General features: G+C 40.0%; 1 protein-coding gene across 11 annotated transcripts; it reads right to left on the bottom strand.

Moving 5' to 3' along the window:
- Positions 1-999: 999 nt before the first annotated feature.
- atp2b2 (ATPase plasma membrane Ca2+ transporting 2) lies at positions 1000-59688 on the bottom strand (the record flags this gene model as incomplete). Of its 11 annotated transcripts, none has more annotated exons than XM_084542699.1 (22): positions 1000-2001; positions 6304-6486; positions 6572-6679; positions 6784-6995; positions 7104-7317; positions 7631-7822; positions 8590-8696; positions 8879-8966; positions 9110-9289; positions 14181-14415; positions 15802-16043; positions 24133-24375; positions 24904-25118; positions 25988-26152; positions 28469-28510; positions 30666-30758; positions 32521-32544; positions 32888-33013; positions 34129-34254; positions 34673-34930; positions 38346-38546; positions 59490-59688. In XM_084542699.1, the coding sequence occupies 22 exons, from the start codon at positions 59686-59688 to the stop codon at positions 1690-1692; spliced, it is 3765 nt and encodes a 1254-aa protein (XP_084398825.1). In that variant the 3' UTR covers positions 1000-1689. The 11 variants fall into 11 exon arrangements, with proteins under 11 accessions (XP_084398825.1, XP_084398824.1, XP_084398821.1 ...); XM_084542698.1 differs by having other exon boundaries at positions 32521-32553; XM_084542695.1 differs by lacking the exon at positions 32521-32544 and adding an exon at positions 4830-4922 and having other exon boundaries at positions 32876-33013.
- Between the last annotated feature and the right edge of the window lie 12401 nt (positions 59689-72089).

Raw genomic sequence — 72089 nt, forward strand, 5'->3', positions numbered from 1 at the left:
ATTAAATTAAAAAAGGGAACAACACAATATATTTAAAAAAAAAAAAAGAAAGTTTTCTGATTTCTGTGCGGTACAAGCCAAATATAAGTTTGCAAATTTCTAATATGACTCAATTGCAGCCTTTTAATGGTCACACGTATTTTTGAAACATCGAGTCCGTTGAACAAGCAGGTTTATCTATAGGACAGTTTACTATAAAGGTCCTGATATCAGCCTTTGACTCGAGCCCTGACCCCTTGGCCAGCGCTGAAGCACAGAGAAAACAAAACATAATTAAAAAAAAAAGAGAAGTGGGGAAAAAAAGAATTAAATATCCCCCTCTGTCACAAATAAAGGAGGCCTCCATTTAGAAAAACCAAAGGCAAGCCGCTCCAACTTGATCCCAACAATCATACAGAGTAATACTAAGATTCCACATTTACTACGTATCCCGTTATATTTTGGTTTCTTTTTGTTGTTAATCTTCTAAAAATATCTACAGTATTTGACAAGATAGCAGGCAAATTCCAGCACATGGTTTTTCAGTAATAATACACCAACACAGCTCTGGTCGGCCCAAACTTCGCCTTCGCCTCCCCCCTTCTAGAAACCAGGAAGTTTATCTCTACGAGGTTGTAAACAAATTACATTCTCTTTAAGACATAAATAAGTCAAAGTAATTTGAGCCATTGAAGCAGGAACAAGGCAACATGCCAACAAACAAAGATAAACTCTCTCTAAATATATTTATATGTATTTATAGAATATATCCCATAAATGCTATCATCATTATTATTATTTTGCATTCCTATTCTTCCGACAGGTGCAAAACTACTGTGCAAGTTGAGCCCTACCACCTCGGTACACGCTTCCATTTACGGATGAAATAAATTTTTACAGTCGGGTACATGTTCATGCCACACAGAAGAGGGAACCTTGCAGGCCAGAAACTCAGAGAAGCTGTCTTTAAAATAGCAGTCCGCTGCGAGGCCATCAGAACCAAAGAACTCCAATAAAATTAAAACCCCTTTAAATAAAACTTGGGTAATGTACATTCATGCAGGAGCAACAATAATAATAATAACAATAATAAGAAGAATCAGAATTAGAATAATAACAATGCTTTTCATTTTAATTTAAACTATTATCAGTATTAACAATGTTATTGTTGAGGAGAGGGAGTGTAAGGGGAGTTTAGAGTTTGTCCTGTTTTGCGATTTTTCCTCCACAGCAGAGTCTCCCTCCTCGTCGTCCTCCTCCCAGTGTTCATACTTTAGTGCAGTCGGCCGCACACTTAAACAGTACATGCTAACCAGTGGGAGCATATGGTCAGACACACCACCACGGCTGCCACCATACACATAGATGTAACCACAAGAGCAGGATGGCTGTGTAGGTTTTGTGGCTTTGTTGCGCTTTTTTGATTGTTTTTTTTTTGTTTTTTTTTGTTTCTTTTCTTCATTAGATTTTCTCCATTTTTAAAAGGAGCGCAGAGCTTTAAGGGCTCAAGGGTAGGGGATAAAGATAGACGTTTTCCAACAGGACCTGCCCTTTGTCGGTGGTAAATAGTGGTTTTGGGGGACAGGAAAGAGAGGTTGAAAATTTCGGGCTAATTTGTTGGTGGTTACAGTTAAATGTCCGGAGGAATTGGAGGAGGCGCCCCTGCAAGGAAACAACATTAGAGGTTAAGAGCTGAGTTCAGGATCAAGGTTAGAGGCTGGTCTCCAAGCTGTGCAGAGGACTGGCGGGGCTGGAGGAAGCGGCTGATTTACTGTTGTCGATGGTGAGATTGATGCCACTGTCAATGGCGTTGTTGTTCTTGTTAGGGGACGAGGGCTGGCTGGAGTACTTCCTCATCCTCCGAGCAGAATCATCGTCCGTGTCATCAATCAGGGGGATGTTGGGTGTGGAGTCTTCTATCCTAAACTCGGGGTGTGTCATGAAGTTGTGGATGGATGTTCTGGAGTCTGGTTTTTCCAGGCCTTCATACAGGGAACTACGGAATGCATTCACGACTCGGATCTGTTGTGACAAAAAGGGACGAAAAAGAAGAAAACTTATGAGCGGTGACGTCAGAGACGAAGTGGAAGGGTTGGAGGGACCCTCGGGAGAAAGGGGGAGGTTGAAGAGGAAGGGGACAAAGGAGAAGGAGGATCCTCTAATTTGAGGATGAAGAGGTGGAGAGGGTGAAGGAGCAGCAAGAGAAGAAGGCAACTGCAGTCTGTGTTCTGCTTTCACAAGATGACCACAGTTCACAAGTCACTCAATTTTGGCGTGCACTAAGGAAAACTGTGAGGAACACAATCAGAAAATGAAAAAAAAAACAAAAACAAAACACAACAAAATCATACATTTCCAGAAAAACAAAGCAACACAAACGCTCGTTGTAAGTATACGCTTTAGTCCAATGTGCTGTATACCTAGAAACAAGCCACGTTAATAAATGAAATGCTCACAGAAAATTTTAAAGGAGAATATCACATGCAAGTTTGAAGAAATCTTGTGGACGAGGTCAGTAAGAAGGAAGGAGGTTAGATCTGAGAGATCCAATCGGGTCATTTTAAAAACATCTGGAGGTACCAGAACACTGTCTGGGAAAATATCCACACAGACTCTGAACGGGACACACAAATATAGCACAGGGTGGGTAAAGCGTGGTCCCAGACAGGGCAATGGAGGGAGTCAACTCTGCATGAGGCTGGCTCAGCACATGCATCTCAGTGTAAAACTCACAACAAAACAACACATTCACGACAAATGTGCAGGTTACGATATTATGAACACAGGTAATTAACACAAACTACATGCAACTAGACAACAGGATGGAGAGGCACACAGACTGCTGACACTAAACACACGGAAGTGGATAATGAAAGTAACAGTTTTAACGTCAGATGTCTGACGGTCAAAGCATGTTCTCAACTCCATGCACAGCTAAGTAAACACTCAAGTATAAGTCCCAAGCAAGGTGTATCAGTGCCTTTACATAACATTATGGGATGGTGTTGTTTTAATCATAACCCTGTTTGCATGTGCAATATCATCAACATGTTGAAGTTTAGGATGTGTGACAATAATGTTTATAGGAACTGAATCATGTTGCATTCTGAATCACCAGGGGGTCAATATTGACCCTGTTAGTATTACTTGACAGTTGCAACAGTTGCTTCTGCTTAAATACTGAGTAAATAGCAACTGTTTTAAGGGCAATAATAAAACTTAAATGTAGTATAATCTTACTACATTTTACCCAGAAGCTGATACACGCTGATAAACAATATAACAAATGTCAAGTGAAAATTAAATGTATTACTGAATAAAATACAGTACGCATATCAGCAGAACCCAATATGCTAGGCCTGCCAATAATAATTGTATTATTTTTATGTATTTTTTTTTTTTAATTTCACAAATAGAAACTGCCTTAAAATGGTTAAAGAAAATGCTCATCATAATTTTCACAATCTGGGGATGTAACATTTGGAAAGCTGTAACAAGTGAATGCTCTGTGATTTCATTTAATAAACTTGACTTGAATTTTTCAGTTGCATCATAGATATGAATATTGTATTTTGGACTAAGATTGAACCATTAGAATATTAAATTAACGGATCATAATAAGCAAACCAGTGTCTTGCTTTTAACAGATTAAAAAAGCAGAAGGGTTTTCCTCTTTGACTACACTGTACATATTGTAGGAGTGCTACTGCAGTAACTGTGTACAGAGCACAGCATAAGGAGACAAAACAGATAAATAAAAATAATAATACGAGGAGCCTGTCTGGATGAGGGCATGTTACAGGATGTCTGACAGGTAACACTGATGGAGTGTCATTTACATTGCTGCTGCTGCTGCCGCTGCTGCTGCTGCTGTGGATCTATGTCCGTAACTATGGCAACATGACAGTCAACTACACCGACAGTATGAAGCGACAAGACTGGATGATCTTGGTACAGCGCTGCATTATGAGGACTGTAGTCCACACAACCCACGCACAACATTTCATTTGGTAAAACAGGCAAAGATTAAATCAAGACAGGAAGTGTGTATGTACGTGTGTGAGATATAGAAAGAAGACGGACAAAAGCGTTAAGTATATTCGCTGATACTAACAGTGCTCCACTTGTCAGAGATCTTTACTTTTTACTGCAGCTTCTATAAAGTTTTCTTGTCCGCTGGAATATACAGGTAAAATTATTCTTTATCTAAGGTCAGTGTGATGTGTCACATCGGTAGCAAACTCACGAGTAAAATGAGACAACACTGCAACTTATACTTGAATGTTCACCCAGTCCCTTGGTGAGTTGACTGGAATTAGTTCACATTAATGTCTGTAAAGACTTAAAAATGTGAGGATTGAAGGATGGGATTATGGATGGGGAGGGTGAGCAGAGGGAGACAAACTCACAACCTGAAATGTCACGCCGTGGGTATCACCCTTAGTCCTGCGCTCCTAGCACTCTGGGGAAACAAACACACATCCACCAATGAGACGACAGTACACCCAACCATGGGAGGAGATATAAAGATGAATTTGAAATCCAGTATGGACAGCAAAAAGACAGAAGAGAGAAAATGAAAAAAAAAAAGAAAAGCAGATAGCAAGAAAGAAAAAGACACATCTTCAGGGATGCCAACCTGCTTTAATTTGCTTGGAAAAAAATAATAGACAAGAATAACTTTTTTGTACATGACAGGTTGGCACCCCTGAAGCAAAGAGAGCAGAGAAGCAGACTGACAGTTCTGACTCACGGCCAGTAGTGGGAGGAGCAGTAGCAGCAGTAGTGCTTGTAGGAGAGGAAAGGGCATTGGACAAGGACACGTGACTAGGACTAGAAACATTGGTTACATCCTGGGTCTGGCTGGTGGTGGATGACTGGCGCCTCAGAGCCCCCGCCCCCTGAAAGGAGGTGCCACTCTTGAAGGTGTTGACTACTTCAATCTGTGGGAGGAGATCGGGACAGGAGAAGACAAATGGCTGCTCAGAGTGACACAGACCAAATGGCAACACAGGTTGACTGGGTGGGTGACTTGGGTGGTAAAGGGAGTACAGTGTCAGTCACGACACGATGGAAGAGAGCTAAAGGTCAGGCTGTCATAGCTTCACAACAAAGTGGTGACTTAAAAGGCTGCTTTACCCAAATAAAAAAAAAGAGAGAGAAGTCATCTACTTGTGCCTGTAATGGCAGCCATGAAGATAGTTGTTTGGTTCCTTTGTCTAGATTTGCAGAGTTCTACCTCTACTTTAATACATACATAATAGAGGCCCTCAAGGCATTTGTTTGTGGAGCTTACAGCACCGGATTATTGAAAGATATTTCTATAACAGCAAACATTTTTTTCCTAAAATAATGTCACATATAATGCGAACAATAAAAAGAAGTAATTACTGAAAACTCACTACCACCATTAACACTGATGGGTGCCAAAGGGTAATTTTTCAATGCAGTAAACATCTCAATACTGTACTGCATTTTGACAACGAACCAAAGCTGGACTATCTGCATGGCTAGATACCATGAGAGGTAAGCGAAGGTAAGTCTTATTGTGGTTCAGAGTGAGTGAATATAATGTAAAAGAATTTCAATCTCAGAGACGAACTTGGTGAATGCAGTCTCACCATAACCATGATAAGATCCAATGGCTGGAGTTACAAAAATAAAACCAAAATTGTGACAAAGTTTGGTCAAAATGACAATTCCCTTCTGCTAACCCACCAGTAGTCTGGTCTCAATGTATTTTAACTGTCTCTCGGGATGGTCCACGGTACCATCCCGTGGGATCGATTCAAACCAGGACCATCAGTAACACATCAGTTAAACCAAATCCAACACGTAAAAAACGTTTGAAATATCACAGTGATACCGGTCTGTGGAGTTCATCAGTGACAACAATACAGCGATTATTTCCTGTTGTATTTGACTACCGATCGTCCACAGTTCCACAATGGTCATCGCTGCGGTCCAGTGAAGGAGAGCTGCATCTTCGTCTCCTAAATAAGTCATCTTGAAATGAAGTGGCGTTAAGGCTGTGACTGACAAACATAAAGATCACATAACACAGTCTAGCATTTTCCCTGAAGGTCAAGCTCTATCGGTAATGTCTGACAGGGGGACACCTAGTCAACAAGGAAAGACATTTTGAGAAACAACAAAAAAAAGTTTACCTTATGGCATTTATTGTTGCTTAACTGGATGACCAAAATTTATGAGGGATAATTTATTTAGAGTAACCCGGTGCATATCAATACTTGATCCATATATTTTTTCTTTTAGGTCTCAGCACGCCGATTGAACATAAAGTGGGCTGTCACATGTTCTCACCTGAGTCTGAATACGGTTGAGTCCCCTGAACCAGAGGATCTGTCCTCTCCTCAGCTCCCTCTCCGCGTGGTCGATCTCCTCATTTTCTTCATTAACGTCTTCTTCTGGTGACTCATCTTTCTGAGTTAACTGGCCTGCCCGCCGCAGGAAGCGCAACCTGCTATTGGGTATGGTGGCTATCACCTAACCCACAGAGCAGACAGCACACACAGTCAAGAGGAAAAATCACATGAAAAATGACAGAGAAACAGATGAGCTTGCTTGTTACCTGTCCCCAGAGAAGTTCTCCCATCCCGAGGAAAATACACCACATCCACTTTTCCACGTCCAGAGGTGTACAGCTGAATGGCTTCCCTCCAAATTGCACAATCACAACCTACGCAAAGCAAAGCACAACTCATTAAAATGTACAACCAGAAGGAAACCTTTATTTGTTAAATTGGACACGCCATATTTAACAAATCATTTGCATTTGCTTACCTGTACAAAAAATGTACCAATCACAATAGTGCAGAAGATAGGGTTCCTTAAAATACCAGCAAAGACATTCCTCTCTCCGTGGATTTTGCGGGCATTTATCTCATTAAACAGTTGCATCATGACGAAGGTGTTAAAGATGATGGTGTAGTGCTCAGATGGAGGAGCGTGGAGAGGAGCATTGCGGCCACTGTCAATGTCAAAGATCTTCTCACCTTGAAGGGGAAAAAAAACACCCAAAAAAACAGACATTTAGTTTGTTGTCATTAACATAGAACTCACAGTACAATACATCATTATGGCATAGAAAAACAACTACGCACCAGCAAAGAGCAGTGTGAAAATAAGTACGAGCTGATAGACTGCGTGTCCTAAGATGTTCTTTGTCATGGTGCTGGAAATCAGAGGTTTATTGCGACCGTATGGCTTTCTCTTGAGCAGATCTTCTGTGGGCGGCTCTGTTGCCAAGGCCAGAGATGCAAAAGTATCCATGATCAGGTTCACCCACAACATCTGCACTGCTTTCAGGGGAGAGTCCTAAGGAAATGTAACAGAAACTGCAATTAACAAACTGTCACTTCAGTACAGCCATTGATGGAAAGTATAGATAGATAGATAGATAGATAGATAGATAGATAGATAGATAGATAGATAGATAGATAGATAGATAGATAGATAGACAACTTTATTGATCACTTTGGGAGGTTGCTGCAGGGAAATTGACAAATACTGTAATAACAATCCCACACCATAGCACATTAGATGCCACACTACTGTAATCTAATCAAAAACAGCAGATAATACTATTAATCCAAACAGCTGTTAATACTAAGTTTTAAATCAGTCTGACCTGTGTGATGCAGGCACCAGTGAAAGCCACGATGACGGCCACAACATTGACAGTAAGCTGGAACTGAAGGAACTTGGAGATGCTGTCGTACACGTTTCGGCCCCACATAACCGCCTTCACAATGCTGCTGAAGTTATCATCGGTGAGAATGATGTCTGACGCCTCCTTGGCCACATCTGTACCAGCAATACCCTGGAAGAGCAATGACAAGCTGCAATCAGAAAGAAACTAGGCTCCTAATGTGTTTCATCATGTTGCTTTAAATAACATAAAAATCTGTCTAAAGCAACTCTGCAGCAACTGGTCAAAACCAGGATAATGATGAAGACTAACTGAGGAGTACATGTAGGTGGTTTGATGACAGGAGGCTCCATATTTATGGGAGGAACAGGACTTCCTTCCAATATTCTGTCATAGTTTGAGTCACAGGGTGAGTGGCAACATGCAACACCTCTTAAACAGTAGCTGCATTTGGACAGGCCTGTGTTTATCAGGAAAAACCTACTTATGATGACCTCTGGGTCAAAGTGCTCCATTTAATGAATCCATGTAAAGTGTTTAAAGGGTTAAAACATCAGATCAGAGGATTCACATTCACAAGGAGTTTCAAAACGCACATTTAACTTGGACAGAAGAATGACCCACGTGAATACACTGCTAAAGAAAGAAGAAACACAGAAAACGGTCACAAAAAGGAGCAAATATGTAAATATGGAGAGATTTACAAAGAAAAATAATTGTATTAATCTATTTGTTATTTTTTTAAAGTCTACACTGTCAAAAGTTTGAGATCAACCTGTGTGACCCTAAATGTCCACTAGGTGGAGCGCCTAACCTGCACAGTCAGAAGCAGAGTGCCTGAGAAGAAACCTTAAATACTGCAGAGGTTAAGAAGCTATCTGCAGATACTGACTGACATCAGTCTCACAATTAAGAAATCAAAATGATAGATTGCTCACCATGGCAAATCCGACATCAGCTTTCTTTAGAGCAGGCCCATCGTTGGTCCCATCTCCTGTCACAGCCACTACCTGCCTCTGCTCTACCGTAGTGCTGTCAATAATACCTGTTGAAAACACATATACACACAAACAGGGCAAATATGCTGAAGAATCGGAGAAAAGGAAAGCAACACAACCCTATATGATCTTTGTATGCATTAATAATAAAATCTGTGGATGTCTGGTCACATCACAGAGAACAATGTCAGAGGAAAGTTTGTTTTAAATTGAACAGTGGTGAATTCACCTTTGACGAGTGTGTGTTTGTCGGTTGGGGATGACCTGGCCAGGACTCTGAGTTTGGGCCACACCTTATCGATACGTTCCTGTTCCACCTGGACACGCGTACACAAACAAGTGGAAACAGAGGGACATGTGGTTGCGGTTTTAACCGTTTTTCTTCGTTTGTAATCTCAGCTCTCTTTCCCCAATCTCTCACTCCCTGCCTTTCTCTCATTCTGACAAGTAGATGCTGTACCTCTCCTTTCTCGTTGCGGATCCTCCTGTTGAACTCTTTGCCATCAATGCAGAGGAAGTCCTCTCCTGGGTGGATGATACCACATTTGATGGCTATGGCCCTGGCTGTGTTTATGTTGTCTCCTGTCACCATACGGACTGTGATGCCTGCACGCTGGCACTTCAGAATGGCATCGGGCACCTAAAATAGGGACACATAAACATATTTGTAAAGCGATTATGTGTGGTATGTGTATTATATGAAGCACACACCAACTATTAATAATAATAATAATAATAATAATAATTGATACTGTATTGATCCCACAAGGGGAAATTATCTCTCTGCATTTTGACCCATCCAGTCGTTCACACAGTAGTGTGAACAGTCGGAGCAGTGGGCTGCAGCATCTCAGGACCGCACCCGGGGAGCAATTTGGGGGTTAGATGCTCGCTTAGGGCACCTCAGCCATGGACATGGCGGGCGTCGAACCTGGGACCCCCCAGTCCCAAGCTGCATCTCTAACCACTACTCCACAACTCCAATTAAATCCTGTAATCTCTCCATTTAGGGCAAGCAGAAAAACACTTCAGTCATCACTTATTGAGATGATTAAGTGTTTTAATTAACAGTTTCTGATAAATCCAACAGTCCTCACTAACTTATTAACTTTGTCTGTCATTTGGTGGTGTGGGTACAGTGGACTCTTAGAGCTTCATCACTGAAAACAGCTTTACTGCAAACAATAAAGCTGCAGGCTAATAAATTAGATTAATGAGCTAAAGGCTTACAGAACTGAAAGGAACTGCCCTTTCAAGACCCCTTTCACATTCAAGTAGTCACATGATCCATAGAAATATTGATTATAGAGGCTTGAAAAGTACTTTGCTTTTCTTTTGTATTAACAAGATGTACTGTGTAATGAAGCATTCTTCCTCCAGACAGTACTCTAGTTGATTAAATGTGAGATATTAATTTATGAAGATCAATCTGCAGAAGAAGAACTCGCAAAAGCAGAGTATTAATTCAGAAACACATCTTCTTCCTGGCAGAGGTCAGTGTGGGCGAGTTCTGCTTTCCAAACCCACACATAAACAAATGTGTCCACATAGAGTAACAACAACTCACATCAAACTATGCATACTTAGAGACACATTGATACCACACACACAAACATACACACAGAAGACAGGAATATGTATATTTGCCACTTGAACCTCATAGATTCTTGGACATCTTGCTCATACATATACTGTAGGTGGATCCTCATACTTACAAATACACACAGAGAAACACAAACCAACATAGGATGGAATACCAAATGAGTCCACCACCACTATGTAGATATATAAGTATATATACACAAAAAAGTAGCCACCTGGATTTAACTAAGCAAATAGATACAAGCCTCCTATTGGATAATTACTGCATGGGCGATTATCTTTCAGCTGGAAACAAGTTATTTAACCCCAACTAATGCAATGAGTAGCTTCTCTTTTCTGAAAGAACCATGTCGATAGACACATCCCGTGGTCGTGGAAAAGATGTTAGTCTGTTTGAGAAGGGCATCAGGGTAAGAAGAGAGGCAGGTGAAGTGATGCAGCCATCATGCCTAGTGCCTACTGTACAAGCCTGTGGGGGCAGTGCTATGATCCGGGGTTGCTACAGTTGGTCAGGTCTAGGTTCAGCAACATTATGTGTCCAAAGAATGAGGTCAGCTGACTACCTGAATATACTGAATGACCAGGTTATTCCATGAATGGATTTTTTCTTCTCTGATGGCACGGGCATATTCCAAGATGACAATGACAGGATTCAACGGGCTCAAACTGTGAGAGAGTGGTTCAGGGAGCATGAGACATCATTTTCACACATGGATTGGCCACCACAGAGTCCAGACCTTAACCCCATTGAGAATGTTTGGGATGTGCTGGAGAAGGCTTTGTGCAGTGGTCAGACTGTCCCATCATCAATACAAGATCAGTCCAATGAAATATTTGAGTGTGTGATCTTTTTTTTTTTTTTTTTTTCGTTGTGGCAACTTTTTTTTGGCCAGGCAGTGTGTTAAGTGACAAATCAATTTGTCCGTGCGTGAATTAATTAAAAAAAAAAGGGGGGCAGGTCTTTAATGATCTGGAGGGTTGAACAAACAGATATGATTTAAGGATACCAGGTAATTTTGCTTAGTAGATGCAGCATTAAAAACTATGATCTCAAATACTGAATCCTGCATTAATAGTAACACAAGTAGAGAAAAATGTAAAAAGTTTTAAGTTAGTAAACTCAAAGTTGGCCACAAAAATGCGTAAACACGTGATAATGATATGGTTCACAAAATGGACCACAAAGACAATTAAAATCAGTAATCAATAATCATGCATGTACCAATACTTGTGTTAAACTAAGTCATTTGACAAGGTAAAGAAGCTGTGAATTAATAATGTGGCCAGCAGAGCAAACTACTACATTTCGCTTCTTGTTCTCTCATTGAATTATCATGATCAAGATCTCCTGATCGCCTGCATATCAACACATTTTCTTTGGATTCCCACTGCTCTAGTTGACTGGTCATCTGAAAGAGGAGGTGAAGAGAAGAGGGGAGGCTTATTAAAAATACAATCTGTCCCCACAGAGGAAGAGGGTAGGAGGCTAGTAGGTGAGACTGAAAAACAAGCCTCTCGTGTCTCCAGTATGGATCTGGTTACACTCTCGTTTTCCTCCATTTCTCTCCTTACTCATCTACCTCCTCCTGCGTTCTGTCATCCATCTGACATGAATCTATTTATCTTTCTCAGTCTGTCTCTCTTCCATTCCCTGTTTCTCTCCCATTCCCTCATCTCGTCTGCCTTGTCTCTCTGGGGGCATCCCTACAGAGCAGCCAGTTATTAAAAGAACATCACATTCTACAGGAAGAAATTAGAGACAAATTAAAGATTAGAATAATAAACAAACCACAAACATGTTTACCACTCTGCGTGACCTTTTTAGCAGAGGAGAAAAACAACTAATGCCCAATATTAACTAGCCTTTTCAAGAGACTGGAAAGATGCAACTGGAGAACAGAAGTGGACAGTTTTCCACATTGGTTATTGAAAATGTCAGATGCAAAGTGACATCTGGGTTGCAAGAAAGGGGACTTGTGCAAACATCCAGGCTTTGTAGCGCTGTAAAGGGCTACATTAACACTTAAAAGATCACAAATTCAGACATCTGCAGAAGTCTGCTCTACTATTTAAATTTTAAACATGTAATATTGCTATTTTAATGAAATGATTCATTAAATAACACTACGGCAGAAGATGATGATTCCTTCTCGTTATTGTTCATGAAACGATTATTTTTCTCCTCTGACTTATTTTTCTGTCCCAGGTCTGTTCAGGTCCTTATATAACTCGCCTGCAGACGAAGAGAGCGGCACAATGAGAGAGTGAAAGGTAGGTTCAGAGAAAGTCAAAGGAAAAAGAGACAACACAGACAACGCTTAAAGACTAACCTTACAATACAGAAAAAGGTGGAAAGTAGAGAACATGCTGGGTAAAGGCTGAATGAAAGACGTCAGAGAGAGAGGAGGGGGATGGAAAACAGATGAAAGGAAGAAGTTGAATTATGCAGTAGTCAGTTAGTTTCCTGCTTCCCTTTACCTGGAGCTGTCAAGTGAAGTCAGCTTTTCTACTGTACACAAAAAGCTCTTTCAATTATATAATTCGTTTCCTTCGTATGACATTCATCATTTGTAGATTTGTACCACTGTAATCACTTTCTTAGGAATTACTAAATGTACTGTCCTTCCCATTTTCATTGAAGTTTTTTCCTACAATGGATCTCAACGAAGAAGTAAAACAAACAAATAAATAAACCAAAAATGACAAGTTCTGCAAATTATGTGCTCCAATAAAAAAACACATTAATAAACGGTATAAGATGTAAAATGTACTTATATTAAAAGATTATTGCATAGGATGGTTCCTAGACTGTTAAATAAATTCTAACTAGTTTTTATTGTCATCAAGTGTATATATCTACATTTTGCTTTTTGGTAGTTTGAACACTGCATCACTTTGTTACTGCAGAGAGGAAACGCCCCTAAATGTTTGGGCTTCCAGTTGACTTCTAGTTTTACACAATCCTTGTGCAAGTTGAGTCTATTCCTCAACCTGAGGCCCCAGCAGCGCACATTTTGTATCCAGTAATGCCCCAACGAAAAGGCCTGATTAAAAACATAGAGGAATACAGTCAGTTCTTGCCAATTTTATTTTGTGATGCCAGATAGAGCAGGTTGCCAAGTGTAACTATTCCAAGTGCACATACAGTATTAATCATTACCTTAGTATAATAACATTTAAGCAGTTATGGAAACACAATCCTTGATGTTGCTGTCAAATGGCCTCAGAAGTGCCAGGCAGATTTTTATTTTTTATTGGTAATAATCAATTTTATTTGGAATATAAAATCTTTATTGGCCAAATGACTTAACTAACCATGGCCATCAGATCAAATGTACTAAAGGAACAGCAATCTTCTTTATAGAGTAAAAGAATGAAATGGGAATACTGACGTTAAGTCAGACAGAAACATCTTGTGCGGTACTCCTCAATTTCCCTTCCGACATATGGCTTTTAAAAGTTCACCTCATTCAAAACTATGACTTGCAGCTTGATGCCTCAGCGACTCAGATGCGGTACAACTGAGGGTAAAATAAATCCTACCAATACAATGCATGACATTTTCACAATTTGTAAAACAGTGAGGGAGACACACAGAGACAGATACTCCAAGTAAAAAATGTGCGAAACCTGGACAGTGCACGTAACAAATCTCTAGCTGGCCAACACTGATTGTCCGGGTCTGAAGTAGCATTTTGCGCATCAATAATCATTTAGTGAAGCAATCAACTATGAAGCAACCAATCATACACACCCTAATATCAAGCCATTCAAATGACAGATGATCCTTCTCCATCAGCTCGCCGTAAAGGCTGCTGTTGGCACCAGTTGTCTTGTTACTTTACTTTTTGTTTTCATAGGTCCAACAACTCTTAAATCTTAAATTATGATTGTTAACAATTTTCAAAAAAAACCTGACAGTCTCCTACCTCTGGCCTGACAGGGTCCTCTATTCCAACGACACAGATGGCTGTTAGGTCACAGAGGATGCTGTTCTCGTCGTCCCAGTTGGGCTCAGAACTGCTGGGAAAGTCACGGTACGCCACACAGATGGTCCTGAGGCCATCACACGCCATGGGCTCGATCACCTTCTTCACCATCTCGTCCTTGTCTCGAGGACGGAAAACCCTCGGCTCACCCACCTCGTTCAGGATATGGCTGCATCTGCAAAATGAGCGGCGTACATGTGGTGAGAGTGAGGTTTACTTGAGGTTTACCCCCTAATGAAATCATATCCGTTGTTTATGTGGTTCAGTATATGTCTTCCACTATATGACACAGTGTCTGGTCTAACAATGACAAAAATAAGTTGTTCTGTAGGTATTTTCAATTGTACTTTACAGTTTGTCACTTCATGGTCTTAAAAAGTTGGTTTGCTAGGATCTTTGCCAGAACATAATCAGTTCACTAGACAAATTTCCGTCCCCAGAAAAAAATTTGTGGTCGGTCTGGCTTTCAAGCTAGACGAATCCTGAACTAGGAGGCGTATAGGAACTTTGTGTCCAATGAAACCTTTTTTAATTTTTTTGTGTATCTCCTTCACTAGCAGCACTCTCTCAGGCAGAACATGTATAGGTGATACCTGCTCAGATCATTGGACCTGACCAAGCAGAGCACAAAGGGCCTTTTAAGGGAAGGATGTGGCCTCCCGAGCTCTACTTTCACTGGAAAATGTGAATAAATAGCAGTAGCTTTAAATTGTATAATGTTTTATTAACACTTACTTACATGTAAAAAAAGGACTTGAATATCAAAGAATCTTTAAACACGAATGAGAATAAATATAAGTGCTCAGATAACGTGGATATACGAGAATCTGCTGTTTCCTGGCAGCAAGAATACTTTATCTGAACATCATATGCTCTGATCCATAGCTCCAGCATAAAACAGTCATTATGACAAAACTGTTTTGTCAGTGAATTGTGACTGATTTCGTAATGCTGTGCTGATCCCGCAGAAAATATTCTTGCAGATTTCATTCTCCCATATTGTTAATGAATATGATCTTAATCGACACTCTTATATCAATGCATGTAGAGCAAGTTGATCATGATGTGTACTGGCATACGCCCAACTCGATAGCTGTCCATCATTTAACAAAAAAAAAAGCAAATGAACAGTAATTTAAGCAAATGTTATTTTAGGGGACTTTTTTGGGAGCTATTTTTAGCTACATTTGTGCCAGAAATTTGTGCTACTTGTATTAAATTGCTTGTTAAATCTGTCATGTGTTATATAAAAAAAAAATCCAAATTATTCAATTAAACTGAAGTAGCACTGAGAAGATTTATTTTAATGTTATTAATTCTCAGCACAGAATGTCTTCCTTAAATGGGTGAAGGAAGCTTTATAACTGCCTATCATGCGGTTTCCAGTGTTAATTATTAATGTAGTGCTCTCGTAAGGCACGGAAAAGTGACAATTGTGAAAGCTGCTAGAAGAAACTCAGCCGACAAGGAATGCAGAGATAAATGTAGAATAGTCTGTGCCCTCAAATAATATAATAACTCTACAATTATCATCTCATGCAAATTGCAAAACCACACTTACTTTTTGAGTACAATCTCAGAGGCTCCCTTGCTGTACATGCGGAAGCTGCCATCGGGCAGTTTGATGACAGTGCTCATGGACTTCCTGACAGAGTTGAAGGTGTAGACTTTGTAGAGCTTCTCCTCTGGGATCTGGTTTCTTATCGGCTGGTAATCTCGCTTCAGGTCCAAGACCAATCCCAGCAGGCCACACTCTGTCTTGTTGCCCACCTGCTTTGGCAGACCGCCTTCCTTATCTGGGGGCTGAACAGAAAAGATTTTGATGTGTCTAGGTCTATTTTCAGCACAATATTTGCTCCGGTGCATTTTCTCACTTCACTTTCATTTACATGTTGCATCTACATTGTTACATGTTATATTATTAAGACCCATACCAACATTTTTAATGTTTTCAATTCTATAGACGGTGCCACACCCAGGTACAGTGGCTTTGGACTCTCCCAGAATAAAAAAATAAAAAAATACTTACAATAATGTAAAGTTTCACACCGAAATCTTGTTGTACTGTTTTGTGTAATATGACTAAAAAGTTAAATCATTCAGCTCAGCCCATGTCAGCGCTTTATTCTAACAATGTTTTTTTTCCAGCTATAGTTATGTGAACACACTTGTGAACGCTTGAAATGACTGCTTCTGATAATTAACCAGCAAGCAGGTGACAGAGCACTCTGCGTGGGAGGGCAGGAGATGAGATGGTTCTAATCAAATTTGGATCTTCATATTACATTCATTCAATCACTTTGAGAAAGAGACATTTGACATCATTAAATTTTCGTCAAAATAAAGGACCAAATAACAAAAACATTCATTTTACTACCATAGAAAAAATACAGACATCAAATAGAAGAACATTTGTCTTTTTTTTTTTTTTTGTCACATTCAATTACAAAAGTTTAAAAAATTGCCAATGATTGGTTATCATTTAATCGCTGTTTACCTCCAAGTAGCAGAAAATGTCACACCGGAATGTGAATAATGTCAAGGGAACAATTTTCCTCCCTCTCAGAGCTGGTTTGTGATTATTATCAGACGACTTGTATCGTTTGGTTGTGTGTGTGTGTGAGATCTGTTCAAATCTGTTCAAGTGGCTCAGGTCAGGTGCTACAGTACGTGTGTGTGTGTGTGTGTGTGCACAATTGCGCACACACTTACTGTATGTGCGAGTGTGCGCATGTGGTCATCTTGTCGAACACTCAGCGTTGCCATGGTAACACACCGGGCTTAGCACACTTGGAAGAGTAGACTTGGGAAAAGAGGGTGCGCTCTCCACCACTTGGGGATTCTTACTCGTTGGCTGTGATTCTCTTACAGGACTCTCACTCATCTCAGTTCACACATGTCCCCGAAATATTTTTTGTGCTTCCCTCTTCATCTTTTTCCTGAGCCTGATTTATTAATATTTCCTGGACCTCACTACGTTTAGAAACATTTCTCTTTGCCCAGATATTGCGCACAGAATTACAAGCTCTAAAGCAGATAGAAAGACCATCTGCCACTGTGATAGAACAGATCTCATTATGGTTAAAATCTCATACACACACATGCACACACCCCATTGTAGTGACACTGATGTTCATGTGGTCGGACACATCTGAGGAATGTGCAGCCCTTACTGTCATTATACATAACATGCCTCTTCACACAATCACACATTCTCCAGTTGATTTGATTTTTGCTCTGATAAAAGATGTTGAAGATGAAATAAAAAAGCTTTTCAACTTCACTAAATGACTCATTTGAACAGAAAATGACAAACAATAATGAAAAATACCCACTTTGCATTTCTGCTTACCGAAAAAAGACCAATGATCAAAACAGTTGGGGATAATTTGACACGATGTGTGATTGTTTAGCTTTAAAAGGACATAATCACAGTTTAAGCAAAATAAATTCAGATGGTAGTAAAATGCTGAACAACTTGCAGTAAGAATTATTAATCAGCATTATGAAACACCATTTCGATTGTATACCACGAAACATTTGCTTCCATTGGATCCCTATTAGCTGGCACTGAGGTGACAAGTAGTCTCCCTGGGGTTTTGCTGCATAGTACCTACAGTACACTTGACACCTACACTCACAGCTAAAGAACAGCTTGTCAGGTACACTCTCTTTCTCTCTCTCTCACACACACATGCGTGCACACACACCAGCAAGTCAAAAGCACACTGCATATAATGCTTCTCACATGCTGCTAAGCACACACCCCCAGTCTGCGCTATTTGCCCCAAAATAGATTGACTGCAGGCTTGCTGCTCGGGGTCTGAACAAGACTCCATCCAAGATTAGATTTAAAACGATAGCTTAACATTTTGACATTCTGTATTGTACTTCATTGCTGTTGTTTTCTTTACTTAGCACATGCCGCAGTGAGAAAGATCTGTGTCGGCAGTATAGTTAATCACATTAATAGCTTGTTAGAATTGATGTGCTCACGTTCTCCGTCTTAAGAAAGAACTTGTCCACCCGCTAACAAGATCTTGAAAGTGAACACTAATACATTGTGTTAATATTGCTTTCTTAAGTGGCTAACGGACAAGATCAAATTACATTTCAATGCAGTGATTAAGAAAATAGTCTAAAACTGCAGAATGTTTTTATTTAATATGGACATTTATACAGGATACAGTATTTATTGTCTATCTCCCTGTCCTGAACAAGGGTTACTCTTCTATTGCTCTCACTATAATTAATTTTACTTGTCCTCTCATAAAAAGGTCATATTTATACTTTCCCTGAACAAACGGTGAACACGTGTAAACTTGTTTGAGGTCAGCAATGTCATGGTTGGACTTTTCTGTTCTGTGTTTTTTTCCCCCAGTAGAGCCTACTTAAATAAATACGTTGGTAGAATAAGTGTCAAATGTAGCTGAAAATGGCAACCTTCTTTAAAAGTTGACTTCCTCTGCCATGTAATGTATCTGCTTCCAATGTTTGCTTTAGCAGCTCAATATTTTAAACCACAATTCATTGAATATTAACCAATATTGATTCATTCTGGCTCAGACATATTTTATTTGTTATTTTAGCTATAGCTGCTGGGAGCCAGTGGGTCCAGCCGAGGGGTTTAGAGAAAAAAGTCATCTAAAGCCTCATTAATCATTAAAACCCAATCAGAGAGCTGGCCCTTCCTCACCTAGTAATTGGACATATCTGGTTATTGTCCAGCTGTGTGTCTCACAGACACAGACAAGCGCATAAATACTTTATACTGAGTTTGCGGTAAATAACAGAATTAATGCCTTTTCCTAATGACCAGTGATTACATCAGGAAGACACTGCTTGTCATTGGCTAATGAGGGAATGGAACAAATGGCCTCATCTGCACTGTCTGCTAAGTGTTAGGGTGAATAGGCTTCCAACCGGAGGGCATCAAGTTTTACCACCAAAATGTAAATGACCGCCTGAAAACCACAAAGAATGTGTTATAAATTTAAATGATCATTACTAGATAAACTGGTGTAGAAGAGAGTAGTCAGCCACTATTGTATATGAATTCAGTGTAATGGCAGCCTTCATTGCAGACAAAATGAATGGTTAATGAGGCATGTTAAAAAGTTTTAAACACTGCAAATGGAATTACAAATACATTGCAGAGTTTCTAGTTTATCATGGTAATTTAAATAATTGCCATTTCCAATTCAGTTCCAATTCTATTAAACTCTTGTCAGAATGGATGAATGTTGCTGAGAAGTGTGCGACAGCTGCTGCAATAACGAAGCAAGGCAGAAGAAAGAGCAAATAATAAACAGATAATGCAGCCACAACACTGCTGCCTTTCAGCCTCAGAGATTCCACAGAGGTTTAACTTGACGTGGGTTTCTACGCACACAACATTTGCTGGCATGGGATGCCCAACGTTGGCATGACCGGGCTTCTCTTGGCAGGTCCTGGCCTGGACGTGGCTAAGGACCAGCTGCCCTCTCCCTAGTCCTTGGGTGTTCCTGCAGGCAAGGACATATGCCAGAGGGAGAGCTGGCAACTTCACTTCCTATTCCACCTGGGGCTCTCCTTAATCCATCCCTCCTGTTCCTTCCCTCTCTCTTTTTATACTCTCACTATTCTTTCCTTTTCGAACGTCAACTATTTTATTTACATTTCCATCAATTTTTTCATCTCGTTCATTCACTACAATTCCTATTCTCCTTTCTTGTTGTGACTTTCTCCTTGGCTTTCTTCCTCACGATCCGTTCCCCCACTTTCTTGCAAGGCAGTCCACCTCCCATGCCCCCACCTTCCCTCTCGTTCCCTCTTTGCATGTAGGAGTAGATGATACTCTAGCTCTCCACATGACTATATCAGCCAACTGGGATAAGGCCTGGAGGCGTCCTAGAGGGCAGTGAAACTGTCTTCCAGCCCGTGATGAGGACACTTGTCACGCGACTGTGTCTTCTCGAGTGCACCTCCTTTTCTTCCCCGATCCATCCATCCACCCAGCCGTCCATCTAATCATCCACCAATCCATCAATTCATAAAACCATCCATCACTGCCTCCCTTCATGTTTGTGCCCAAACCTTTGGTTTGCCTCTGTTTACATAATTACTGCACATTCAGCCCACATTTCCATTAGGTTTCAGCTTCCATCTCTGCCCATATCTTATCATGTCTTTTTACATCTTTAACTTGCCTTTCTAATATTGGATACTGATAGTTCCAAAAATCGAATGGGCAAGAAATAAAGTGCAAAACTTAATTAAACATTGTGTCAAGTAACATATCACCACAAAAGGTATCACCTTGTAAAACACTAACATAGCCCTCCTTATTCTGGCTCATAGGAATTAATACTAATGCACACTCAAACTGAATACAATATTATTTTCCGTTCATGCACATGCCATCATCTTTTCCCTTTTTCAGAGATGCAATCTCCAAAAATGAGCTGTTGTGTAACTCTGGGCATTTGTTTTGATGCATAATTGACAGATTATGAATGAACTCATTAAAATCGTGAAGCTGGCCAAAGTCTATGTAACTGCAACAAATGTTAATTACTGTTCTGATTTAAAAGAGATGCCTGGTTACCATTTCGATTTTTGGGAAACAAACCATGAACATTGGCTAATTATTACAAAAGAAATTGCATGCAGCGGTTGTATGTCTCTGCCAGACTCACATAATATATCGTAGGTAGTGAAAACTTGGAAGGAATTAAATAAAGGTATTATTGCAACATTTAGATGCTGTCACAGTTAGATTAACTATTCTTATATTGCATCATTGTAATTACTTACCTCGCATTCTAACATTGTTTTTATGTATTTAATTGATACTGGTTTTCCCAGTCGACTAATCAGGGTGAGGTAAACCATGAAACTGATCATGCCAAGTGAGATGGAAATAAGAATTAAAAATGAAAAAGAGAATGAATAATAATAATAATAATAATCTCCAGTTCTACTGTGGGTATGGCTGACTTCTCCAAACATAAGGGCACTCGGTGCTTCAAGCTAAAGGCATCCAAGACACTCTCATCTGTCCTCCATGTTGAGCAAACAAGCACACAATGTCCAGAAGACACAAGCACTGTGAGCAACAGCTAATCATATGAAGGCCTCGGTAAAAAACAGAGGCAGTTCATTTCAGATCTCAGGCCATTTATTTGTGTCTTGTACAGGAGTTTTATCTCCCTCTCTTGTCCCTGACCGGAATACTGACCAGAGCAGGTGGCTGAAGCTACATGAAATTAAGTTCCCAGGAAACTCACACAGCCATGCTAAACACAAACCGCTGTGCTGTGAGAACACACACCTGTGATCTGAATACCTCTTACAGTGTCATTATGTCTGATATGACAGAGGTGTGCAACTGCAGAAGCGTCCACACACAGCCTTCCTTTGCATTATAGACAGTTATAATGTGCCAGGCGCATAAGGACAAGACTAAGACAGTGAAGATGGAAGAAAAAGAACAGAATAAAAAACACAACTGATTCTTTGGGGCTACTGCCATGACGACGTTTGACTTGTCTGTAGGACAAGCTAGTGTGCTAAGAATCTACGTGTGCATGGATTCTTTTCAGAATACACTATCTACCAGTATGTGCAAACACAGTGGGTAGGAGTCTGCATACAGCATGTTTGTGTGCAAGGTTTGCTCGCGTAAATGTGTGTGATTTCCCCCTTGAGGATGAGGCTTCTTCTCTGTCTACTATAGTCTTTATGTGGTAAAGAATCAGGGCTATACCAGAGGTTGTATTATGAAGTCATAGAGGCAGTAGGGGGACTGATATGGGTATCAAAGCCTGCCTCTTTGCCTTTGTGCCTTTGTGTGGTGGCCATCAAAGACTCCCATAGCCACCCTTGCATCCCACAGGATTGGCCTCTTATATAAGAACACACCAACCAGCATACTGCAGGGCTGGAGTGGCGCTGAGCAAGTGGGGGCGGCTGGTGGAGGGAAAGAGGGATGCTCTAAATATTCCTCAGAAATCTCCATTCTGCATCTTGTTTTCTGAGTTCTCTTCATGCATTAATTTCATCTGTCCTTCCTGATTGTACATTCTGTCATTCTACATGAAGAACATGAAGAAACTATCAGTACATGAATAAAACATGTACCGTACCATCTACTATTCTGTGCATTCTGTACTATATTTATGCACAAATGTACTGTGTATTTATCACATGAATGCATAAATTAATTAACTGCTGCATGTGTGTAGGCATGTACAAATTGATGTGTGTTTCTGAATAGATGGGCAAGTAAAGTTCAGCATATTCTACAGGTAATTACTGCATATAAACGGTTACAAACAGTGTAGTATATAAGCTGATTTCATTTGATGTTTACCCTAAATCTAATTTCCACTTCAGTGCACAAGGTAATCGGTTTTATGAAAAAGCTAAAAAAAAAAAAATTGTAAATGTATTTTATCATTTAATCCACAAACTCTAAGCCCATGCTCTGCCGATGCTTATTTCTATTGAGCTAAACTGCTATGAAAGTACAATAGTCAGATGTAATGCTGCAAAGTATCCTTCCAGGTTTTTCAAAAGGGATAACATCTTGTGAATGTTGGATGTCTTGGTAGAAATGCAAACTAAGGCAAAATTATTTTATAATATACGTACTTTTCTTTGCAAATGCAGTGTCATTACTTGGTATTTGAAAGGAAGATAGAACTGTAACATATACTTAAAAGAAATGGACTCCATGTTAAGTGCAGACAGAAACTGCAGCATGTGTGGCGGTCAGGTTCAACATAGGTGTAACCCAAAAAATCTTTACAAGACCACAGGCATTCATTCTGGAGGCATGCATATACTAAATGGGAACAAATACACCTTTTACAATATTGAGGAATGGCGCAGAGGTGTGGCAAAGAAACCGAAGTTAAAACAAGAGTAGACCTGTCGTTCTCCATGGTAAAATATCCGTGACCAACACTCAATTTTCACCACAACTGTGATGATGCCTTGAGGGGTAGGAAGTAAAATCTGTGGGATCCTTCTACCGCAGATGTCCTGCCTGCTCAGCTCATTCCCCATACATGTTCCATAAGGGCATTTGTCAGTTGATCAGCCATCGATGAATAGTCTCTACAGGATCTTACAAGGATGGTGACTCACGCAGGGGCACAAAATATGTGTGGATGGGTATGCATGTGTGTGTGTGAAAGCAGGTGAGTGTACATGGTCCTGCCAGGAAAAGGATTACTCAGGCATGTTGTTCTAACAGGCTGAAGACATCCTGATCTTGGCAATCTTTGCTGTCAGAATGTTTGACCAAGTGCTTTAATATGGAAATTATGATTCAAACCTGTGGCCTGAACACATATCCATACAAACAGGTTTCAGATTGTGTGATCAGAACATCAAATAGTCTATGTGTGAGTCTACCTGTCCATATATCTGTCTGTTTCTTATTGCATGCACATCTAATTGTCTTAGAGAGAATCGCTCTTCACTGCATTCACTGTAAACAAGAGACCATCTCCAGCACTTAGAAAGATTGGATTCAATTACAGTCTGCTACGCTCAGAATATCAGATAAGACAAAATTACACAACCATTCTCAAGGTGACAAGTTGAGTGAATGCCTGATGAATCTAAAGCAGCAGCCAAGGACAGTGACTGCCTGCTTTGCCAAGAAGACAGCACTGCAAACCTGTCTCACTGTTTCAGGGCTGCTGTCATCATATGGTTTTAGCACTCACACAGAGTAAGCTGAAAATGTATGCAGCTAGCTCAGAATATTATGTTGTATCACGTAAGGTTTAAGTACAACAGCGTACCTTAAATATTGTTAACCTGGTCTGTAGAGGGCCAGAGTTAGACTTAAGAATATTACAGTATAACCGATAACTGGCTACCATCATAGGTTGCTTACCAGAATCTTTGTGGTATAGGCGCTGTTGATAGAGATAGAATTGATCAGTAACTCCAGTGATTTGGGCGGCAGAACTCCAGGATCTGGGATTTCTTTGTAGTGCACATCTCCAATGTAACATTGTACAACTGTCATGCGGTTGGTGGTTAGCGTGCCTGTTTTGTCAGAGCAGATGGCTGTGGCATTGCCCATGGTTTCACATGCATCCAAGTGACGCACCAGGTTGTTATCCTTCATCATTTTCTGTTGGTAGAAAAACAATGTGTTGCATTTGAAAATATTTCAGCTACAAGATTGATGGCTTAAACTAAGATGCTCTTGCACTGGTTGAACATGAGTAGCAATAATGATTACAATAAATGCCCGTGAAAATATAATAATCTATACTGAAACATTTAGCTCATCCACAACGTTCAAAGAAAATTATGCCAATTAATACACTGAATACTCATGTATGCTTCATATCACATCTGTGTTAGAGGTTTCCACATTTGCCCATGGAAAGTCAAGTGAAAATAACACTAAATACATGCACACTAAATATATTATTAAAACATGTGGGTCTATTTCCCATTTCAAAATGGAATATTATCAACAGCAGTTAAGATTGTGTTAAGTTATTTCAGAATACATTGTAATGAAGGTCAAAGAAAAAATATACAATTATTAAATAAACACACTGCAAAATCTGTATAATGTATGAATGGACAAGCCATACAACAGAAATGCTGTACTAAAATACATGCACTGTATATGTTGGTTCTTTCTTACCTTGACAGAGTACGCCAGGGAGATGGTGACAGCCAGTGGCAGACCCTCCGGCACAGCCACCACCAACACAGTAACACCAATGATGAAGAACTTGACAAAGTATTGGATGTAGATGGGAGTGCACTCTGGCAACCAAGTGAGCCCCTGTATTACAAAGTTGTCAATGGCAAAGTACAGGACCAGGATGATGACTGTAATGGCCGACATGAGCAAACCTGGAAAAAGTACAGAAAAATGAAAGATTGTCAGTTATAGTGCTTGCTCTTAATTCGGTTTAATACCAGGTGCTTCTTAATTCCTACTGTAATACGCATGTGTTTTACGATGGGATAACACAGCAAATGAAAAGAAACCAGTACAGAAAAACAAGAGTCCTCACAGAAAGGCCAAAGAGGGATTTAAAGCTTTGTTGCTGTTCACTGACATTTTCAGGTCACGGTATATCCAAAAAGCGTTTAATAAGGCAACTGGACTTGTAGAGTTTCCTAAAGAAACCTCGTCACTCATCTGAGCCAGAACTGGAGAAGCTGCTCCAGTCCAGTTGCCTTTCTAAAATGCTTTTTGGATATACTTGATAGTAGTACAGTGTAAACACTTACTAAGAATATAACGGCATGGATGAATTCCTTGGAAGTCAGACTATTTTAACTTCCCAAACAGCAAACATATTAAGAGTAGTAAATTTTCATTGTCATCATTTGCTTTGCAGTACTACGTGGCTGCTGGGAGGACACCAACTGTGTGGGCAAGTAGACATCTTTTACTAAAAAGGCTTGCAGGTTCAGGTCTACTACAAGTATACTTGGAGTAACTCTGTACCATAAATTACCTTGAAAGACATTATGAACAAGTAATAATGATATAGTCTAACATGTAGAAGCTACATAAGAAGCGCAGTTGTTTTCATTAACATGATTCTGCAAGTCACTCGAGGGCGGATCTATTATTCAGACCCCTTTCTTACTTCTTCTTAACTGCTGTAATTGCTTCAACCGACTAAAAGTGTCCCCTATATGTGCAACATCTTTCTTAGCGGGACAAGATTTTCTGAGTGACGGACTTGTCCATGTGCAATATGCTGTACCTGCTTTGCCAATCTGGACAGCCAGTTTTGTCAGCTTCCCTTGCAAGACAGACTTCTCTTTTTTGGGAACTGACACTTTCTTCTTCTCTTTCTCTTCAGTCTCTCCACCTTCAGCGCTCTTTAGAGGCTGCATTTCCATGGCAGCTGCTCCATCCTGCTTCTTCACTGTAAACACCACAAAAAAAACAAAAAAAAAAAAACAGCGCAAGCGTTAGTAATGGAGATGGACAGATGAAGAGAGGGAAACCAAGGAAACGGAGAGGGGACTTCCTTTAAAACCCATGTGTGACATTAGCTGTGGTACATTCAGTATTGCCGTATAATTTAAATGTAAAGCATCAAACTATGACATACCGAGACGGTATGTATGTAAAAAAACAGTCTTGCATGTCCCATATGCACAGAAGGAAAAACTGATGTGCTTTACATAAATATACAGAACAACCCGAAAAGAATCAAAAAGATTAAAAGTTATACAGGGTAAAAAAAAAACACAATGTGACACCCAGAAAAACAATAAGAAAAATCATAAGAAAATGAAGCGACCAACATCCTTAATTTATTTTTCTTAGGTCCAAAAGTGATTTTTTACTCTTGGTACTCTTTGCAGACAAGTTTCCAATGACACTGAAGGCCTCATATACTCAAGTAATTGAAAGAAATATAGCTTAACTCTTAACCTGTTGAGTAATGTACAAATAGGTTTATACATGTCTAGTGGGGATTAAAGTCAATTTGATCCCATACTACGAATGTCCGGGATCTAAGGGTGAAGAAAGCTTCTATTCCAACAAAATATCATTATTGAACTGTATGAAAACCAAGAGACAAATAACTAAATGACACATTGTTGATGTATGTATATATAATATAATTAATCTTATACAGTTTACAAAAAGAAAGAAGCGAAGAGTAGGCTTGAACACATTAATGACCTTTTTTTTTCTATGCAAGAGTCTAAATAAAAGTAGCCATTAAAGACCATTTCTGAAACATGGAACGGTCCATGTACGTTTTATATCTGCAATCTCTCTTTTCACTTTGAGAGTAATTGATATTTCATCCACTTTATACAGCTTTATGAAACTGTTTTATAGTTTTGCAAGTACAAGGTCTTCCACAAAAAAAAAGGATCCTGTTCAGGCAGTAAAACCTATCCTTGATTAGCTGTATATTTCTCCCTCTCCCTCTCTCACACACACACACACACACACTCAGCACTTCTCAGTTAATGTAACCCATTAGAAACAATCATTTCAGCCCAGTCTCTCGATCACAATGAGGCATGCGCCTTATGGTCATGAAAAACCTTTTAAGTTTGAACATTCGTCGTACTCTTTTGCCGTGCATTGTGCTCTTCTGTCCCCATGACACAAGACAGAGTATCATCTGTTTGGAGCTGCATGCAGCAGTAGAGTAATACTTGAAATTTAAAAACACTCAGGATTCATCTTCTAAAATATATCCGTTCTTCTATATTTCAGCAATGCCGATCTAAATTACAATCATCGATCTGCACCATGTCGTTTAAGTATGGCCAAGTGTTAAAGCCGATTCACAAAAAATTATGAAGAACGTACTTTAAACTTTTGGGATATTTTAACATTGTTAGCTGTTCTCTGTTTTTACATCTTACTATAAGTTTAAGAAAGAAAACATATTTTGACATAAAGGATACAACTCACACCGACTTGACAAGTGGCGGGTAGTACAGCATAAACTCCATTCATCAATTAGTTGATTTAAAAAAAAAAAAAGTACCTCTAATGAAACATTTGTACTTTGCAGCGGTGGCAACAGTTTCTGAAATGTTAAAATTGGCATACTTTTTCTGTTTTACATTACAAAGAACTTAATTGCTTGATGGTGTTTGACCATTTTCATATTTAGTCACACCACAATAAAACATCATAGTATCCATTGAATCCCATATCAATTCATGACAAACTGTGTAAGGCAGAATTCATTAAACAGTGGAAAGGGTGTATAACTGAACGAGGGTACTAAGAAGAGAGTTTTGGCGACTCGAGTGAGGTGGACACAGGGTAGCTGAGGGACAGGTTGCGGTTCTCTCAGAAAGAACAGGACGAGTCAACAACAAAACAAGAACAACAACAGAACGACAGACCAGGGACAACACATCAGTGACGGACAGTGAGAAGAGATGGGATTCTAACCTAAAGTTACTGTGGGTAAGACCTGGGTCAAATAGAAGGTCTAATTCTGTCCGACAAGCACAATATCCTATATCACAGTGTCAATGTCAAACTCCTTGGAATCCATTCCGGATGCACAATCCTTTGACAGAGCATATTATTAAGAACAGTGCAGGTTGAGATAAGTAATGTACAATTTCCCACCTACATTTGACCCACAGCTTACAGTACACATCATGTAAGGGAGATACAAAGGAGAAGTGGGATAAAGAGGAATGAGAGAGGAGGCAAGGGGAGGAGAGAGTGAAAGATGTGGTTTGGTTACCTTTAATCTGGTTGCCCTCCATATTGCCATCTTGCATTTTACCTATGATGGAGACATACAAGACAATAACAACAAAAATAACCAAGGCAGACAAGTCAACAACGAATTATCACCACAGAGACAACACAAACAGCGAGAACCAAAAAAATCACACAAACAGGGAGACAGGAAAATGACTTTTAATACAACATCTCTGTGACAGTCACATAGAAAGGCTTGTGATGTTATGTAACTACACCCACTGGCAAGGAGTTAACAAAATTAATTTTGTTATTCTTAACGCAGACATCGTTTAGTGTGCAGATTTTCTTGTAATGAAAAGGGAAATCTGAGTTTTAAACTGACTTTTTTTTATATTACTGCCAAAGCAAATAACCAGGCAGTTATGAAATAAAAATGTGAGTTAATGTTGTGTAAAAACTGCACACTGTCGCCTGACTTATTATATTTATTGCTGCGAATGACATACTCACACAATGAGCACAGGTAATTCCACACACTGTCAATAATATGAGTCCAATCAAGGTTATTGAATGAGATAAGACAAACGGCAGATACAGCAATTACACTGAACACTGACAGTGAGAGAGCCTACACCACCAACACACATGTACGTTACACACAAACAAGACACAGCATGCATAAGAGGAAAGTTCACAAAGCACATGCAAGATCACACACTTCGAGAGAAGCAGACTGGAGATGTGAACAACACAAAGAGAGAGAGCCTGAAGGAAAAGCCTCCCACATGGCGAAGTTACATAACAACAACTGGAGGAAAATTGAAATCTAAGCTAAGGGACAATTCATTTGTTATGTGGTTGGATTCTGCTCAAAACCAGTGAACTTAATTGAAATGTACAGTTCAATCAAACAGAACTGTTTTAACTTACAGCAGGGGTCTTCAACATTGTCCAGACCAAGGACCCCCAAACTGATGGAGAGATGGAGCGGGGACCCCCTACTTATGTATATGTGTATTTAAAGACACTTAAATGTATGGAAAAAAAAAAATTGCGACCCCCCTGCAGTACCCCCTGTTGAAGACCTCTGACTTACGGTATCTACTTGTGGGTAGTCTATTAGAGCTGCTAAGAACCTTGTTAGAAATACAATACTGTGCAAGCTAATGAAATAGATACAACTAAAAGTCCAGAGTCTTAAACTTTCCAACCAAATATAAACAACTTTTATTATTCAGTACAATGCTGATCCCCTTATCTGCCCAAACTATAATTACATAAATATACAACTTTTGTGTTAATAGCAGGCAGAAATTGTACAAATGTCTCTCAAATAATTATTCAGGTAGAGCTGCAGGGCCAGCAGACCAGAGCTGGCTCATTTCACTTCCACTTCCATGTCCCTGGAGTCACAATGAAGCTGAAGATGACAAATCGCTCTGTTCCAGCCCAGGACAGCACAAGGTCACCATTACAGTGCAAATCTCACCCCTCTCGCCTTGAATACAAACACTCTGGGGATTTTTCTTGTCCATCTAACACAGAAATAGAGGATTTGCACTAAGTGATCTCAGAGGACACTCAACTGAATGAGATGGCCCAACAGTAGGATTTCACCATTCATCAGCTGGTGTCTTGTATCCTGTCAGAAATCTAAATTAATATTATTACAATTATACTATTCATAATAACTTTTATTACACGAGTGAAAAGAACCCCAACAGACTGGAAACAGAAGGAAACATCAAGCATCTGACGGGATCTATATGTCAGAATTATTAAAAAACAAATATGTGCAAACAACCATTTGCAGGGGTTATATGCTGTACTATTTCTTGGCTGACTCTCAGCTAGAAGGGCAATATGTTTACTTCCCAAAATGTCAGAAGATTCCTTTTAAAACGCCCCGATATATACGTTTCAAATCTTCGCAGTTCTTCTCCTTGTTATCCCTCACGTTACAAAGGCCTAATGAAGTTTATGTCATTGTTATGGGTTATTACAATGTACATTAAGGGCATTACAAGACAAAAGACAGCACAGAGAGAAGAACACAATTTCTGTAATTAAATAGGGCATGCAATGACAGCATGAATACAAAAGGAAAACAAGTGAAACAAAAGGGAGAACAGAGCAGAAGGTGAACAGCCACGGTAGGAGGCAAATGGAGAAGGTAGAAGGAGTCAAAAGTCACAACAGAAAGAGGTCAGAGATCAGAGGTTTTGTCAACCTACCATTAATTAGGCTGGCACTGCCAGGGGCATTAATGCCTGCAGCCCCATCCGTGGCTATAGTTGCGATGGGGTGGATAGGGGGATGGGAGCAGTCTAGCCAGTAACAATGAGGGCCAAACATGAATGAACAATAACACACACACGCACGCACACACACACGCACACAAACCCAACCACGCACGTGCGCACGGACAAGACAGTGAACAGAAATAACATGGTTATAGCACATTTAAGAGATTCAGCATATGTAGACTGTATGTGAAGACTGTGTGATCAGGATGAATTTTAAATGCAGTTATTGTTATTTTATGTCAACGTGATGTGATCTACTGGAAGTAAGTTTAGTAAAATGTCAGTAAACAAACAAGTGTAACAAAGGACAGACATGAAACATTAAATCTGAACATAACATATAGAAAACCCTATACAGAGCTACACTAAAGGATCTGTCAGATCTTTGTTTTGATATGCTGCATCTATCATATATATTGATCGTAGTACTTATACTTGACCTATATGAGATCACGTTTTAATTTAATATGTTGTGTCTCTAATTTTTGGTAATGTGACATTTAACTAAACCATGTTATTCTTGTAATATCGTTTAGCATCTCAAAATCATAATTTGAGCCAAAAATCGGAAACAAATAGGCTAAAATAAATATAAAAGAAAAATCCCAGAGTGCAAAACGAACAAAACGAAAGAGGGATCTATTAGCAAGGGCAACACACACGTGCCAATCAGTTAAGGGGCAACAAACTTTAATAATGTAAATATGAAAAGGATAAGAAAAAATATATTTTTGTTGGTTCCTTCTTCTTGTGCTTTAGGTTTTTGTATACGAGGGTGTATTTTTGTATAAGAAGTGTTTGAGGTATACCAGTTAGACGAACCATACATATAGTACTGAGTGCACGAGGATTGGTTAAGTTTTGGTAAACTAGTAATGAAAAATCTGAAACTGTGAAAATGTAGTTTAAATGTAAAATCAAGATGATCAATTTGTATTAGCGTTAAGGGCTTTTTTTAAAAAATTCTCACTTTAAAGTTAATGAGATTTTGTGTTACATTGTGCATTTATTTTCACTGGCTGATCACACACCTGGAACTTTTTTCCCTGATTTGTTCAATCTGATCAGTTGAACCCAAACAAATTATGCATTTTATTAATGTGATGCTACAATACAGGCACAGGTCAACCAAAGAAGACATTCAGTATTTGTTAGTTTTCAGGTCAGATTAACATCTACACATTTGACTGGCACCCTTTAAAAAGACAAGTGTCTGAGACAGCACATAGCTAGGATGCTTCGAAACACATAGCATGTTTTCCATGCAAGCTACTGTGGTATCTTCTCATTGAAACTACAGAACTACGCAATAAGAATGTGTATAGGGATAGGTAAGATATCAAATTAACATCTTACGAAAGCGTATTCTGTCTACTGTCTACTGCTGGTACATGTGCTGTACACCTGCAAGGCCATCACTCTCATATTATTGTTCTATAACACAACAATGAGATGAGTCTGAGAACCTTTTTTTTTTTTATTTGTGGCATTCAACACGTATATGAAGCAGGGCTGATGTTGGATGCTAGCTAGTTAGTTTGATGAGTGCCGTGCCTGTTATAGGGGGAGAGGATTATGCATTGTGAAATGTGTCATCTGTCAGCACTTAAAAAGATGCAGTGTTATGATCATGAGGCTTCTCTTTTTAAGTGAGGAATCAAACTGGAGCAAGAGTGCTTGACTACAGAGAAGGGGTGACGGGGGTTTACTGAGAATCACTAGGGGTTAAAGGTCACAAGGATCAAGTATCACTCCGACTGGTCAGAGAAAGATGATACTTTACCTGTATTCTGGTGTCCGTCTTCCACTGCCCCTCCTTCGAGGCAAATTGGGAACGATAAGAGAGTGAGGATAATGATGCACCTGAACCCACAGAACCTGGATACTGAAGCTCACACCACCACCACCATACTCATCTCATACAGAATTAATAAATGTTCAGCTTAGTGTCAGCTACTGCACTACAAATACCTACAAATGGTTCATACAGATTAATCCAAAATAAACAAGTGGACAGCCGGTCCTTTGTAAACATATTGTTTAAAACCCCTATGATATCAGGGACAGCTAAAAAAATAATGAGCGAGCAGGAAAAATCTTATGAAGCATGTTATACATAAGGGAATTATTTAAGGAACTAGTGATCTTACCTTTCTTTTCTTTCTTCTCCTCTTCCTCTACGCCGGCCCCCAGCAGGGTGAAGATGATTCCAGTCTGGGAGTTGACACCGATGGCGGTCACCAGCATGCGCCCTGACCCCTCCATAACATGGGTCCCTAAACAAAGTGCAGCAGATCATTATAATACATTATAATATGTGTGTGCCCATGAGATGAATGTGTGATTTTGGGTGAATTAATGCTGACCTAAACACCTACTCTAACACTTCCATCTCATGAGACTTAAGACTGAGAATAGCGAAATTACAGCAAATAGTGATTTTAAATCACTTTGTACAGTGTGTCAACATATTCATTGGCTAATGAAGTGTTCCATTTTCATGGTAGTACAGTATATACTCACAGCTCGTTGTACTGTAAAGACACGCACGACTGACCTGGTCAATCAAGAACATTCAGCGGTTTGCTGAGGAAACTGGTTGACTGATTTAGTTCTATACTGTTTCTGTGCTGTTCTTCTGTGCTAATCTGAAATCGGGGGACTAGTGTGTGTATCAAAAGATTCAAACTCTAAAACATCTTATGAAGAAGGTACCTTCAGCATTTAACCTCATGCACTTTATTATTTGAAATCAACTGCGCTGCAGAGGAGAGCTCAAAGCAATGAAAGTGTGTCATTGTACAAACATTTTCCAGACTGCTTTAGACTTCTGTGCATTTATATATATATGCAGTACACACACAGAGAAAATCATTAACCTTTGGGAGAGCAAGTCAATGTAGGTGAATATGAGGCTAATTAAGGAAGGTAGCAAAAAGGCACACAGCTAATTATCCACAGAGATCAGATTAACCCACATTTCTGTTATCAATGATAGCCTTAATTTCTAAGAATCGTTCAACTGCAAACTCTGCTGCAGTACATACCGAGGAAATAAAACTGAGGTATGTGCTGCAGCAGAGGTAACAGCATGACTGCAAATTATAATTTATTTAATTTTATTCACAATAGATTTTGTAGAATGAGCATGACACAAATCAATAGGTAATAGGATAAAGTATAGTAAAGTAAAAAGTATAGTAAAAAGCATTATTATTCTAAAAAACGACGTTTGAATTTCTGTAATTCATTGATTTGAAGGATGACAAATTTGCCCATCAGCTGAAAAATACATTGTAATTGTCCTTTCTATAAAACAACATGCAGGAAAACTGACACATACACTGTCAATAGCATCCACTCCTACAAAGACCTTTAACTTTCAACACACCAGACAACAGCATGGGGTCCTTGTCTGCAGACTTCTTGACGTGGTCAGACTCTCCAGTCAGTGATGACTCATCAATCTTCAGGTCGTTGCCCTGGATCAACACTCCATCAGCAGGAAGCAGATCACCTGCAACAATAGAAATGGCAGAGTTGCTATGTGTCATGGTTGATATTGCATTACGAAACAAATTGTAAGGATAACTCCAAAGATTAATTCAAGGATAGAGACACAGGATAGACCCTGAACACCATATGTTCTTGGTACATAATGAAATAAGGAGGGGATAGGTGTAGCTGTGGGTCTGCGAGTAGCAAATGAAATTGCCTGTAGATTAAATAAATTTAATTGCTAAAGGTGGACTTCCTAACTGTAATTCCCTTCTGGAAATTAGGTGGAAGTCTATTTCCAGCTTATGAACCATGAAAATTACTTTAAACAGAACAATGGAGAAGTCAGTCAAGGCAATCATTGGGAACGTCTGTCCTAGCCAAAGTTATTAAAAATATGCTTGGAAGTGTGGTTCATTTTGGTCCGTTACACTTACCGTACTTGACCTGTGCTATATCCCCGACCACTATGTCAGCCACGGGCAGCTGTATGACCTGGCTACCGCGCACCACCTGGAATTTCTGCTCCTGCTCGATGCGGCTCTGCAGCCCACGAAACTGCTTCTCCTTCGACCAGTCATTGAAGGCCGTCACCAGCACGACACACACTACAGACAACAGGATGGCTGCGCCCTCGATCCAGCCAGCCTCCGCTTCACCCTCTCCTTCCACTGCACCTGCTGCGTCGCCACATACTGCAGTTTTGTAACAGTGACAGGAAGAAGAAGTTAATCATAAAAATGATGAACAGTTGCAATCACACTATGTTTTCTTAAAGTATTCTTTTTCTAAAAATTAAGTCACAGGCACATACACTTATCTGTTGAGTATGAATACTTTCAAAGTAAAAGGGGTGCAATAAAAACGCACACTGGATACTGAAAAGATGTAAACAAATACGGCTGACTGTGTGTGGAATAGGATATAAAAAAAATGAAGCAAGCCCTGAATGATAGCTTGAGACTCACGGCAAGAGTCTGTGGGTCAACACACCCTTTTTCACATGGTGGTGTACTTGAGCTGTCAGTGCTCTGCTTGTTCTTTTACTGCAACCCTGTACACTCTAGTAACCTGTAGTCACTACTTGCTGCCACTACTGTTGACAGCATTTCATAAGTCCCAGGCCCATCTCAGCAGCCACCTGGTGGTTATGAATCTAGCGTCCAATTTTGGGGGAAGTTTCTATTATTACTGCCCACATCCTCGACTTGAGGACTTGATTGTGGAGAGTGAAACTGTCTAGATCCTCAAAATGAAACTATATATAGTTCACATTCAAAATTAAATAAAAAATAAATATTCTTCTACGTCTAAAATGCACATGTGTCTCTTTACCTATGTGAAATATAAAAGTCAATTCGCCAGTATTAAACGTAACTATGACTTAGAGAGAATTCCTTGCTTCTGTTGCTTCTTCTGTCATTTACTCTAATTTAAATGAGGCCCTGCATTTTATTGGGCTGTGCACAAAAAAACTAGGGTTTATTCGAGAATAAAATAAGACCTATTCCCAGTCCTCCTTGTGCTCCTTCATGAAATGCACTGGGAGTCATTGTGTTCTACACTTCTGGCTGGCTGACTTCAAAAGCCCAATGTGAAGTCATTTGCTTCGACTGCTTTGACTGTAAAACACTTGCTGCTCACAAGAGAACAAGACCCCAAATTACAATTATCACCAATATCACGTGTGCAGGATGTGGTTTAACTGAGAACCAAACTCTAAAAGGTAATTTGATCCCGCTAGTAGTGGACACTACCTTTGTAGTGTACCAGTAGATCCAAATTGCTTCCAGACGTGTATGCACAGCTGCCCACTGTTCTAACTGTGCTTGCCTGAATGGGCTAAATGCAGAGAACAAATTCCTTGTATGTGTGCACATATGAGCATGGCAGATAAAGCAAATGTGATTTACAGATTCTTGCCCAAAGACAGCAGGGGTAGTGTCCAACCCCCCAAGACCCTCTACGGGATAAGCAGTAAAAGGTAAGGGACACTACAAAGGCGTGTCAATAAATATGATGTCCACTAAGTGGACACTCTGCAACTACCAATACAAATGCACACATACTGCATGTACTCATTCATTTATATAGCTTTTAGCAGAAAGGACACATTTGTATAAATATCTAGATGTGATGATTTACATTTTGATGTATGTTTAATTGTCCTACGACAAAATAAGTTGTTGTGTGTTAGGTAAACCCATTTAACTCAGTCCTGCTTGGTCACCACACATTAACCCAGTGTGTGCAGTAGCTGTCCATGGTTCTGAATCTACATTTCTTATTGTTTAGAGTTGTCAGAGGAAACAAATGTGTGTTCTTGTCTCTCTCATAAAAATACACACACAGCCGTGGAGCAAATGTGTAGCTGTCCATGGTGCTGAAGTGCCAACAAAACACCCAAGCCAGAACAACTAATGCTGCTGACTGAGAAACTTTTACAACTGGGCAACACGTAAATGGATAAGTAAATACACGTGTATAAGCGTTAAAGGCACTTTGCCATGTTGGCTAACCACCCTGATTTCTATATAAACTGACAGTACCTTCTCTCTAGTTTTCTTTTGTTATATGTTGTGTCTTTAATCCAGATATAATTAAGAGCCTCTTCATTCAGCTACAGCCAGCACGTTTCATATGAGACTTAAGTCGTCCCACCAGCTTCTATTTTTGAACCTATTAATAAACATAACAGTAAACCAGCAGTGAGAGATGTGTGAATGTCTGAGGACGGTGTTTGTGTGCGTGTGGTTCAGGTTTTCTTGTTGTCAGTATTTGTCTGGCTTGGTGGAGTACCAATACAGAAAGCAATCATACAAAGTATTTGAATGGTGTTTGGTTGTTTGTTGAAGATTCTCAGTCATCCAAGTCATAGTATATTCGGGTATCAAGTGTGCACAAATTCTGAACAATAAATGCCAGAAATTTGGATTATAGTGTATGTGTAAATGTTTAGTACCAATTATGTCGTCTTGTATATATTCTCAAATTTTAAGGGTCACAAAAAGCATTTGCCCCCCTTACCACCTACAGCATGGTCTTCTTTCCAGCTCTCCTTTCGGCACACAAACATATATCCATATGGTGTTTTTCTGAATATGGTGATTCAAAGTGCTCCAGATTCATATCCTCCTCTTCATCTGGTATTCATATCTGCAGCTGTTTATGGTGTGACTTACAGTACATTCATATATATTCATATCATTCAAATGTGAACGGAGACTTGCACACTGGAACATGTTTTGCTGCAAGTTAAGGGGAAGTATCATTATGTATCTGCAGTGGGCTCATTAGTGAAAGTGTGAAGTTTAAAAGACACAAAGAAGTAGTGCTCGTGACTGGTGATCAAACTCGAATCAACCAAGATTAATGTATAATTTTTTATGCGTCATTAAGTAAATCACATATTAACTTCTCCACTCCATCTTGAGCTTCTTAATCACAAAGAAATAACTAACTAAGGAATTATTTAATCAACTTAACCATGCAACTAAGAGAGAGCAGTAACGATTTCTTCTTACTCTGGTATTTTCAGCTGCATGAGAGTTTTTAACCTCCCTAAATTGATGACTGGTCCCCTTGGATGGGTAACTGAACTCCATTACTGTGATAAGGCTGGCAGCAATGACTGATGTTGCTGACTCAGCACCTCGTTATGGTCTCTGTCTTCATTTCCTGTTTCACGGCTCACAGGGCTGATGTATGGGCCCTGGGAGCTCAAGGTTATTTCTCTACTCAACACTTCATTAACCTTCCCCGTACCTTTCATACGCACATTTAACACAGTCATAATGTGCACAAAGGCACACGCGCACACACACACACACACACACACACACACAAAAAGTAGCTCTATGCTCGATGAGTCACAAACAAAGTGTTGACCTGCCTCGCCAATTAAGAAGTGTGTGTGCATACATGTAGGTGTCAGTAAGTGTCAGAGGAAGTGATGTCAGTGGGCCAATGCAATTATAGCCCCTTCCTGGTGCCTGCAATAGTAAATACAGCAGAGGTGATGGTGATGGTGTGTGTGCTGATGGGTCTATCTGGCCTCAAAACAAACAACAGAAAGAATATTTTACAGGAAGTGATGTCAACTTCACTCACACTCTCCGCCACCATCTCCAGGAGGCTGGTAGAAGGAGAGGCCCAGGGAGACCAGGGCAGCGATCTCAAGGATGATAAGGGTGACGTCTTGCAGGGCCTCCCATACCAGCTGCAGAAAGGTTTTTGGCTTTTTTGGAGGTATCAGGTTTCTACCATATATTTCTCTTCTCTTGTCAAGGTCAGGTTGGGCACCTGCCAGACCTGTGAGGATAAAACAGGGAGAAGAAAGAGATTTATTGACAGCACAGCAAATACAATGATCATCAGTGTGTGTAGGATATATATAAACTTGTGTGGTGCATGGTCACAAAAGAGCAATGTTTGATCCAAGAAAAACACAAGTTTTATTCATACAAATCAGAAACATTGAAATGTTAGGTTGAAAAATGCAAATGAACCTGCAGTCTTTGCACAGTTTTGTGCTGACCCCCAGCCAGCTTTGTAATTGTTCTTTTTTCCCTTGATTTCCCTTTTTCTGCCTTTCTTCTTTTTCACTCTTTTTCACTCTCAAACCACACACAAATCACCTCTAATTACCAGTTTGAGTCACTGTGGGCCATAGCCCTGCATTCCTTATATAATTCTGCTCAGGAGATGAGGGCCTTATGCTTCGACCTCATCCACCTCCTCATACGCCATGAACTACTGTACATAAATATCTTTTTCTCTTTTATGTGAAAAACTCCGTGCTGGCTCGAGGCACAATTTACTTTTAGAGTGCTGGCTAGAAAATTATTCTCATACAGACTACATCTAAAGCAGTGTTTTGGCAGGAACAATAGATGAACTTTGTAATTCAAATAGTGTGGACAGTTTACAATCACGAAATATTGTGTTTTTGTACGGGGTACACTATGTGCAACTTGGTATTGACTAAGAATTTTATTTAGGGCTGAGTCTTGGTTCATTGTGCAGGGGTTAATTATTTAACAGCAGTGTAAGAGTACACAACTGTCAGAGTTTGGTATGTACCTCAATTTTGGGGTCGCAGTTCTGGACTTGCGGTCCTGTATTTTGCACTAAGACAAGTACAGCATGCACATAATTAAATTAACCATTTAAGCAGTCATCACGTTTAAAAAATCTCTGCATGGTGGCTGGTCAACAGAGCTGTACAGTGTGAACAGAGTAGCTGCAGGCTTTGGCAGTGCAGGAAGGCCAATTAAAACGCATAGTGTGGGATAACACATTTTACAAGAATAATAAAAATTGCCCAGTGTCTTCCCACCTTTAAAGGCTAAACCTAATGGCATGCGGTGGTCGGCAACAAATGTTGCACTGCCAAAAGATTCCAGGTGGACCTCACACTCTTCAAAATCCATTCTGGAAGTGTGAGTACATGGACATAAATAGATTCTCACCGTCACTGTTTGGATTGGAGGGTGAACGGAAGTCTTATGCCGAACCAAATGTCACATACTGAGCAGTTAAGGACAAATATGCTTACTATTGCAAAAATAACTATAGAATTCTACTTTGTCAACTACAGCTCTATATATACACTGATCAGGCATAACATTATGACCATTATGTCCTAATATTGTGTAGGTCTTTCTTGTGCCTCCAAAACAGTTCTGACATGGGCCTTCTGAGGGTGTCCTGTGGTGTCTGGCAACAGAATGTTGTTAGTGGGGGGTCTGTGGGTCCTATGGGTTGAGGGGAGGGGCCTCTGTGGATCAGACGTGTTCCAGTGCATCCCACAGATACTTGATCAGTTTGGGATCTAGTGAATTTGTAGTGAAAGTTTTCCAGCAGAACATTGTATTTTCACAAGATGGTCAGTGTTATTTACTTCACCTGTCTGTGGTTTTAATGTTGTGGCTGATCAGACTATGACATAATATTCAGTTATTAAAGCTGATTTTTAATGAGGATTAATTAATGCTCAGTAACAATTTAGAATTGCAGCAACCAAATTACGACCTCATTTGACAAAACTGCACTGGAACATATCAATATTCCTGACTCACACAATATGCCAAACTTGTAAATAAATGTTCATATACCAAATTACATTTGATACAGTGTGGATTTTTAACACTGATGTGTCAGAAACAGCTGTAGATTGTAAATTGTATATACATGAAACCTTCTCAAATCTAATAGGATTGGAGTGCAAATTCATGCTATCTATCCTCAGTTGAAACTATTTATAAATGATGAAAAAATCAAGTTACATTATTCTATCTGGCTGCTTTTCAGTGTGGTACCATTTTCTCTTTGCTGAGCGCACACATAGACACAGTGTGTATTTGCAGTCGCTCTCTCTGTGTCTCTTTCTCTCCCTCACAACCACAGACATTACCACAGCATTATGTCATGCATGGTGCGTCACTGGGTCTCCCAGGAGTGGCCCTGGATTGCACCTGATAACTTGCTGCTGCATGACAATGCTTCAAACGTGAACGCATACGACTGCGATGACTTATCAACATCTGCAGGAAATAACTGATGATCCACCAGAGCAGAAAAAAAGACAATGACAGAGCTGATGTGTGAAATTGAATCCTGCAAAAAAAGAGAGAAGGTATAGAAAAAAGGAGAGAAGGAGCGACGGAGAGGGTGCAGACAGAAGGAGGGCTGGCGGAAAAGAGAACAATTCACAGCTCCTAGATTGGAGAATGCCCTGGTTACAAATAGATCAGACTATAAATAGCCTCATTATCCATTCTCTTTAATTGTCTCTGTGCGAAGACCTAGCATGCTCTCCCATTGATCTCCACAGCACCCTGCTTCACGTCACACGCAAACATGCCTGTGTGTACGCGTGTGTGCGCATGGGTTATGTGAGTCGTGACCGCCTGTATGTGCTTTGTGTGTGTGTGTAATAAGGCTTGCCAAGCATGCCTGCGGTCGCTTGCACTATCTCATGATAAAACTGGAGCTCATATAATCAGGCTTTAGCCAGTTCCAGTTGGTTAGCTACACACACAAACAAAGGCAGACACATACTGTATAGGACTACAGTACACAAGCACTGATGAACCCCTCCCATCATTTTTAGCTAGGTCAGGTGGAGATCAAATACAGCTTTCACTGCTTCCATTGGATTTTTTCTACAACAGCAACTCAACAGCTACATATGCTGATTTTCAGCGGTGCGGGAGCTAGTTATAGTATGCAAATGCCTCATTGCACAACATCAGCAAACACTGCACATTTAAATACAACATACAGCATACTCTCAGCTTTCATGTTGCTACGCTAACTTCTATGTGACAGGTGCTTAGGTGCTACACTGTGTAGTGATGCTTTGGTTCAGAATGACATTTAACCTTGTTAAATGTTTTAACTACATTCTCCTTAAATGTCCTTGAAATGTGAGCTATGCTGTAATCAATCTCCCTTCACATTAAACACTCAGTGCTTCCGGAAAAGCCTCTCCTACGTTATCACTCCTTCCTGGATGTCTGATTGCCATACTGCTAACTAAAGAGGATTCATTTGCCAGATTATGAAATATTGCAGGCTAAATACTGTCAGCCCACCTAACTGCTCTGGCAGTGGATTTTGAGGAGGCAGTGGGAAGAAAAACTGTGGTGATACACAGATGAGTCACAACATTCTCAGAAAGGATTAAAGCTGATTGCAACAGAGTCTTGTGTGAGAGTCCATTACCAAGTGGCGAAGCTGAACACAACAAACTCGGTGACTTCAGTAGGTGTTGTCATGATAGCCTCACACTCGATTAAAACACGTGTGAAGCATTCTTCTAATTAGAATTATTAGTTGCCATTTTGACACGTTTAAGTAATCATTTGAGTTTTACAAACAAATTAATCAGGTAGTTAAATTAACAATCTGTCACTGCTCACTCACTGTTTATACACGACTTGTACAACTGTATATCTTAAGTCGCTGCAAAGCTGAACGCTTGGTACGTTTGGCATCACAACAACACTGATATTCTTATAATAATATAATACACAGTTGAAAGCGAAATTATGGTCATGATTATTATAATACCAGTGCATGACAGGGTAATTGGTGGTTCCAAATTGGTCGTAGGTATGCATGTAAGTGTGATTGGTTGTCCGTCTGTCTGTGTCAGCCCTGTGACGGACCCGCGAAGGCTGGGATGGTCTGACCTACCACAGGATAAGCGTTAAAAGTCATGGATGGCTAGATGAACGATAATTTGTATGATTAAAATTAGCCAATGTTTCTTTTTGGTGAATAAATGACTGAACTAACTGGTTAGGGTTAATTATTTCAATATTGTCGTGCTAGACTGCAAAAACAATATTATTTATGACCATAGATTGACAGACACTCTTTAAAAGATGAAGATCTAACTTTGCATTCTCTCCTCTTCCCTGCTGTTCTTAATCTATAATTAAAGGCGAGTACCGCACTGATCTGTTAAATGCACTGGAGTCTGTAATCCAAGATTGCTGGATGGTACCCACCTAACATCATGTTTCCAAATAAAAAAAAAAAACTCTATACCATTCTTTCTGCATGAGACAATTTTTTAGTCAGAAGGAACATGATGGCATACTTTAACAGTTGGCCTTTTTTGTCAGTGGCTAAAAATAGATCTCCATGGAAACACTATGCATCCCACTCGTTGAGTGGAAATACCCGCAACTCTAAACCGTGGAGAATGTGTAAATATGAGCGTGTAACTATTTTTGTGTGTTTGATGTTCATTTTGTGTACAAAGGGATACATGGACGTCCATGTGTGTGTGAAAAGCAGTGGAAAACAACAGCACAGAATGAAATGACGCGATGACCTCTAAATGTCCTTGTGAAATACGCGTGTCAAAGTGGTACAGAAAACAAATCGCATTTCAAGAACATACATATATTCACATGATAAACTGTCCTACTTTACTTTTAAGGTGCCTCACTGGGTCCCTGCAGTACCCAAACCTCCCCCTTTGATTTTACACCTGCCTGTCTCGACTTTTTCTCCACCTCACATGCTTCACGTACCGTGCGCTACTGTGTCCATAACGGGTCACCATGGCAACGGGGTTCTACGATAATGATGATGATCATCATATTGGCGCAAAATATTGATGCTTTTTTTTTCCTGCAGCAAATCGATAGCTTCACCATGTATTCTCAGCTTTCACCATTTTAAAGAAAGAGAGAGAGAGAGAGAGAGAGAGAGGAATGAAGACAGAGAGGGTTGAAGTGTGAGTCACAGAGCAGAAAAGAGTGAGAAGAAGAGAGAGACACGGACTGAAACAGAGAACGAGAGTAGGTTGGATGTAGAGTAACTATGAATAATACCCCATCAGCAGCTAAAAGGTGGATAATTATCATGCTCTTATTAGAAGAGGGATTGATAGAGAAATGTGTCACGGTGTCCTTGTGAATGACCTCCATAATAATGACACCATTTTATGTCATAAAAGAAAAGAGGTTTGTTACTGCATGTACAAAGACTGAATGTAGGCAAAACGGCTTACAGAATACAGTAAAAATACAGTACAGAGTAGTATATGTGTGACGTATTTAGGGCTGCAGCAAACAATTATGAAGTTTTACCAAATGATGCTGTGCAACGAAAGTTCAGATTTAGAGTGATTGAATTAATTAAGATGTTTTTACTATATTATACTATATATACAATACTATACTATAAATATACTATATATATTTACTGTCAATAGTTAGCATATGCTGACTTATGCTGATTTGAATTGGAAATGCATCTGTATTATCCTGTAGTAGAGGGTCACCATTCATACTAACATTAACCTACTTGTCTATGTGAGAGGCAACATAGCAGACACAGGGAAAACATGGAAAGGTTACACAGAAAACCTCCATGCTGTGATAACCTCAACTACAGGTTACTTCCACCTAGCCTAGAATCTAGACGCGCCCCTAGCGGCAGCAAATTACATTTGCTTCCAGGGGCGGTCTAGTTACTCTCCGTTGACTTGAGATTTCGAAAAATCCAAGATGGACCAGGCCAATCACGAGTCGTTGGGCGGGCTTAACATGATGACGACTGACCTGCGACCATAAGTTCCGTGAATTACGCGTGAATTCCCCATCCTGCTAGAGCTACCAGAGCGATGGCTGCTGCTAGCGAAACAACTTTCTTTCGAATCGGCTTTGGCCGCCACTCTGAAAGACTTGAAGTTAAGCTTTTCTCTGAGAAAGGAACAAGAAACTGCACTGAGGTCGTTCTTACAAAAGAAGGATGTATTTGGAGTTTTGCCAACCGGATACGGCAAAAGTTTGATCCACAGCTTAAAAATGATTAATGCAGGAGAAACTCAACCTGTCGGCGAACTCATAAAAAAAACAAAAAAAAAAACAGGATGCAACAGGAACTATTTAATATCTATTAGGATAAGTTTTTTCCTCAACACATGAAAGGAACTCTCTTTTCCGTCGCTCTGACCACGTCACCTTCTTCGTTGCTCTGATTGGTTGTAGCGCTATCCTATTGCGTGGAGAGGGAGTTTGAAAGACAACCGTTTATCCCACCCCTCCTGTTGAGCCCTGTCTATGGAGAGTGCCCAGACCCTACATTTAATGTGGGTCTAGATCGTCAGGCTAACTTCCACCCACACAGAGCGTTACGACAGACACGTTGATGGAAATTTACGCCGTTTTAGAGGTTTTTATGTGCAGAAACAATCTGCTTCATTACTATGTCAGTGTTATGTAAACACAGTCAACGTTGTGTTGTTTCACTCAATGTTCGGTTTCCAAGGTAATACATTTATCACAGCACACACACACACTTTCAAGTACTTTAAGAAACTAAGTTAAAAAAAAAAAAAAATACATACTGAGCACAGAAAACAAATACTGTGAGGCAGAGGAAATGATAAATGTGATTTAGATCTACTGACCCATGTCACAAGTGGCCCTCGCCCATGTCCTCTGCTTCCAGAAAAGAAGACACAGGGGTATTCACCCCATATATTACTTAAATCATGGCCGATAGTATACAGAGATATCATACACATAAATAAACACGGTTTATTTTAAACAATCAGGTGGCCATGTCTGGAGTAAATTAAGCACAAGTCACTAAATGTGACTTTTATTAATCTTAGCATTTTTTATTTCCATTTGTCTTCATTTGCACTGATTCTCTGTGTGTTCCATAACCCGTCAAGATTCAGAGAACAAAATACACGGCAGGCAGCAAGTTGTCTCTGTGAGGAGTTGATGTGACATGTAGCAACACACATGCAATCTTGCACCGTTATGCACAGACCATTGAGCAGTCACATTCTCACAGGCCAAACATGCGAGCAGGCCTACTGTACCGCATGTAAACAAACATGCAGCAGTCTGGGGTCACACGAACACTAATATGTGCTCACATCCACAAACGCACGCACACAGATCATTTATGTCCCTGCGGACAACCCCATCTAAAAGGTAATGGACTGGAAAGTGACACTGTGCAATTTCTGACACCATGTCTTTCCTATGGTTGTACTGTATGTGTGTGTGTGTGTGTGTGAGATTCTCTGCCAACAATTTTATTTGTGGTGGAAAGTTGGCCTGCAACCCCTCCATTAGGAACTGATTATGCCCTGGTAAAGATCTGCCGGGCCAATCAAATCGTTTGCGCAGGTTTTATGTGATGGAGGACAGGAGAGTCACAACAACATAGTCACACAAGTCATCTGCATTTGATTACAACAAAATGGCTATGATTGATTACAGGACTATCCAAGTCATACAGGGTTTTTTTTTTTTTCTTCTCTGTATTGGTTGAGATACACCTCATAATAAATAATCCTGTTAGTTTACCAGGATATTTGTGTCGATCATGTGTTCTCTACCCAATGAATGGTCCTATAATGACCCATTAATGGCCAGAAACTCAAGGTCAACAGACTCAAGGTGTGAAAAAGAATTCCTACAATTACAGGTGAGTATGCGGTTGTTAACAGACCCTAGCCAAGTTTCTGTTCATCTCACACACAGATGTTCCTAATAAAAACCTAGACTTGCCAGCAGTCATTTAGAAGCTACTTGGGTGAGTGACAAAACATCTTCAAGAAACCCAACAAGTCCAGTAACTTTTTTTTGTGTGTGTTGCGCTGTCGTGTTATGTTTTAGTGTAAGGGCAGATGCACTGTGCTATACAAATTAATTAAATCTTTTATATGTATAAGACAGAAGAGCCCTCACATGGTCACAGTTGCTGTACTTTAAGGGGGGAAAAATGTAAATTAGTTTTCAAAATACATCTGTTTTCCTGCTGAGAGTTGATGAAAAGATCAATAAAACTCTCACGTCTTTGTAAACATGTAGCTATAGAGAGACGTTGGCTAGCTTAGCTTAGCATGATGAAGACTGGACAAAGGCTTGAAAGAGCTAACCTGGCTCCATCCAAGGATAATAAGATCCCCCTAACAATGCCTTTAAAGTTGAATTCGTACAAAAACCAAAGAGTCAAATTCAATGACAAAACTGACTTTGGTTTTGAACAGTAGTGTTTGCCACCTGCATGTTAGCTTAATTTTTCAGGAGCCACTTGGTTGCTGACAGACACTTTGTGAAGTCACTGCATCTCTCCAAATATCAAACCCATCCTTTAAGACTTGATAATAATGCAGCGCACATCTTCCACAGTTGAATTAACCACTAAAAACACCACTGGGTCTTTGTATTCTAGGTCTTTCATTATGAAGTCAAAGAAACTGCTGCATCTTAATTTAGTCTCTGTTCTCACAGAATTTAGTGATTTCTATAAAAAGGCTCAAATGCCAGAACCGTTTTTAACAGCCTCCCAACAACCAAAATTAAATGTATGTTGCAATGCCGAAAATAAAATATGCAATTGTGTGTATGTGTGTGTGTGTGTGTGAGTGCAAGTCTGTGGGGGCAGCTGTACAAGTGGGTGAGTTTTGCTGTCAGGCACTGTGCTCTATGAGCCTGACTCATGTGAGAAATGGCAGAGTGGAGTGAGACAACACAGCTCATGCACAAAACCGCACTTAAACACACACCACTCACTCAGCGGGATAACTGATAATTACTCAACATTTGTGCTTTGCAGTGTATAGAGAAGGAAACTTGTATAGTGACAACTCAATAAAGATGGAACAAAATATTCTTGGAGTGCATCCCACGTTCGTTTTAATGCTATTATGCTCTGACCCAGGCTGTTTTTTGTTCTTTTGTTTTTCCGATGATACATTTTCCTGTCTGTTTTTCATTTTAAAATGAGAATAGGCAAATTGTGTAATATTAAACAGCTCTCTACAATTACAAGACAACAACAACAACAACATAAAACGCATAGATGTAATTGGTGTATGCTTCTCATATCACGGCATTTGAATTTAATTTACACCTCTTATAAAATCTTTTTTATAGTCCTAGCAAAAAGAACATCAAGCGCAGCATGGAGGGGAAAAAACACAGAGAAGCTGATGGTGACTCATGTGAGATGAAGGCTTCACTGCATATGTTCCATTTCAAATTGTATTGGTCATGGTGTCAAAGTTACGTGCATGGCGGGGTCCACTTCACATTATGGATCAGCCTGCATGTGACTCATATAAAAATGTGAAATGAGGGAGCATGATTAATAAGATCAGTGTATTACTCGCATTTAAGATCACGCGCCAGTGTGTAATGATTATGATTGTGACATGTTTGCATTTAGTGGAGAGAGCCACTCAAACTGAGCGCTAACAATATCTTCTTAAGCATTTCTTGTTAACAAAATAGTGGTCCTGGGCAAGGTGATGTTTCTGGGTTAAAAAAAAATGAATGTGATTCTTGTTATGTGTAGCCCCAGTGTGTATGCGTGCATGCGGAAAAAAAGAAAGCGCTCGTTCAATCCACCACACGAGATCGAAAGTGAAAAACAAATATGAGTCTCTTACTGAATTTATTAGTCACTTGTTTGTATCTGTTTCACCATCTGAGCCTCAAACACTGTAATGTTAGCTGGCCCGACTGCCCTAGATGTGGACACAACATTAATGAGACATCTGTTTACAGCCTCGGTGTGTGGGGAGGTATGTGTGTGTGTGCGGGAAAGAGATAGTGAGAGTGTGCGAGCATATTTGGACACAACTGCTTAGCGATAAGGGCAAAGTGTAATGGGGTCAGTAACTACATCCTGTAATTCCAGACTGTTCAACCATTCATTTAATCAGTCAGTCTACTTATCTCTTCTTCTTCTTCTTCTTCTTCTTCTTCTTCTTCCCAACCATCATCAGCCTATCCATCTATGTAATTCAGCGAATTGATTCTGTCATTCATTGTGATTCACAGTGATTATTTTAAGTTAAGTCTTCCCATCTATTGGTGTAATGTCATCGGTATCAAATTCTTATTTACCTTTTACAAACTTGGATAAATATTAAACAGCTGTCCATGGACTGTAACAACCCAGCTCCCTCTTTCTTCTCACTTCCACTTTTACACACTTGGAACGAACACATCTGTTCCCTACTTCTCTCACGTGCAACCAGGCTGTCACTGCAGTCATATAGGAGCTTTTTTACAGTATGCATGACTGCAGAAATATAAGAAGATTTTGACAGCTTAAATAATGCTAAAGATTTAGAGCTTATAAATGACCGTGCTGCTCATTTCCATTTACAAATCCAACTCTCAATCACATTCAGTTACTTTATCATTTTAAATATTTCCCCAGTAGCTAAGAAGGCAGGAATGACGTTCTGACATAAACTGCAAAAATGTTGCTTAAAAACTGTCCTGACTCTATAATTCAGGCTCTATGGCTTTAGTCAACCGCGTCGATTAGAAGCACACACACGGACAACAACATTTCTAGTTGAACACAAACACAGTTGCGTGCACACTCACACAAATCAGCAAACCTTCCCCCCAGGGAATGAAAAGGGAGAGCATCCAGAGCCAAGAGGCTGAAAGGGAGAGTGACAGTGGTCTATCTGCTGCCTCCCATCTGGGTGTCAGGCTCTGGTTTCACCCAGGGGCTCAGATAAGCTCCGGACACAATAGGGACAGCTATTAAAATTCAAACTACCAGAAAGAGTCATGAAATAATCATGACAGGTAAGGGAAATCAACACACTCTGATGCACCCCTTGTTATCTGTCTGCTTGGAATTGCATGGAAAAACACGGTCCAGACTAGGCGCTAATGATTAAGTAGGAGAAATAACTCAATTAAAAAAGCCAAACAGTGATCTTTAAATGCTGAGTTACACATGAAAATACATATTAAATTGTTATTATTCATAGTAACAGTGTAAGGAGCTGAAAGTGTATTGATCTCTCCCTGTCATGCAGTCACATTTTGATTGAACTGCAACGTGACTGAGTCCACGAAACTCCATCCAAAACGCTCCATCTGTTGCACAAATGGATGCGTCTGCTGTAACGTTCCTGACATTAAACAGACATACTCGTGCTGTACTCGACACAATTGATTTTTCCACTTTTAGTCATACAAACAGTAGGAAAACATTGTCAATGTAGAATCAAACTACACTGTCAGAGGAAAGGCTTGTGGCTAACAGTGATTTTCATTATCCATTCTTCATTATTTTTGATTATTCGATGAATAGCTTAGTCAATAAATTGTTCTGAAACAGTGACAAATGCCACAATTATTATTTTTTTGTCTGACAAATAGTGGAAATTATTCAGAGAAAAGCAGAAAATATTTTCCCTTTTCTGTGTTAATATTTATAGACATACAGTTTGCTCTGAATAAAACAACACTTATTTCAATAATTTTATTAAACAATCTACATTTTTTCCCCCACTATTACACTTACACTATAACATCACAGCCTTTACTTGAATCCTGGTTTATGAGCCTGTCACAAGAAAACAGCCAGATTAGTACAGTATGCTTAAACGATGTGTTTGATTAGAGCGCTTCTCCCTTGGGGAAGTGTGATTGTTTCTGTCACAGCATCCCTATTCCCCCCGGAAAGATTTAAAGAGGCTCAACTTCTGCTTCCTCTACGCCAATGGGCAAGGAATGGAAATTCTGTATCCACGTTTCTGTGGCCGTGTCTGGGTTGCAATAGATTGTTCTTTCCTACAATATGTCAAAGTTGAGAGACAGCTGTTATGTACCCTTGAGCAAGGCAGGGTTACATCAGGTTCAGGTCTGTATCTGTTTATGTGCCCTTGAGAAGGAAATGCTGTCCGTCTGTGTTGGCAGCAGCGGCAACACCCTTGTTCTGCCCCACAGCAGGAGAAAAGAGAGGAGAGAGGTCAGCTCAGGAAAAGAGCTGACATGGGGAGAAACAAGCCAGTTATAGCCCCGGACTTTGCATATACAGCTAAAAGCATCACCACGCCTGTCAACAGGCCATCCATACTCCTGGCTCCCATCAGCCAGTTCAGATTTAGGATGTTTCAGAGGACACAGACCGAATGAAGACATATGACAGCAACTTGGGGGTGAGAAGCATTTTCAGTGTCAGGCTGATTTACAGTCAGTTTCAGATTTGGACAGCCACATTTAGCTTTACATGTTTTGTCTTGTTTACTGTATACCAGTTTGTTTACTATAGTATATACTTACACAGACAGAAACACTGTATACTGTTGTGAGTCAGCACCAGGCTCTATGAGACCAGGCCAGTGGAGTCTGGTTTGTCTGTCTTCTTGGCATCTGTCCTCTTAATTCAGTCAGGCATCTCTTGGGGCAGCTGACTCCGCTGCTGTGTATCTCAACACATACTGTCTCTGTCTGTATGACAATCCATCTTAGGCTCTGTAGAAAGTTTCACTGCCTTTTAATAAAAATTAAAGACGGACAGAAAGGTAGATATCTGAAGTATTGAGCAGTATCCAGCTTTTCAGACAGGCACCAGGCTAGGGATGGTTAACCATTCAGGGAATGTCTAATGGATATAGATTCATTCATTCATTCATTTTCTATACCCGGTTATTCCTGTTAAGGGTCGCGGGGGTCTGCTGGAGCCTATCCCAGCTGTCATCGGGCGAGAGGCAGGGGTACACCCTGGACAGGTCGCCAGTCCATCGCAGGGCTAACACAGAGACAGACAACCACTCACACTCACACGCACACCTACGGCCAATTTAGAATCACCAATTAACCTAATGAGCATGTCTTTGGATGGTGGGAGGAAGCCGGAGTACCCGGAGAGAACCCACGCAGACACAGGGAGAACATGCCTAATGGATATAGATTTTGTTTTAATCCAAGACATTGCTTAATCCCCATCTGGGAAACCAGCACACAGTGTTCTTCCCTAGAGGCCCTTATAGGAAAGTTGAAGCATTTGAAAGGTGATTTTGCTTCACAACACATCCCAGAGGAAACATTCATAAACCGTTATCACGTTTCACCTGCATCTCCTTATCTTTCTCTATTACACTGAATTGAAATGTTTGCACATTCTTGCAATAAGTCTTGCATACAGATGGTTAACAAATCTATTAATGCTTAATAGATAAGTAGGAAGCTGAATAAACGTTACTGGCTGCAGGTCTGAAGCTTTCATGGCTTTTTGTTTTGAACAAGTCATCAGATGTGGAGGTATAATTCTCATGTTACAGTAAGCTTGCATATTCAGAGGTCAGTACACAAAGTGTTGTTTTTCCTGATGTCCTAAATTATAAAACCTGTTGAAAGGATATTTTACAAGTTCTCTGTAATTGATTTGTTGGTCTGTGAGTGTTAATTTCCAGTGGCTAATCCACCAAAATTCCACAGTTTTTATCTTCAATAAATATCATTTTATACAGTAAAACTACTGTATAATCATGACACCAGTAGGTCAACCTCTGAAGAGTAATTTATGATTCATTTTTATGATTTGTGTTTCTATTAAAATATATATACAGCGTCAATGTAACCATTAATAGAATGAGTCTTTTTAGAAGACAAACCAAAGACACTTGTCCCCAGTAAATCTTCTTAATATTGCATAAAGAGTGCTATTGGAGTGATTGACCGCTGTGCCACAATATCACTTTAGCCTGCCTCAAGGTCACTGCTACTATATTGCACAAGAACACCTGTGTGAGTAGTGGTGTGTGTGTGTGTGTGTGTGTGTGTGTGTGTGTGTGTGTGTGTGTGTGGGTGTCTCTACCCACACTGTGGCTTTGCTTCCTCGTAGAGCAAAATGGCTGTGTATCATTTATAATCTGTCCTCTGAGAGCCATGTCTCTCTCCTTTCTTTAGTGCCTCCTATTTCATTTTCTCTCTCTTTCCCTACCTCTTCTAGCCCCTTTACAGAGTCACTGGGGGAGTGGAGGCGAGGGAAGGGCAGATAGAAGAGGAGGAGAGGAGGAGCAGAGGAGTTGCGGTGCAGGAGAAATTGTCCTTATTAAAGAGACGGCAGCTCCATGTGAGAAATCCCTTGTGGGACAGAGATTAAATAGACTGCGTCAGAGGGGAACGCGCTAGTGGTGCTGCGACTGGAGGACGTGATTAGTATGATCATCAGGGAGGGAGGGATGGAGGGAGTGTAGAAAAGAAAGGGAGAGATGAGGAGATGTGGGAAGAGGGACAGACAGACAGACAAGAAAAATGGAGGAGAAGGAAAATCAGGGTTAAGAGTAGAGGAATGTGCAGAAATGTCAGCAGACGCAGATGGAAATGTGGATGCTATTTCATGTGATAAGAACAGATTAGAAGAAAAGAGAAAGAAAATGGATGTAAACGAAGGAGAAAGGGGGAGCAGGAGTCGCGTTTCAATCGAACTCTGCAGGCAAAGAAAAGAGGGAGGAGAGGTGAAGACGGAGGGAAGGTGCGAAAGGGCAGATGATGGATGAGTGGGTAACATAGTTTCCTGAGTTGAGTATGGAATTCATAAAATCCTCCACATAGTAACAAAACATGAGGAATAAGATGTGTGCAGGTGAAGGAATAAGAAGGGCACAGTCTCACAGAACTGTTCTGATATCATATACAGTTCTAGCCCCTGGAGGTATTGTCTGGCCATTAAAAAAAAAAAAAAAAAACGTGCCCTGAAAACGCGACTCATGGCAATCCCCCCTCCTTCTGATCTTATTTCACGCTACTGTCACTCCATTTCTTTCTGTCTACATATTGTGTCAGCCACACACATCCATGTCTGTGTCCTTGACATCAGGGCAATGTCACTAAAAATGGAGTACGTCTTTCCAATCAACAGATATGTGGGTTAGTGTGTGGAGGCATTACAAATATGATGATGGCTTGTGCGTGGTTTCAAATCACCTTCTGATGAAAAAGTTGACTTTTCACCTCTAAGACTGGACTCTTTCCGTCCGGTGCCTGTATTAAATGTTCTACAATTAATACAGGCACCATGTATGTTGTATGGTGACCATCCACCACTGTCGCTCCTGCTACAAAAGGGCATGTAAGAGCATTCCTCCCTTGGGGCAACTGTGTAATACATACATTTATAAAATAGTTTAGAGACAAACAGAAGTTTAAAAATCCTGTGCTACTTTTCCAGCACTATTCATTGTTACTAACTCAGTTAAAGAAGAGAGAGTACAAGAGAGAAATGATGAAGGTTACAGATGTAGAGCAGGTCTATTTAGGCTACGCCGTACACCGGCCCAGTGGGATACCAGCGGCCGACCAGTGCACTGAAATAGAAATGGGAGCAGAGGAGAGTGAAAGAAGGAGTGGTAAGGTGTGGTGAGAGAGAAAGACGCGAGGTAGAGGGAGATAAAGGGCAGGCGGAAGGGTTGATGAGGAGGAGGTCTAGAGGGGGAGGAAAAGATGTGTTGGTACAGAGGTGGGCAGGTTCATAAATGTAGACATCCACCATGGAGTTGTGGGAGGAAATATTTCCGCCAAGTTTTATTTTAAAGAGGGAAAATACAGTTATTTGTTTCCTCCATCCTCACTGTAGAAGCCCACACTTGGTTACCTTAGATTAGCATTAAATATTCAATGGGAAAACAACTGGCCTGGCTCGGTCAAGGCCTTTTGACATACGAACTATGGACATCAGTCTGTACAGTGTCTGGAGTTACACTTTCACATATGCAGCAGACAACCAGAGACTGACTGTGTTAAATTTGCACTCAATACTCAAAATATTCCCTTAAGGTGAGAGGTGGCGCCCCTGTATAGTGTTAAGAGCAGTCATTCGCACTCATTGATGAATGTTTCTATCTTGACATCAATACAAAATGTATTGAGACGTACAGTATCAGCAAAATACAAGCACACACGAAATATTACAAAGCAGCTACACTGTGTCCTCTCTCTATGTATTCCGTGGACAATGACCATTTCTATTCATACATCAACCAGACAATACACAGACTCAGTACTAGGGAGCTGGCAAGTAAAAAGTAACTTTAAAGTCTGGCCCAACTGCCTGAGACATTAGCGTTGGCACGTAGAACTCCTCCAGGTGATGTCCAGAAAATGTCATGGCTGCAGTGCATGTGTGAAAGAAGCTGCAGATGTGAATCGCACTTGTTCGAAATGGTTTGCTTTTTGAGGTAGAATGAAAACCTGTAACTGTTTTAATTAATCCAGACTCTAAAACCTGATATCATGAAATGTACTTTGCAGTCTGGTTTCCACAAACATAAAAGTCCCATACGATGTGCCATTAGCAATGAGAGATTTGTCATTGTTTACTTGTTTACAAAAGTCATAGTTAATTCTTCTCTATACCTTCTGATGCACACTTGTATACTTCCATGATGATTAATCTGGAAGTGTTTCCTGCCTGCACCTAAAAAATCCCTTTACCCATGTAGAATGAATTAGATTTTGACTTCCACATCCCTGCAAGTCTGAAATAGCCCTATTCATTTTCTGTGGCGTGAACAGGCGCAAGGTGCATTGTTAAGTTGCAGGCAGCATCTTCATTGCTGGTTTACCCAAGACACAGATGATTAGGTTTGCGGTGTAGTTTAGGTAAGCATCTGGTTGGGAGTCAAGAACATCTGGAGATTGGGGAGAGCTGATGAGGGAGAGTTGTAGGTGGTGAAGGACGTGTGTACGTGTGAGGAGTTAAATCAGGTGAACTGAAGAAAATAAGGGGAAATAATTGGATTTTACGATTCGATTGAAATTCAGTTTCAAAAACCTATGGAATTAATTAGTATTTAGTCATATCTCTCTCATCATGTTCCTGAGTGAAGTCATCGATGAAAATGAGGTATGATGAAAATTTTAGGTCTGCTGAGGGATTTGCTTATTAATAATAACGCTCACACTGATTATGAAGGAGAATAATATAATTTTTAGTGTAAATTAAAAAGTAATGCAGATTTTACTACATTAACTGCTAACATCCCAATAGTTATTTTATTCTAATATGCAGTTTGCCAGAAGGGTTAGGTTACTGTAGTTTTATGAGGCAGGCTAGCCCTTCTAATGTGGGCTCTTCACATAGCAGTATCTATTTACTTCTCCTTTCCTGCAAGGCCTGCCTAAGTACCCTCCTACACTCTCTCACTACATCAAACACTGCCAATGCCTTGAGCACCTCTCCATCCTCCCAATCCTCGAGGAATGGCTGAGCACTCCCCTCCCCAGGAGAACCTACTGATGTGTTGAAGCTATTAACTGTCTCTTGAGAAAATAGTTTTACTGTCAACACACACCAAGCGTACTTTCTTCTATCTCAAGAGAAGCAGGTCACACGCCAAGCAGCCCAGTGCCATTGCTTCTCGGAAACTAAGCTGTAGCCTGACAACCCATCTGGTCCCTGAATGACTCATGCCATTCACCTGCTGGTTGCCTGAGGGAAATGCTAGCTCCTCACCCCACAGTCACCTACAAGGCTACACATAAGTAACTAAATCCTGGGTGCATGTGTCCAGTACAAGGAACCAGGCTACTGAGAAAACTGAATCGACGAACCAGAGTATCCAGGTAGGTTACATTAAACACAATATCTTTCCTCAAAACATGGCTATCGTATGCAGTGTTTCTTAATAACTATTGCGTGCATCATGTGTATTTTGTGTGTATGTGAGACATGCCAGCATTTTTTGAAAATTCTTTTCAAAAAACTGGATGACAAGCGTTTCAGTTTTGCACATGTGCCTGCGTTTCTATATTACTCAAGTTAATGTAGTGTTGAAGGAATAAAGCCTGGTGAGTCTAAATGCACGTTGCCAAGAATACAACCTTTTCACTGGTTGCATTTCTATGGTCACAGAGGCATTATGCATTCATGTTGCATAATGCACTATAGCCATTCATGAGCCTTTAGTATCATGTGAAAGGTTTGGTATGTGAAAGGCTACAGCACACAGGGCTAATAGGTCAACCTTGCTCAGGGCCTCATACCATCAAACACCGGCCCCTGGGACACATATATATTACAAACACTGCGCATGATGACAGCAGGCATTACAGAATACCTTCAAGGATAATTACCATGATCATATTTCCGAGATAACATATGTTCTGTGGAGCAAACACAAATCACACAAGGGGACCCACGTGGCCTTAACATAGAAACAGCTGGGATCAGTAACGCAAATACTACCATTAGTCTATTAGTTTTCGTTTAGTCGCTGGTCCTGTGAGAAAAAACAATAAAAACGATTAATAGCTATAACCAGAAGCTATGGCAAGACTTCAACTAAAACTGACTGGATTAACCAAGTGAAAATGTTATGAATATATATTAGTAGAATGTATGGTCAAACAAATTTGATTATCTATAACAATGGTGTCAAACTCATTGTCGTTCAGGGGCCACATACAGCCCAATTTGATCTCAAGTGGGCCAGACCAGTAAGATAACAGCATAATAAGCTATAAGTAATGACAACTCGAGATTTTTTCCAATTGTTTTAGTACAAGTCCAAGTAAATTAGGAGAATGATTACATTTAATAAACTATCCTTGAAAAAAAAAATTTATTAACAAAAGTAAGTGCAATTTGCGTTCATTGCTGTCTGCTGTTTAATGCTGGGTTAGGGTTAGGGTTAGGGTTCTCTTACTAAAACAGTGGAAAAATTAGGGATATCAGATATTTTCATTGCAGAAAAATTGCAGTCTATGTGATTTTTGCACTTTGCAAATTCATGTTGCGGGCCAGATTAGACCCTCTGGTGGGCCGGTTTTGGCCCGCGGGCCGTATGTTTGACACCTGTGATCTATAACAATAAGCATGCCAATAATTAATGTACCTGTTTTTATGTCATTTTAATTACTTTAATTTTTGTTTTATTGCAAGTCTACAGGCTGTTATCATGGGTTAGTGTTCAGCACACTGATAAAATATAATGTTTGCGTATCTAATCAGACTGCTCATGAGAAAATGAAATTATAATTTTATGTCTGTTATGATCATTTTATTGCTTGTTCAGATTCAGTTTCATTTCAGTATAGCTGTGACACTGCAGATATTCTGCTTCTCCAATCCGGCACTAATAGGCATACAGCTAAAACAAGCAATATTAAGTAAATTTTAGCGCAGGGTTCCAATAGTGCATATTTAAAAACATCAAATGCTCTATTTCCAATTTTATGGCATTTTATACATATTTACAGTCATGTCTAATTACCTTAGTACTGTAGGTTTGAGGATAGATCCTTTGTATATAATGTGGTTTTCACACATATCTAAATGAACTTCTCCTTTCTCATAAGCACTGGATAAGTTTGCACCAACTCTCCCCTTTCTAACAGCGAGTCAAAGATGACCAAAGTAACCGAGCATAGCTCTATCTTCCCAACGTTTGAGGACAACTATACCCTGAGCGATATTTCACTATTCCTTGCTCTCTTCCAGAGGTGGACCTATCAATGTGCTGTAGCTCTTTATTGTCTCTTGAGAAAGATGTTGTACCACAAATGGTCCTTTCTTCTATTTGAGAGTAGCAGGTGATACGCCAAGCTCAATGCCATCACTTCTTGGAAAGTAAGCTGTAGCCTGACAACCAATCTAATGACTAACGCCATTCAGCTGCTGGTTCCCGGAAGGAAAAGCTAGCTCTTCACCCCACAGTCTCCTACAAGGAGCATAGGTAACTACATGCAGGGTGCGCATATTCATCACAAGGAACCAGACTAAGAAAAGAAAATGGAAAGGTAAGTATCAGTATTCATTCTGAGTTTTATTCAGATTTGTGGTTGGTAAGGTTTTGTGAATGTATCTAATTTACTCTGCCGCAGGCATTACCATGAGCTGACTAGAAGTGGATGGACTGGAATTAGAAGATAAAGAAACGTGATCTTCTTTGACTATCAGCCTGAAGGATACAGGGTGCCTGTGATGTCACACAGGTGAGACTACATGAATACTGATCAACAACCACGAAGTCAGGAAAGGTGGATGATTTCAGCAGAGTTATAAATATTCAATACACGGGAGTAGCTATTTTAGAGGTCCATTTTGTATGCTCGTCTGAGATGATGGAGCAGAAAATCCTGTCTTAATGCAATATGCAGATAGAGAATAAATTGGACATTTATATAATAAGTGCATGTGTAAATTTTTGAATAGCATAAAGGTGATATGATGACAAAGCTAAGAGAGATATGTATTCAATAATGAGTAGGTAAGAGATTTGGTAGTAGGTGTCATTATAACCTGTCATCATAATGCTGTTATGCATTTCTTATTCTTTAATATAGTCCCTCTTCCTCATACTCTTTAGGATAAAAAGCAAATATGTGGAATTTGTAAAATAAATATTGAGAATAAGAAACAGATATGGTTGTGCATTTTTTTGCTTTCTCATTCGACTCATGTCCACACTACATTTGCAGACACCACAGCAGATCCCACGTGTTCAAAACCTCTACTGTGGTGCTCCAGCGACCTGCTCCTTAATAAGGCTACGGCTGATTGGCTGAGCTGGACGATGACAAGGAAGGGTGGGATGCTTTTGCGGGGGAGGGGGAGTGAGTCGTTCTAAACTGTCCAGAGAGATTTCTGTGCATACTAAACAGGTCTAACACTCGCTGGCTGCAAAGGATTTTCATTAGTCCCCTCAAACGGGACTCCCTCCTCTGTGTGCTGTTCTGATGCTGTGCTTACGCATTTCTCCAGGTGCTTTACAAGGTGCCATGCATGTCTGTGCTTTCCCCAGTGGTTTTAATACAAAAATGCAGGTGTACCGATTTAATAACCATGGCACAGAATATGCAATCAAATGCAACTGTATGTTCAGTAGTACTTAATGGGGGAAATTCCTTTAAATGATGAGATGTTTCATACATTACACACCATTGCAAGTATTTTCATACACACACCCACGCACATACATACACAACCACGGGGACTCACCTTCTGTGGGTGAGGTTTTCAGTCGTTTGCACAGTCCCTCTACTCCCCCGTAGTCCTCCTGGAGCTTGACCACCGCCTCTGTGCCACGCAGCTCCATCAACCCGCGCAGCTCCATGACCGAGCAGCCGAAGCCGGCCGCATGGTTCTCCTCATTTCTTTGGTTCTTGGCATAAAAATCGCTGTTGGACATGTCCCCCATGATGTCAGCTTGTCGAGTCAGATAGGTTTAGTGTTTGTTATTGCTTATAGATCAAACAACAAGCTTGCAAAACAGAGCTCAGTCTCATCCAAAGAAAAAATCCAAAGTATTTATCAAGCAGGCAACAGCAACCAAAAAAATCGGGGGAAAAAAGAGTACCTCTTGCAGGTAAATTAAGAAGATAGAGAGATTAAAAAATCCGAGGGGATGTGCAGCTTCTCTGTTTCAGGAGAGATGGATTTCAGCAGACCAAAAAACCATCAAAGAGAGGAAACAGAAGAAGAGGAGAGAGAGCAGCTGAGAAGGAGGACAGGAGGGGATAACAAAGCACAAGTGGGGAGCATCCAGGTAAGCGTTGGACAGCCCCAGTGGTCAGGTCCTGAGAAGGGCAATGATGGTGGTTGCAAGTCCTGTATGTCTCAGGCTCACCACGGCTGCAGTCCAGACCCGCTCCATGTGTGGCATCCCATTGCTGCTATTCTGCTGTTGCCTCCGCTGCCTCTCCGTCTCTACATGGTGGTCTTCCCCATCACTGTTAGAGAGAGGGAGAGAGAGAGAGAGAGAGAGAGGGAGAGAGAGGGAGAGAGAGAGTGAGTGGGATGAATTCGTGAGATGAATTCAAAAAGGACAGAAGGTGAAGGAGGAGCAGAAAGAGACACAGAAGGAGAGCACAGGAATGAGCGTTACGTTCTCAGGGCCAGGGTGAATGCAGCGGTAGATGTTGCACCGTTGAAGGACAGCCTCTCTCCTGGCTGCTGCAGTAACTGTTCTGCTGTCTCTATCTACTGCTGCTGCTACTGGTGCTGCTAACCTCATTCTGAGGACACACCAACACTAACTGACAGAGAGAAAGAGAGAGAGAGGAGAGAGAGAGAGGAGAGAGGGAGAGAGAGAGAGAGAGAGAGAGAGAGAGGACACGAAAGAGAGGGAGATGAGAGAACCTTTCTGGTGCAGAGCGGAGAGGAGTTGTGTGCGGGCGGGAGGCTGGGGCTGCTCTGACGACAAAGCGGAGAGGCAGCACGTAACGCTGCGCTGTCACTGGGAGGATGGGCTGAGCTGTGGAGCTGCTGCTGCTATCTCACATCTCATTCCGTCTCAGTCTACAGTAAGTGACCTCTCCTCTGCAGTCACTCGATGTCAGTGATACATTCCTCTAAGCCTGTTGTTATTTACTATAAACATGTGCCATGAAGCCAATAGTTCATTTTTGGTTTTCTAATCTTTTTCACTCTGCACTAAACTTAAGTCCATTTACTCCTCATCAAAATCAAAAATTTTTAAATCAGATCACACACAAAGTTTTATTTAAAAAGGTTAGGGTAAGTAATTTCCAAATGTCATTGGAACACACGATGTTTCTGGTTAATATTTTCAGCATAAGACTCATGTCTTATGCCCAGGCTCTTGTTCATAAAGTGTCATCCAGTACAATGATGTGCCTCAGTTTGTTTTTTAACACAACAAGTGACACAATCAACTCTGGATCATTTCATTGCAAACCATTGCATGAGATTTGTTGACAACTACAGAGCCAATATTTAGTCACAGGCTACCCATTCCACACAAACCAGTGATATGATAACACAGAGCACCAAAGACTATTGATCTATAATGATTTGTATGTGCATCCTTATCATTATTCATCATCAGTGACCTGGGATGATCCCCCCCTCACCAGATGAGTCTAAATAAGGTGCATCATTAATATTATCATCCAAAGTGAACCTTTGCCTCAGAGCTGCCCTTTATCACCACCCACCCACTCAGAGGGAGACCTGGAATCAAAGCACCATAGTCTTCTTTTCAGCTGCATGCTGCAGTGACTATTCTGCCTCTCTATCATCTGTACTGCACAACGTTAATACTGTAAAATCCAGATAATAAAATTGGACTTAAGGGCAAAGTCTGCAAAACACTGATAGTGGGGCTGATGCCAACTAACTATCTGAGGATACAATGAGTCATATGTGTCATACACTATTTAGGGACGTACACACAGGAAGGGACTAGCAATGATGTGGTGACAACAGATCACTGAATGTTAATGAAATTCTGGGAGTTGTAGCGGAAAAACCCTTTGGCAAAGGGCATGTTCCAAACTGAATTTATTTTAACTAACAATGGGAGTAACCGATACAGTTGATTGAAACATACTTCCAAAAACGTTTAACGCAAGGCAGCGCCCTGTATGAATTTTGTTCCTATCATCATTTTCAAATATGTGGCAGGAAGAGCTAGCTTCATCCATGACTAATAATATTTTTAAGTTCTGATTGTTTCACTTGAAAACATTTGAGTTGGGAAACTGTCCGCTATAAAGTGATGGGTGACGAGCAAATCACTCGATATGTAGATGAGGGTTTAGGGTATAGACTGCCCTAATTGGGTTCAAGGATTTTCATTATATCATGCACTAAATTCTAACATGTAAAAGACCTAGACTTGAAAACAGCTCGTAAAATATAATGTACAGTTCACAGGTATACAGGTATGGTAAATTGGCTAAAAGACAGAATTCCATGTGAATGCTGCCGCAACCTGTGCAACCTGCAACTTTCTACCTAAAAAGATAATTTGTTGTTGGTAGCTAGTGTGGCCATATAGCATTAACTTAAGTGCATTACTTATGTATCGAACAGCCAGGAGATGTTTCATTTAAAGACCATTCACAGAAGTTCAAAGACACCTTGTAACTAAAACAGTTGGCAAGTTAACAACAGAAGGTTGCAAGTTACAAGATGCAGTTCGCCTGCACGTTTGCTGCCTGTTCAGAAGTGGCAATGGGAATTAAGAGAAATTTACTTCATAGCAGATGTAGTGAAAGTGAATCCAACACACTCAGATGCTTTGTACTGTTGGCACGCACTGCTTAATTCGGTCAGATTAACACAATGAGCAAGGCGTGCAGTCACAAATACCAAGTGTGGTGACGCTACAGTAGAGAAGGGAGTAGGACCAGACACAAGTGTGTGCTTGGAAACAGCAGGGCAGGACCATGTCACAGCAGGGTGCTGAGAGACCCTGTCAACATGTGAATACACAGCTGCAGGATGGAGGCTCTGTGGAACCTACAGAATCCACTCTTGTCTGATAATTAGCAACGGCATTTTATGAAGTCACAAGTTTTGGACACAACGATCTCTGTAAAGCAGATTGAGGGAAGTAGCTCCAAGTAAGTACTTTACGATGAATGGTTTTGGGTCGTTTCTTATTTTATTAAAACAAAAAGGACAGAGTGGGACTGTATCTTCCTCTCTTGTTTTTTTTCTACAGCCTTTTATGCTGTCCCCCTCCTTTGCCTGCCGATCAGGTCCAATCAATGTTGGCGGTACTCTCTGCATGCCAAGGCAGACATCTGTGCCGGCCAGATCCTCCAAAACCGTCAAATGAAAGCAAACAAATGCTCTCCCAGGAAATTATGTGTGTGTGCTTGTGTGTGTCTGTTTGAGATTGGCCATGGAGAGAAACTACATCACACAGGTTAGTCTCTTTTGTACCAGATGGACCACCTACATAAGACAGAGACATGTCCACCATCACCATTTACTACACTAAGAATATTTCCAGCTTACTTTCCAGCTAATAAGTCAATCGGTAATTATCACAGAAGACAAATATAAAGAAATGCATAATTAGATGCCTTTAGGAATTACTTGAATATTGATTGAATACTGGTTGTATTTTGTATTGAAGTTGTATTTCATAAGCAAAAGACTGGAAATTCTGTCTGTTGTAGGCTCTAATATATACTATGTATTTTATAATGTGTTCAAATTCAGAAGCTGATTTATAAAAAATCTATAAAAAAAAACATGAAGCATGGAAGACAACATTGAAAGCTGCTCTCTATTCAAGCTGATAACCCATCCTCCCATTCTATTCAATATTTTTTGTGAGAGTAATATTCTGTTTAGAAAAAATATTATTGTGGATGCAGTATTACATGACTAATGTAATGTAGAATGCAAAGTACAGTCCATGTCCATTACTGACCGTGTAAGGCTGTGTATTTCTAGCATCACATTATCATGTTGGAGGTGTAAGAGACTGATGGTGGTGTTATATTCTGCTGGTGTGCAGCTGCATCTCTTTAAATTACGATGACATGTGCAGGAGTGGGGAAGACTGATATGCAAGACAGAGGGAAATAAGGAGAAAATAAGGAGAAGACAGAGGGAGATGTCGGATACAGACAGCAAGTGACAAACCCTAAAAGACGGAGGAAGGTAGAGATGAAAGGAAGGGTTTGAAAATGTGATACACAATCATGAAATGAAGAGGGGAAAGCAAAGAGCGAGGCAGCGGTAAGACAGAGGTGAGGGGCACAGCTAATACCTGAGCTGAGTAACTTCAAAGCAAATGATGCTCTACTTTTTATGATATGTAAACACAAAGACACACTATCATGCATGTGCTTACAATTTAGTTCCTCTTTCCTTGGAAAACAAGGGCAGCTGCAAGTGGAGCCAGAGGAGGTGATTTGTACGTTCCTCCTCACTGCAGTATGTGCCTTTTCTTCAAATGATGAAACGTTTTTTATTGATTTATTGATGATATTGATTTTTTTTTTTTTATCATGTTCAAAAACTATCTATGCCAATCATTTTCCATCCCTACCATCCCCCTAATCCAACCTTTGTTGTCTAGACATCAATCTTTGTATTGCCCTTTTCCTTACCTGTCTATCTGTATATGACTAAAACATCCTTTGCTGTCCACTCCCTTGTCAATGTGCCAGTTCATCTGCATAATTGTTGGCATGCTCCTCACGACATGACAGTGAGTAATGAGGAACATCTGATCAAACACTTAAGGAGAAAGTGCACATTTTGCAATTACATATTAACAGATTTGCACACACAAGTGCCAGACACACTTAATATGACTTTATGAACTTGAACACCATATAGCATCCACATCATAATGTAGTGCTCCTCTGCCAGGTGCTACGATCATATGAACACCAAACTATATAAAGTCAGCCTAATGATAAACTAGTGAAAAACCACAGAGAAATCAACTTCAGCTAAAACGCAAAAAGTATATTACTATGAAACCAAACACTGACTTGTGGCAATCTTGTGACAATACAATGTTCTGCTGGGAAACCTTTGGACCTGGCATTCATGTGGATGTTACTTAGACATGTACCACCCACTGAGACCAGACAGGCACCCCCACCCCACAGCAATGACACTCCTTGATGGCAGCAGCCATCCCCTGCAGGATGCAGCCTGACACAGGCACACACACAAAAACGATTTAGGAACGACTAAAAAAAAAACTTGAAAAACAGCACAAGGTGTTGACCTGCCGTCCTATTCACTAGATCCCAAACTGATCAAGTATTTGGGGGATGCATTGGAACAAGCCTGATCCACAGAGGCCCGTCCCTTCGGCTCATAGATAGGACGCTAAGGCCCCCACTAACATCATTCTGTTGCCAGACACCACAGGACACCCTCAGAAGGACCATGTCCATTCTCTGATGAGTCACAACTGCTTTGGAGGCACAAGGGAGACCTACACAATATTAGGAAGGTGGTTATAATGTTATGCTTGATGTATCCTTTGATTATGCACACAACAAATGTGTAGTTATCTTCAACTGGCATTTTTTAAATAAAAAATTCTGCAAGGTAACTAAATCTGTCTTGATGACACCACCAAATTCTTTCCATTTTTAAGGGTACTTCACTTTATCATATGTACAGTGTAATTATATGAATTCTATTTGTTCTACCTTTGGTTTCTATGTGTACTGCATTAGTGTTTTGCCTGCTGGGTCCCTCTGTTCTGCTCTGTGATTATAAAGAACAAGTGTTAATGATGGAACAATGCTCTAATAATTGCTGCTTTCTCCTTGATGTAAAGTTCCTGGTCTGACAAGCGGTGGGTAGTCTGCTGCCCTCCACGGTCGGTGAAGACGTGCACATTCTCTGCATGTCTGTCTCTAAATGTCCTTGAGCACAGTGAGGCAGAGCTGAGGTGTGAGCTGTGCCTACTGCATCGTCACCAGCGGCACCACTGGCACACAGCCCCCCCTGCCTGTGACAAAAAACAGTGCAGGGAGACTTCACTGACAGAGATGCTCTGAACACACCTGCTTGCCCATAAATATCACATTACAATTTCATATGACAATACATTATGAAGTGAATCTTAAAACATGTTCAGAAGCACTGATTGTTTTTTAACAAGATGTTCATGTGATTCAACATTACGATCTACAGACTAAAAAGGCTAGTCTAGAGCTATTTAAAGTTATGTTATAGCTTTTCAGATGTACTGTTCATTGCACAGCTTTTTGGTGGTGGAGTATTACAAGGTAAAGATCGACTTTGTGTCTTGGCTAGGCAGTGCTCGATGTCTAATGTCCCTTGTCTCAAGGTATGACCCGTGACAAGATAATAAATATCACTTAATCAGCAGAAGCAATTTTACAATATTAGGGGAATCCCCACATACATGCATTAGATGGTAGCTAGTTTTGTAATACTGCACTAAAATAACCATGTTCACACACACACACACAAAAACCGAAAGACATATTAACTGACACTGTCTCTGAGGTGAATTGTTATGTAACAACCACACGGAGAGTCCCCTTTCAGCCACCATTACTGCTCTCTAATTGGGTTGAAACCAGCTGTCATGCTAACTAAGCGTAGCAGATAGAGTCTGACGAAAGAAAATTGTTATTTTGGTAACCAATGCAGGAGCCTGAAAATGACTGCAGCTCCAACTCGTGTCAGGGTGAGGAGAAAACAGAGAGGAAAGAAAGGACATAAATGAGAAAGAGGGACACACACACACACACCCACACTCACACAATCATGTAAAAATATACTTCTATGTGTGCTTATTCTATGTCTGCTTATTAATGGTTAGGGGCTTTTGAAGACAAGCAGTTGAGATTAAGAAGCAAAAACGTGACAGCTGGTAATGATATGCTATAGCTGCCAGATGACCAGGTTATAGGACAGAGGAGGAGACTCTGAGTGAAAAAAAGCCTTCGGGCCATATAGAGCTCTAATGAAACGTGTCTCTCAATAATATGTAATTGTGTTCCACTGTGGGCAAACCCAACACTCCCAACTTCCACCTGCTGTTTTTCGCTTTTCTGCTTCTGCAGTGCAAACTCCAGTTCTAGCTGAGTACAGATGTCACCTTTTCTCTAATCACACTGACTGTTCAATGTTCTGTCTTCTTTTCGGTGGAACAACTTTTCATGAACATTGTTTCATTCTTTGATCATTTTACAACAAATGATTATCCCGTCTTTTTTCCTGTTGCAAGGAATTCCGTGGAATTCATTGACTATTTCAATGCCTTGTTCAGTGCGTACTTAGCGACAAAATGCCATTATAATACATAAAGCTGCAGTGTCAGGTAGTGGAGGGAGCCAGATAGATGTTAGGTGTAGGCTTGCCTGGGGCAGAAATGTGAGTACACATTACCAGCCGTAACCAAATCAATGATGTCCTTTTCCCCCTGGCATACTGAAATGTAAAAAAAAAATGTATAATTTTTATAGAAAATCGTCCTAATCCAAATGTTGTCAGAACATGATGGCCTCAAAATAAATACTGCTTAATAGTGGTGAGGATACTGGTACTTAACCAATCTGTTGTCTGTAGGAGAACCTCCTGTAAATGAGGAGCAGTTTTTCTACTGATTAATTTTCCTATCAAACTAGACTGCTGTGCTGATTCCCCTGGAGCATTCTATCAATTTGTCAATCATTTAATGTACAAACTCAGGGGAGTGGAACAGAGTTAAATTATATGATAGGAGGAGTTATGTGTTTATATTTTTTCACTAATGTGACTACAATATTCTGTAATTAATTCAGATAATTTTATAGAAATAACAGGACAGAATGGTAGAATGGAATAAATAGTAGACAGTAAAGGGAGGAGCTGAAGATAATATCAGTCAGTATGATGTCCTCAGCCAAATTCACTTCTGATTGTCATTTTCAGATTGTCATTCTGAAAATGATAATTATGGGGGTATTGGGCCTCAAAGGGGCTTTAACGAACGCAATATAATTTGATAGGCCACCCATCAGAAACTATTTGTTATATTCCTTAGCAATTTGTGACATTTGGTAATATCCATGTTACCCATGACTCGTTCAAATATTCGTTTATAACGAAATACAAAACTGCAAAACCTTCCTATCAACCACAGTGGTTCAATGGGAAAAGTCCAAATTATTGAATGTGCACAACATACTAAATTAAGATGCTAAACATGACTTGCTAAATAGCAAAATGTTAGAATTATTACTAAAAGCATGCTGAACTGCTGACATTAATGATGAGCTCGAGTCCAAGTCTTGTGTCTTATAAAACCAGTGGCTGGTTGTAAATTTTTAGCATATGGCCCAGCACATTATAATTACACTAAACAGCTTTTTCCAGAAACATGCCATGAACACAACTGTACAAAAAACATAGTAACATGTGTTAGACCCTACTTTTTTTTTCTTTTTTTTTTTTTAACAGATTATAACTTTCACTCCCTTTGGAGTTCATGCACCAGTCCAGTTATCATAAGCATATGCACCTGTGGTCAAACCTAGAACGAGTCTGTTTTAATCTGTTACAACATAGATTCACTACCTTTGAAGAACAATACATCAAACCAGTGGATAACAGTGTTCCTGGGGATTTTAATAATCCGCACACAGTATGACACATTGTGTAGTCCACATGTAATATGGTTTACAGGACAGGAATGGCACAGATTCTCACACTTGCTCGGATGGGTTTCTAACCAAGAAAGGTCCCACAAAGCATAGTGAATCATCATCCTTTTAAAAGACTGAATGCTCAAAGCTTGTGTGTCATGAAGCTGACACTGTGCATTTTTGGTTTTGTAATAAAGCTCTGAAATAATAATGGCATACCTTAAGCTCTGACTACTCATATGAGCATTTCATAAACACTAATGCCACTAAAGCGAACCCTAGCATATAGACAATGGTTATGTCTTCTAGCATTATTTATATGTGGGCCAGAACCCTGACCTCAGATTACTCGTCTGTGTCTAGATTTGTAAGCCTTTGACCGTGGAATTAAAGCATGATACAAACACATGGTCAAATGACATCTGAGGTGAACAGAAGGGCTCTTAAGAACAAAGAACAGAATAGATTATAACAGAATAGAAATGAATAGTTTAGCATAGAATAGGGAACCTGTCCTGAGAACACTTGATAACACACTTCACATTTCTCACCATTTTAGTGGCACTGACAAATTCTTTGATATGTCCAACACACATGACATGAGGATGGTGGAGATTGGGAGAGACACACTACTCTCCTAAATCTCACAGAAATAAACTCTTGTGGTAGAACTACAGCACATAAAACAAACATTGTTGACTATCTACAGCAAGCTGCCATCTGAATTTGACATTACACAATTTAAACTCAGATGAGTTAGAAAGCAAGTGAATAAAGCCATTAATCCTACCAGTTAATTTGTGCCAGCTCTGCCATTGTTTCAATCTAATGCGGGCTTGATCTGATCTGAATCCCAAGTCATATAAAACAAACTGTTTCCAGAATTACAAATCAGATCACATTTGAATGGTCTGCCTTGTGTTCAGTAACACCAGAGGGACTGTTACTTAATCAGCAATAATTGATTTTTATGTTTTTTGTCATTCTTGAATGATATCAGATCAACTGACAGAAAAGTATTTCTCCTCATTTCTGTGTACAACAAATCTACATATGATTTTTTTTTGTCTGCTGTGTTTCCCACTTGGATTTAAATAAACCTCCCCACACGTCTGCGTGTTCTCTCTTTGAACTTCTCCTTTGCCTCCTGTGCGCCTGCCTGCTTCTTTGCCTGCCAGGGGTTCATTATATAACGTCTTCCTACAGGGGGACATTTGGAGTCTGTTAGGAGCCTATGCTGGTGCCTATGGTGGGGGTCGACAAGTGCAAGTGAGGAATTGGTATCTGTAAGCCGTCTCTCTGATGTTGCCACCATGAATGCAGCACTAACATCTACCGCAACAACCAGCAAAACATCTGGATGTGGTGATGCATCTGTGGCATTGTTTTCATAGAAGAGTCATCCGTTCAGGCACAGGAAGAAAAGGACTTGTGTTCCAGGTTTTACCGAAAAATGGGACAACAGGCATAAGGCCTAGAAAGATAGACTAGAAATAGAAAAAGACAGCTTTGAATTCAGCTGTCTACATGAAGATAAGGAGGAACTGAAATGGTGTAATATTGGCTGCAGTACGCATGCAGCAGAGCACATCTATCTAACTGTTAATAGAACAAAAGAACAGGCTTACAAAAGCTTCACTGGTAGCCATTTTAGTCCACAGGAACCCATTTATCCCATGAATTAGCACCAGCTGCACTCTGTTATTTCTCAGATGTTTCAACCTAGAACTGAACAAGCATATTACAATGTGGCACATAGTTGGCTTGTTTTGATTAAATATCAAGATCATATTTTATTCAATCTGAGGACTGAAAAACAGCAAAACCTAATTGTATTGTCTTTGTTCCTGGTAAGCTGTACATGATTAGGCCCACTTCTTATTTAGTAAGCAAGAACACACTGCTCATGCTTCCAACATACATGAACATGGTGTGTGCATATGCTCATGCACACACACCCACACACACATACACTTCCTTCTGCAAGGTCACAGAGACAGAAAGAAAAAAAGGCTGCTGTGGCTGTCTCCTTGCTCCAGATGAGCCTGTAGAAATCATGGGGGAGTTATTGGTCTAATTAAATTCAACACATGAAGGCTAAGTGTGCTAGAGGGAGACTAAAGACAGAGAGGACAGAAGAGGAAAGGAGAGGACATACAGAAACAATTTAATGAAAGAAAGTTAATGTAACAACTATCCTTTGAATGTAGCTTCCTCATAGCCTGTAACATGAAGGTAATTCTGCTAAATACAGTGTTTCAAATTTAAATTTAAATGATCCTATCATGTTGTGATGCATTACTAAATATGACTGAACATTAAACTGACCAGAATTTATTGCCTATTATCTACCGTTTTATCAGAAAAATCAGCAGCTTGTGGTAATTTAATATATATATAGTTATCCAGTTACATCCGAGGCCAAAATAAGTGACAAGTACAGGTAACGGCAACAAATTTCACATCCCTTAATGAGTTTAGCTCACTATCTTTTGCAAGTATATACTATTACTACTACTATAATTCAAAAATCCAGTTTAGATCGTAGTCATCTCTTGCTGTGCAGCAAGGCGGAAATACTATTAAATACTGTATTACTTAAGCTAGCATAATAAATTTCCCACAACCAGTGGCTAAAGTCTGAAAATTAAATGAATATAAAATGTTGACTGAAACTGACTTTTTGACATATTTAACTCTGCAGATGAAAGTTAGACCCAAATGATCTACTTGCTAAGTCATATTCACAAGATAATTTGCTTTAAAAACTGAATATTGATTTACAATACATAAAAAGTTTAACTGTGACATTGTTACAGTGCTACAGTGCAATTGTTGCTACTCTGTTGAACCGAAAAAACAAAACAAAAACACTTTCATAGACATATCTTTACTCAGAAAGAAGCAGAATTACTATTAGTATAACATTAGTTAATCTTGGTCATTTTAAAATCCATGGCAAGTAGATAAAATAAAATGGCATCACCTGAATGATTTCAACACAGGTATTTGCTAATAAAAATAATGAGGAGAGTTAGAGAATTAAATAAGTGATACGTTAGAATTGGTCTCCAGCTATTGTACCGAACTGGACCAAGTTCCAAAGTGATTCATAAGTGCACATCCACACATCATAAATATAGTTAAACAAAAGATCTTCATCTTTAACACAGCTACAACATAAGAAAAAGTCCTCACTCGCTTTATGAGAAATGATCCCTGCAAGTCAGCACAACAAATATATAATTACAAGTGAAGAATAAAAACAGACAAGAGCAGCCAGTCATTGTCGACAGACATATACTTTGGAGTGTAAGAGTCTGACGTAATGGGTGACTGGAACACCCATAACCTGGATAAACTTCTAGAAAAGCACTGGACTCAGTAATGTGTAATTACTCTCAAAGCAAGTAGGTGCCAATGTCAAGTGGCTCCCTTCAAGTGCTTAGATTCTGCCTTTCAACCCACCTGACAACACTTGCTACTTGAGGTTAATTTTACAAGATTCTCCCAACATCCAAAGTATTTGACTGTAAAATGTATTCAGTTGGGAAAAAAAAAACAGTTAGCGCTTCCTTTTTGTCATAAGATAAACCTGAAGGTGATAGTTGTTAAATTTGTGCAATGAAACTTAAAGCATCATGGCATTTATATACTGTACATATAGAACAATACATCTGACATTGGTCCAGCCCACAATTTG

Source organism: Chelon labrosus (assembly GCF_963514085.1).
Source record: "Chelon labrosus genome assembly, chromosome: 4".
NCBI lineage: Eukaryota > Metazoa > Chordata > Actinopteri > Mugiliformes > Mugilidae > Chelon > Chelon labrosus.